Source organism: Diadema setosum, chromosome 16 (assembly GCF_964275005.1).
Source record: "Diadema setosum chromosome 16, eeDiaSeto1, whole genome shotgun sequence".
Lineage (NCBI taxonomy): Eukaryota > Metazoa > Echinodermata > Echinoidea > Diadematoida > Diadematidae > Diadema > Diadema setosum.
Genome location: NC_092700.1, coordinates 6200524 through 6272612, shown reverse-complemented (window position 1 = coordinate 6272612; position 72089 = coordinate 6200524). Strand labels below are relative to the sequence as shown.

General features: G+C 38.9%; 2 protein-coding genes and 1 pseudogene across 2 annotated transcripts; 2 read left to right on the top strand and 1 right to left on the bottom strand.

Annotated features, from left to right (window-relative positions):
• The first annotated feature begins 3337 nt into the window (after positions 1–3337).
• Positions 3338–5514, top strand: LOC140240230 (uncharacterized; annotated as a pseudogene).
• Positions 5515–43012: 37498 nt separating this feature from the next.
• On the top strand, positions 43013–55421 carry LOC140239417 (uncharacterized). The gene is made up of 5 exons (XM_072319256.1): positions 43013–43124; positions 49121–49222; positions 50151–50316; positions 51643–51761; positions 53814–55421. Exons 1-5 carry the CDS (start codon positions 43101–43103, stop codon positions 54264–54266), a joined length of 864 nt encoding a protein of 287 aa, XP_072175357.1. The 5' UTR covers positions 43013–43100; the 3' UTR covers positions 54267–55421.
• Positions 55422–57610: 2189 nt separating this feature from the next.
• Positions 57611–61873, bottom strand: LOC140239418 (putative nuclease HARBI1). Its single transcript, XM_072319257.1, has 3 exons — positions 61404–61873; positions 58518–58784; positions 57611–57806 (listed from the first exon to the last, which is right to left on the bottom strand). The coding sequence occupies exons 1-3, from the start codon at positions 61749–61751 to the stop codon at positions 57645–57647; spliced, it is 777 nt and encodes a 258-aa protein (XP_072175358.1). The 5' UTR covers positions 61752–61873; the 3' UTR covers positions 57611–57644.
• Positions 61874–72089: the final 10216 nt, after the last annotated feature.

Genomic DNA, 72089 nt, shown 5'->3' with positions numbered 1-72089 from the left:
TAACTCAAAGTGATAGCTGGGCTTATGGGTGTATTTGCCTTACAGGGCTAGTCTGGCTAGATAAATAAATCTAGGGCTTACACCCCTCCACCTCCTAGTATCAATCTTGAATTTATATACCGTATTCATCCCACCATAAGATTAAGAAAGTGATTCACCATGTTTTATTCTTGACAGCACATGTTCATCAAGAGATACATTTAATTTGACAACATTATTTTCATACAAGTTTAAGAATTGCTTTGTTTTGTTACAATATTTCACACTGGAATATATGCTTTTTTGTGGCAGGTCCATGCTACTCTCAGTGATGTCACTTTCATCTTCATGGATTCCTACAAGGCCAGAGAGTCGTTAAAGGCAGCCTGTGAGGGAAAAAATATTCCCGATGGAAATCAAGTACAAACCTAGGATATATGTCATTGATTTGTCCCTTTTTCACAATGTGACAGCTGGACGTTTGAATTAATGAGATTTGGGGCTTCCAACCCCCTTCCCCTCCTATAATGTCCATTTGGAACACTACCATGGTTCACCATATTCATCTGAACCTGGGGTTGCATGGTTATGTGTCACTTCATGAAAAGAGGAACAAATGTTATCAATTTTATTGTTCAAAAGTTGTATTTTTATTTTCATAAATGCATTCATCAAGAAATAACTAACAATTTGTTAATACTCTAATAGATTGATAATTTTTGTTGTTTTGTAACAGTATTCATACTTGAATACTTTGGATTCTCGAAAGGTCTCTACTCAAGTGAGCCATGGAATTCCCTGCTCCCCTAAGTTATGGCATATAGCCTATGAATATTAATTAGTCACCGATTCACTTAAATGGTGCTGAGATATATTTTTTAATGAACTAATTTGATTAAAGCATTCGAGCCTGAACATCCCATGCATATGTACGGGTCTCGTAACATCGCAAGATCTTTCCATCACATCAGGAGCAGGATGGCTTGTAACGAAGGTAAGAGCCTCCTCAAAGTTTTCATTAACATGTCTATTTTTTCCCGATAAATTTTTCGTTTTCTAGACGTAAACTTAAGCATAATTCTGGTGATATTTTGAGTGCACTTTAGCGGCATTTCACTCAAAAGTTAGGGGGAAGACAAGTCAAAGACAGCGGTTTTCGCGTTCTCTAAATTCTATGCTGTCGAATGATACCAAACTTTCGGCCAATAAGTATAGCGGTAAGCAGCGAGAGAGTGAACTCTCACGGCGTGTCAATTGGTAAGCGCTCGATTTTGCAAAGTCACGCAGTGAGCCCTCTCTCGGTCAGAAGTTGGTCTTTTTTCCAGTAGTCTCACACATTGATTAATATGTTGTTCAACACGCATGAAACCGAAAGTGAAGTGTATTTTTAAGTGTTTAACTTACAATTTATGAAATAGAATAAGCTAGTTCAGTAAAAATACTAATAAAAATTAGACTCTTGTTAAAAAATGTTCATTAGATTAACTGAAAGTGAAATATAAAGTGGCTTTAGCCAAGGAATGATGAAGAAGATCATGACCATTTTTTTTCTTTTTTCTTTTTTTTTTTTGGGGGGGGGGGGGAGGGGAGGATGGTGCTATCCATTTTTTTTTCAATCCTTGCAAATTCCCCCCCCCCCTCCAGTTTGTGGCAAGAATTTGAAGAAATGATAACTGCTTTGAGTATGACTGATGGCAGAGGGTACTTGAAATGTTTTGTCTCCCTTTGTATGTACCTTAACAAGCTGTTTCTTTACAGCCTATTGTTTTCGTCTTTCTATTTCTAGCCTCCCAGGAATGCCCAGATGTGCCCTCTAGTAGCCCTTAGATTCCCCCTCTCCCCTCCCAATTCTAGGAGTCATGATGTAGAAAATCAATAAACAATTTGTTCAAATATAACATATTTCAAGCTCGTCCCCCCCCCCACCCCAGCCTTCTCACTTTTCATTTCACCTTTGACTGTTTTCTTGCAGATTGTTTTTCTATCTAGTCCCTAGGAATGCCCAGAAGTTTCCTCTCAGGAATTTGTGCTCCCGATTTCCTTTTAATAATTATGGATGAATTATGCTGGTATTTTCACTTTCTTTCTTTTTCAGCATTCTTTCCATGGTGGATCTATCTTATATCTTATAGAATTGTTTGTTTTTCTCCAAAGACATGATTATTCTTTTGTCTGTAGTTTTATGTCACTTTGGAATGGAATAGAGAATATGGTCATTCAAAAATAATATCAATAATATTAATAATATTGTGGTTAACTCTAAAATAATGATAAAAAAAGATGTTCCATGTATTTACATACATGTATGTTTCTTTGCTCACAAGAATATTTTGGTGAGACTTATGTTCTAAGTCGGTATTAATTTGTAAACCCACTTACCAGTAAATGCAAACCTGTACTGTAGTGTTCTTCTCTGCGAATAACGCATAATTGTATAAAACTAGTATATTTCTTTGTATGGAAATAGAAACATACACATCACATTGTTCAAATATTTCCTTTATTCTCTTTTTTTTTTACTTTTGTCATTTTCACACTGAAATTTTATGTAAGCTGCATCCGGGATACTCTGGATCTAAAAGTTCGTCAAGCAGGTGCCTAATTAGGTTGGAAGAGAAGAGAAAAAAAGCTGATTACGAGCAAAAACCATGGATCCCCATTCAGAGAGTTCCTTCACCAGCAACTTCACTTTCCAAAAGCAGATATTTCAATACAAAGGCCAAGTACATCTGGAATTTGCCAGAAACATGTTCTTTTGAACGGACAGCAAAGGAACTGAAAACAGAATTTGAGGCAAACGCAAAAGAACTTGAATTGACAAGGACACAGTTAGTTCATTTGGAGGAAAAAAAAACAAACAAACAAGCAGGTGAATTTGAAACTGAAACGATGTAGGGATAGAGAAGTGTATCAACGAAAAAAAAAAAAGAAGTTGATGGAAGAAACTCAAGTAAGAGATGATCACGACAGATGCAATCAATGGATAGCAGAGCTGGAAGAAGTTGAAGAAAGCTAAGGAAGAAATGGTGAATCTCAAGGAGTGCAACAAACAACTAACTGAACAGGAAAACGATGATGGTAATGTGGAAACATTATGATAAGGAAAAAAACTGTTATAACACTGCCCTCACTAGGTGTGTATATCAGTTGCTTGATAACCATGTGGCTGTTTCTAGAGTATCACCATGTATAGAAAGCATCTTCAAACATATAGCAGGCAAGGAATGTACACGTCTGCCGTCAAAGATAACTATTGAGAATATGAATTTACAGCGACTGTGTCTTGACCAAGAACAGATTTCTCGTGATCTTTCTTCTAAGGAGAACCTGACTCTGTACTCGGACGAAACCTGCAAATATGGGGAAAAAGTATATAAGTGGTTATGACATTTTAGATAGTGAGAAGCGCTACTACGTGTTGGGTTTAAGAGATATCGCAACAAATCTGCAGCTGACACCATTGACACATTCAACGAAGTCCTGTCAGATCTTGATGAAGCCGCATTCGATGCTACTCCTGCAGGTCAAAAGATCTTGACCAACATACGTAACACTATGTCTGACCGTGCCGCCACCGAGTTGAAGTGGCACGAATTGCTTCAAAGACACAGGCAAGAAGTGCTTCCCATGGTCTTGGAACATTGGGATGAGCTGAGAGAGGCAGAACGAAACCACTAGAAGACATGACCAGCTTTTTCTGTGGACTACACGGTTTGGTACAATATGCGGAAGTCAGCGAAAAGACCATTGGAACAATAGAGGAGGAGATGTTTGCAGGGAAGGGTGCTGGGGCAGCACTACAAGTACTCTCATTCAAGACTGACAAGAATGGTGTGCTCCGATTGATACGGACTGCGTCAAAAGCATTTGCGAGAGGGGCCGATGAGAAATCAGGCTGCCACGGTCAGTTTAAGGTCTACTGTAAAGACTTCCTTCACAACCATAACTTGAGAACTTTGCCGCTAGTATACCCTTTCGAGGAAATCGCTTCAATATCTTGTTCTTCAACGCAGCATATGTGTATTTCCTACAAGAGAAAATGAAGTCTTTCCTTGAGAGTGGAGCATCAAACAAGCTTCTCAGAAGCATTGAAGCAGATCTGAAAGAACCCCTCTACTTGTCAGGTTGTAGAGCATTAGGTCTGGTGAGTAAGTACATTACTACCACTCTCTGGAAGAAGCTAGAGGATAAAGGGATCCATATATTGGATTTGCCAGACATCTACACTCAAGTCCTCGATCTCGTTGACAAAGACAGTAAGGATCCTACCAGTTTCATGGAAGGGAAGATGGTACTATCTGGACAAGAAAAGAAATGGATGATCAGTTGGACTTTGTGAATTGTACATGTATATAAAAATACTTTTTATTTTCTGTACCATTTTCATAATTTCTTAGCTAAATAAAACACTATATCAGCTTGGCAAATAGCTATCATGAGAGTATTCATATGTTTTATATTCCAAACTCGACAAATAAAAAATATACCTTTGTCGATGAGAATGTGATTATTTCTTGTGTATCAAACAAATATTTGAAGTACTGAAAGCAGAGAAAGTACTGGAATAACTTATTTTTCAATTTTAAAGTTGTATACACATAATATAATATTTCAATTCTTATTAGTCATAATTTTTGTTTCTCATTTTCAAATGGGCTTTGTGGTTTTCACTTTTATTTTGGATCCATCAAAGTGCGGCAAATTTTCGTTCCGATAGTTTTCTTTGTGTGATCTGAGGTAAGCCTTGAAATTTATATTTGGTTGGCCAGAAATGTTTTTAATTTCTTTGTGTTTTACATTTTATTATAAATTCATTTTATGATTACTATGATTACATGATGATTTTATGATTTATTATACAGAATTGATTTCAAGATCCTACTGCTCACTTTTAATGGTCTGGCCCCAGGATACCTGTCTTCCCTAATCGAGCGGCAGCAGCCTCACCCTGGCCTTCATTCATCTGGCCTTACTCTCGAGATGCCCACTACACATCTCAAGGGATATAGAGACTGTGCATTTTCCTCTAATGCTCCTTGCCTATGAAACTCCCTCCCATCTTTTCTCGGTGAAATTGACAAAGTGGATCACTTCAAAGCCTCACTCAAGACTCCCATTTTCACCAGACATTCAACTGCCACTCTCTTGGAGGAGTCTGCGCCTTTGAATGATTCAACAACAAATATATGGCGCTATACAAATGCTCTGGATCGTCATCATCCTCATTATTTTACATGAAATATTTTGTGTTCACCAATTATGTATTATTTTACATGATTTTTTTAATATTATTTTTTACTGACAACGGTTGCTATTTCATGATTTCATATTTCTTTATATCTTATGTATTTTCTTTACTTTCCAGAATGCCACAATTTCTTGATGGAATTTAAAATGCAAATGAAAATCATCATCAATCTCAACCCCCCCTTTTTTTTTTCATAGGTATGGCATAGATTTGCTGAGGAAGAGTGCCACGGCAAAGTCCTTAGCCAGCAGGTACCTGGCTACCCTGAGTGGTACAACATCCGCTAAGATGGCGATGAAGCCATCTGCTCGTATAAGTTGCTGGAAGATTACCGTCAAGGTGACCTCAATTTAATCTGCTAAAGGTAAAAACGATGCATATTTATACTCATCTAAAATAACATTGCACACACACACACACACACATTATTTAAATATTGTAAATATATATATCATATGACAAAGATTTTCTGGCATTGAGTGCCAGTGGAGGATGTATACCATTTACTTTCAAATAATATTGTAACATCTTGTGAACCATATCAAGTTGCAAAAATCGTAACAATACAAAATAAAAGTCTAAACAAGATGCTCATGCAATTTGTATCATTTACCCTTGTTCTTCTTTATCTCATTCAGTTCCGCTTCAAGTACAAAAGAGCAGTAGATGAGCATTTCAGGGGCCGAGCATCCAATGATCCATGTTCACTTTACAGTGACTAGCAAGTTAGTTGTTTGGAACCAGTCATTCTCTCATAATAGCAAATGAGAGAATTTGTTCAAAGGCATACATCTGTAGACTAATAGTCTATACGGTTGTTGTTGTTGTTTTTTTCTTTCGTCGGAAAACAAGAATCAGTGTTGTTCCTGTGGACTTTCGAAGAAATGCATTATGTTGTTGGATGAATGGATAAATGTTGGCATACATGTAGTTCACATATGTGGCTGGAGAGTAAACATAATAATTATTGATATTACATGCATTCATGAATACGCCATTTGCATAGGCCTATATCAAAGTTTGCATTTTTATTGATGAAAGAAGATACTGATCATCAAACAACTTTGTTTGTTTGCACAGGCGAGATAGAAGTCATCTATTTTTCACATCAGCCTGTTATTGTTAGGTTTCGCGTTATTCCCAGTGTCATTAGATGTAATTGTGCATCTAATTTGCATATTGATAAATCATGAAGCATAATACCACCCAAAAGTTAAAAATGAGGCTAACAGTTCATGTCAAAAATATATGGATATGTAAAAAGAATCGTTTTTATTGATGTAAAATGATGAAAATATGTTCAGTAATGAAGATACTATTATAAAATGTGATATAGGCCTAGTAAATTTCTGGTGGAAAAATCGAAATATTCGCCTATTTGATTATTCGCTAATTTGCATACACGTTAGTTCAACTGTAAACCGTAAAATCTCTCCTTCAATAGTGAATAGATAATTGCATGAGCTTTAAAATGAGTACAAGCAAGCTGTACTTTTGTCCAAAAAATAAAAATCACGCATTGCAAATATTGCCCCTACGTACTAACAGTCAGTATGATGGGGGGTTGGGTTTCCGGACACTTGAGTTCGCGCATGAAAACTTGTAACCTATTTTACATAGGGCCTAGATATGCACCCTTTACCTCAAAGACTTCATATAGACTCCTCATATACTAGAAAACATACTCTGAAAACGGCGTGAGAATTAGCCGGCTAAATCGTTGGATTTCCCCTTCAAAGTGACTCCATGTACGCGTCCGGTCCCACAACGCTTGGTCATACTATGTTAATACTCGACACCCAGTCCTAGGCCTAACTGAATTAGTAGCGTTTAGGCGGGTAGGTCCATGTTGTAGGTAACCGTCGCGTTAGAACTCTACTCTCCGGGACGCTCCGTGTACACAGTTACACACTGACTGCGTGTTGGGGCTGGTCGCAGTTACTCTACCCTATGCTTAGACCGACCAGACACTGACAGCGACTGGGCTGTGGTAGTTCTGTACACAGCCTGGGTATCAATAGAACTCTAGTTACCCTAGCCCTACCTAGCTCTAGGCTATGCTTAGCCCGAACATACAGCGATTGGGCTGTGTATAGTTTCCCTATATGCTCTAATAAATAGTATGCGTACAGACACTACAGTACAATACGTTGTTTAGTCTAACTTGTGTCTCGGACCAGCTCTAGTATTGTTATCTAGAGTTTGAGCTACAGAAACAAGATCCAAAGAGCTCACCTTCCTTCTGTTGGACGAGGGATCCATGGTACAGTAGGTATACCAGTTGAAAATACTCGTAAAGTCGTTGACTTCTAGTGGCTATACTTGGTAGAATCTCTTTCTTCTGTCTAACGTTATGTAGTCTAATCATACGTGTAGACCGATGTAGGGCCTACTAAAGTCAAAGAACCCGGCCAGTCAGAAAGGACGTCAGGTCCTACGTCGTTAGCTCTCAGGACACGGCTCTAGAACCAGTTTGCTCGGAGTATTACTGCCGACTTGACTGATGATGATGCACATGTAGTTGCATGATGATAACAAAGATAGAGGGTGAATTTTCCTTGTGTTCATCAGAAGACGCCATAGATATGTGCATGACACACCCTGACCCAGGCTCGTCGCTAGCAGCGTATCGTATAATATAGCGCAGCAACTGGAGCTAACATACTGTACGTACTGCTAACTAGCTGAGCTGAACTGTGTGCGAACGAAACGCGTTAACGTACTACAGGCCCACAGTGTGCGCGACTGACCACGGCATGCATGCACGTTTGTACGTACATGGTAACACCACATCAAAAAAGGGTGTAGGACAATCATAGAACCTCTTTGGTGTAGGACTACAGTCTAGAGTGAATCCACAGAGTGCGACTGCGAGCATGTTAATTTTGGGCCACGGTTCGTAATTCGTAATCAGGGGTGGTATTCTGAGACTGTTTTTTCTCTGTTGTAAGTCTGTTGTAACAAATCGGTATTCTGAACACCGCTTTATCTCTGTTGTAACTTCCGTTGTAACTTGTGTTTTATCTTGCGCACTCTTTGCCTGCGCATTATATACCATTGTCTTAGGGTATGCGCACGCGCGTAACAGTGGGCGCAAACCTGAACACCCATTGGATTACACGGTATTCTGAAAACTGTTTTATCTTCTGTTGTAAGTCATGCCACGTGCAAATTTATGCTTCTGAGATAAAACAGAGTGGAAGGTGTTTTAACTCCGTTGTAACTTTCGCTTTAACTTATTTTAGATAGTGAGATAATTCATTAACTCAATATTGTGGTATGCGAGTTCAAAGTAAAAAAGATATACAAAAACTAAAAACAATTTATGTACAGTATTGTTTGTTGGTTTATTGTCTTATTATTATCTGTGATACTGTTGTAACGTGACACAATATGTAATCTGTTCTATAGCGCCTTTTTTAGGTAGAAATGAGCGCTTTATAAGAGTCTCACTATTATTATTATTATAGAAAGGCAAAAATAGCAGTTTGACAAAATGTAAACTCATTCCACAATACAAAATTTGGTAACAGCAACATTGCAAGTACATACGCGTAGCATAATTATGCACATAGATGAAAACACAAACACATGAACAGAAAGGTTACCGGCACCGTCGGCAGTTTGTTAAGCACTATTCATTTCAAAAATAACTTTCAAAATATCAAACAGTTTTTCACATGATTTCACTATCTTCACCAATAAGAATTCATTATCAGTACCTTTGGGTGTTTCAAAAATATTCATTGCTGGGGATGGCGCGAATCCTGAGAAAAGTATTAGAAGTATAAGGTTCCATGATGGAACTTGACGTGATATTGATCTCCAAGAGATATCTTATGAAGATAGTGACAACAACAACAACAATAATAATAATAATAATAACATGGCATTGCAAGGGCTCAACTTAATTTAGAAGCGTCAAGTTCCCCACAAACCATAAAATTTGGGTTCCTCTTATGAACGCCAGATATCTTCTTATTTTTTAAACAAAATTTCAAATAAAAAGACTCAATCTGAGATAGCTCTGCGAATCCCCTACCGCACCAACTATACGTCAAATCCGGTAAGAAGGCATAATGATCAAGCTTCTGTTGTAACTTTATTTCATCTCTGGCTCTCTTTACCTGCGCATGCCATTAGGGAGCTTCAGTCAGACCGCAACGCTGCTGTTAATGAGCTCAAATCAAAAATTTATCGTACGCGCAGGTTTTTGCGCATGTCCTTCTCAGCACCCGAGATTTTGCGAGATAATTCAGAGACAAAGTGCATGGTCTACGAGATTCACTTATTGGCGACATGAAGATCTACTATCCGTGACTAATTGACATGGTGTGTGAATATTTGAAATAAATCACACCTTTTAATGCTTACATTATACAAAATGAGCTTATGATACCATTATTCATATCTCTGCATTATATCGATATTTTCCAAACGACCCTGAGACAAATTAGAACAAGGCTTTCTATTTATTGCCAACCCGACCCGTTCATAGGTTGAATCACCACATGAATGATAGTCAACGTTTTAGATATACCTGTTATAATAGCACACTAAGAACTGAATTGGTCCCTCGCTTAGAAAACAATAAAAATTGAAAGTCTCGTCGAGTAAAAATCATAGTGTGGCAAGTTGAGATACATGCGCTCCCAGGCTATCATTAGATAAATTACTCAGCGATGTATACAGTGGATTAATAAGGAATAATTATTCTAATACCAAAAAGAGAGCCCCAAAGAACTCATGTGTGCAAACACAGTGCTAGATCTTTTATTATTGATTTGTATGCTATTTATTAATGCACTCTACTCTTATCTAGCTGTGCCGGCAAAAAAAGTTCAAGCCAAAGTTGAGCTGTCGATCAGAGTGGAGTGTTGTTCTTGTTGTTTACGTGGAGATCTTACACCAGCTGCAGTTGCCTGAACCTGAGCGCGTATACACACATTGTGCGCGCGCACACACACACACACCATATAGGGTCCTACACTGTCATCTACACACAGTGTATTACTGTTATGTAGAGTACACGTTTACTGTCATTCCGCGAGGTGCGTTCAACTCTCCACTCAGAGGGAATTAACCAATCAGAAACGCGTATTCGCGGCAAACTGAAATCTCGTCAAAAATTAACTGTACAACGCAATGATTTATTCGCCAACCTGACCCGTTCATAGGATCAGTCCACACAAAGTCATTATGTTTTCATAGAATGATATTTCCTCTTTCATTTTATACCTCTTCCATTTTGGTCCACCTTAATTTCATCGGTCTAGTGTACCCATTAAGAAGAATGAAAAATATGCAAATTTTGTGTTTTATAATTTCCTTGTTCAGTATATTTTATATGTCATAACCTCTCAAGTGGTCGAATTTCATCAAAGTACAACTCTTCAGCTTTTTATCGATATATAAATCATGAAGATTGATAATGTCGTTTAGATTTACAGACACTCTAAAAATGTGGTCTCCCAGCTCATTACGTATTCATGTCCGCGAGGTCCATGCATACGCGTACGATAAATGCGAAGGCTTTTCAGGACGTTGCGGTCTGACTGAGCTTTAGATTTTAGACGCGCGGACGTTCAAAGGAAAAAAACATGCTCTGAGCTTGCGCAGTAGCGCGCGTAAAGTCAATCTATTTTTAGCTTGCGTCGCCTGAGTTTTTCACTACGCGTACTGGGCTATTTTCACGTCCGCACAGTTTGCGACGTAGAGAGCTTCTTCATGCACTGATCATATGGGGGCGCGATTTTGTTTTTTTATACGTTGCGGCGCGTCCAAAGAGATTTTTCTCCTCCCCACCACTAGAGGGCGGACTCTACAATGGAGTCAGTGATTTCATGGGGGCCGCCATAGCTCACTTAACAATGGCGGACTTTGCGTACTATGTATACATTTCTACAGCGCGTATTACGCGAACTTCTGAACTTTTACGCGAGTACGCACTTGATTTTGGCTGCTCCTCGGTTGCTCGTTTGCTAGCGTGTTAGCACGAGGGGTGAGCCTACCGTTGTACCGCCTCGTTGTCATCCAATGCTCCCCTTGCGCTCATAAGCCTCACAAAACAATAGTACATGGCGTATGAAGACTCCGCACTCTAGCAGTCACGGGGGAAAATCTCTTTGGTTGCGTCCCAGCGTAATCTAAAGCTACTTTTCCACACGACGCGGGGAGAGGATAACGTCCAGCGCAAGCGTCGGCTCAAACGTCCGCGCGTCAAAATCTAAAGCTCCCTATTGTCCTATTTGTGCGCACGCCAGAGAATGAGCGCTTGTTAAAGACCTAATAAAATGGTTTGGACATTTTTTTCTCAATGATGTAATAATATTAAATGTTAAATTCTAAGTAATTCTATGGTTGTGCGGGGTTTTTTACTGTTCTGAATTTTGTTCTATATTTGTTAACATAATGGATGCAATTTCCTCGGTTTTGGAAAACTTGCTATACTTTCACCGCATGCGGCGCACTATCACTTCTAAATTGTGATGACGTCTAACGGAGTCGTTCACGACCGGCAGCCTAGCCGTAGCCAGCGAGCTGGCAAGGCTATGCTAGCGCAGCGCAGCGCAGCGACAGCCGGCCGGCAGCTGCACTGGCTAGCGCTGGCGGGGGAGCGAGCTAGCGAGCGCATAGCAGGTGCTGCGCTGCACTATTGTCATTGGCTAAGCCTTTAGACAAAAGAATATTTAATGAACTGTATCGGATTTAATACTGCCAATAATACAGATTACAACTGTGGTACGCTTGGATGTCCATTATTTTCGGCAAACTCGTGAAATAGGCCCCACCACTGCGTGTCTGTACGAATAGTACCTTGTAATACTACGGCGACTCGCCTGTTTCAGCCCCACCGTGTGGCGTTCATCTCGGTAGGTAAGCACGGCGGTGGGGCTGCCTTCCACAGTGAATACTCGTGAATGCGGAGAAAATGACTTCATAATATGGCCCTCGACTATTTAACGGCCAATTTAACCATAAATACAACCCTACCTAACCCTAAACCCTAGGAGGACCTACCCTTGCTTGCTATAAACGCACGGGTACGGTGCACGCGCACAGCGGTGGGGCCTACTAGTATTTCACGATAGCCCCACCACCACTGCGTGTCTGTACTAAAACTACGGCGACTCGCCTGCTTTATAGGCCTAGACCTACTCGTGAATCCAGCCCCACCGTGGCATTCATCGGTAGATAAGCACGGCGTTTGGGCTTCCTTCCACAGTATGATTTTTAGCATAAAACAAAAACTACTCGACCAAAATTGACGATCATTCTTGGTATCGTTTTTCTTAGAAAATGACGCATCTAAATTACTGATCATACTGCAGAAACTGACTATAGGAAACAGGCTAGGCCTTTTTTTTTTTTTTTTTTTTTTTTTTTTAGCCGCGACCCACCCTGTAACAACATATCCCCCTATTAACACCGTTAGGCGTTAGAGTGTAGCCTCTGTACTACTACCAAAGATTCTGCTATTACTACTTAGGCCCTACTAGTCTACTAGACCTAGTGCCGTAGTGGTAATAGTACTACTACTAGTAGTAGTAGTACTAGTAGACTACTACTACTAGTAGACTGCTACTAGATCTACTACTAGACTACTACTGCTGGTTTTTTAACTTGTAAGCGCCGGCCGACGGGCCAGGCCACGGCCGGGACGCTCCCGCTTGCTTGCTGCGGCCGGAGTAGCCGCTCACTTTGTGAGCGAGCTGGGCCTGTTCTTCTAGTTCTAATCTACTTACTAGACAGTTACAACTTACAATGTCAGTCATGTAGAATACAGTATATCCTTTCTAACGTTAAACTATATGGGGGCATACCAGACATACCACTCTGTATTTCCCAGGCGATCGTTTCCGTGAGGTCTATTCTCGGGCTTGGTGCCATGTTCATACGCTCTTGCACTGGCAGCGGGGGAGATGCAGCTGGTTCATATCGGTAAGGTGCAGCCCCACGATAACGTTGGTTCATCGGCTGCCTCTCCCTCCCCATCTTCCCCTTCAACTTCATGTGCCTCCTCTTCCTCTCCGCTATCGTCAGAGCTGCAGTCTTCATCATCATCATCAATGTCGAAGTTTACCCATATAGGAGAAGACATTATGCTCGAGGTACCAGGTATCTGTGCAAGCTAACTTAGTGATAATGTACGTGGTAATGCGTACATGTCGACAGTAAGTATGTCGATCGACCGGGAGCGCACATCCCGCGGGGCCCGGGCCTGGCCGGGCTAGCTATCGTGTACGCGCGTGTACCAAGCTAGTAATCTGAGTGCTTGTGCTGAGCGGCGTCTGCTATAAACTGAGCACAACTCCGTGCTTATACGTCATCAGTCGGTTCAGGGGTGTTGGTCACGTGACTATATTTTTCGCAAAAGCTGCAACGGGGTCTTCCAAAAATGTGATATTTGGGGGAGTTTCTAGAAGCGATAAAAACCGGTACGACACTGACAACATATTTACATTGATAGTCATGACATAAATTTTACATTTGCATATTAAAACATTTTGCAAGCATTTTATTAGGTCTTTAAAACGCGCAGAGTTAAAGACCTAATAAAATGCTTGCAAAATGTTTTAATATGCAAAAGAAATATAAAATATATGTCATGATTATCAATGTAATGTTGTCAGTATCGTTCCGGTTTTTATCGCTTCTAGAAACTCCCCCAAATATCACATTTTTGGAGGACCCCGTTGCAGCTTTTGCGAAAAAGATAGTCACGTGACCAACACCCCTGAACCAGTGCCGTATATTTATATACGGCACTGCCCTGAACCAATTGATGACGTATAAGCACGGAGTTGTGCTCAGTTAGCAGACGCCGCTCAGCACAAGCACTCAGATTACTAGCTTGGTACACGCGCGTACACGATAGCTAGCCCGGCCAGGCCCGGGCCGGCCCCGCGGGATGTGCGCTCCCGGTCGACACACCGACTGTCGACATGTACGCATTACCACGTACATTATCACTAAGTTAGCTTGCACAGATACCTGGTATACCTCGAGCATAATGTCTTCCCCTATATGGGTAAACTTCGACATTGATGATGATGATGAAGACTGCAGCTCTGACGATAGCGGAGAGGAAGAGGAGGCACATGAAGTTGAAGGGGAAGATGGGGAGGGAGAGGCAGCCGATGAACCAGCATATCGTGGGGCTGCACCTTACCGATATGAACCAGCTGCATCTCCCCCGCTGCCAGTGCAAGAGCGTATGAACATGGCACCAAGCCCGAGAATAGACCTCACGGAAACGATCGCCTGGGAAATACAGAGTGGTATGTCTGGTATGCCCCCATATAGTTTAACGTTAGAAAGGATATACTGTATTCTACATGACTGACATTGTAAGTTGTAACTGCCTAGTAAGTAGATTAGAAGAACAGGCCCAGCTCGCTCACAAAGTGAGCGGCTACTCCGGCCGCAGCAAGCAAGCGGGAGCGTCCCGGCCGTGGCCTGGCCGTCGGCCGACGCTTACAATCTAAACTACCAGTAGTAGTCTAGTAGTAGATCTAGTAGCAGTCTACTAGTAGTTACACTCAGTAATTTAGATGCGTCATTTTCTAAGAAAAACGATACCAAGAATGATAGTCAATTTTGGTCGAGTAGTTTTTGTTTTATGCTAAGGCCAAAAAAAAAATTGTTGCATTGGCGTAACCCGCCCGACCCTAAAAATTCCGCCGACCCCATGTTTTTTTATTATTTTTTTTGCTATCGATATCAAATATCTTGTTGATTGCGATCGCGATCGCACAAACCCGGAAGTGGAAACGGCTCTGGGGATATCGGATGTACGAGGGAGAGATCTAGCGCCTCGTATAAGCCTTCCTTGATCAGTACGTCATCTGTTTCCAACACCGACACGTACTCTATTTATTATTCAGTGTATACGTAGCATTCAGACTGCGATGTATTGTGCACAGTTTTGCCATAGGTTTCTTGTGTGGAGAACTTACATGAATCTGTATATGTGGGACTGTAATAGAGATCGCCGTGTGCGATGAAAAGATCGTACATATGGGTCAATTTGCATCTATCTTATCTAAGTCAAAATAGTAAAATATGAAGTGAAAACATTCAGGATAGGGATTTCAACATCTTTAAATTCTGTGAAGGGGTATAATTCCAGTTATATCGGCCTCATAAATGATTTGTAGAATAGATGAACACAGCACATTCGGTGCAGCAGTTGTAACTGTTTACCGAGCTGAGCACGAGTTTTACACGTAAAATGCAGGTAGCAATAAAAAAAAAAAAAAAAAATCCACCCGACCGATCCTATTTGATAATCTCATGTTACGCCAATGCAACAATTTTTTTTTTGGCCTAAAAATCATACTGTGGAAGGAAGCCCAAACGCCGTGCTTATCTACCGATGAATGCCACGGTGGGGCTGGATTCACGAGTAGGTCTAGGCCTATAAAGCAGGCGAGTCGCCGTAGTATTAGTACAGACACGCAGTGGTGGTGGGGCTATCGTGAAATAGGCCCCACCGCAGTGCGCGTGCACCGTACCCGTGCGTTTATAGCAAGCAAGGGTAGGTCCTCCTAGGGTTTAGGGTTAGGTAGGGTTGTATTTATGGTTAAATTGGCCGTTAAATTAGTCGATCCGAGGGCCATATTATGAAGTCATTTTCGCCGCATTCACGAGTATTCACTGTGGAAGGCAGCCCCACCGCCGTGCTTACCTACCGAGATGAACGCCACACGGTGGGGCTGAAACAGGCGAGTCGCCGTAGTATTACTATTAGTACAGACACGCAGTGGTGGGGCCGAGTTTGCCGAAAATAATGGATATCCAAGCGTACCACAGTTGTAATCTGTATTACTGGCGGTATTAAATCCGATACAGTTCATTAAATATTCTTTTGTCTAAAGGCTTAGCCAATGACAATAGTGCAGCGCAGCACCTGCTATGCGCTCGCTAGCTCGCTCCCCCGCCAGCGCTAGCCAGTGCAGCCGCCGGCCGGCTGTTGCTGCGCTGCGCTAGCATAGCCTTGCCAGCTCGCTGGCTACGGCGAGACTGGTCGTGAACGACTTAGACGTCATCACAATTTAGAAGTGATAGTGCGCCGCATGCGGTGAAAGTATAGCAAGTTTTCCAAAACCGAGGAAATTGCATCCAATATGTTAACAAATATAGAACAAAATTCAGAACAGTAAAAAACCCCGCACAACCATAGAATTACTTAGAATTTAACATTTAATATTATTACATCATTGAGAAAAAAAAATGCCTAAACCATTTTATTAGGTCTTTAAGCAAGGCGCATTTGCCCAAGGGAGCAATCTTATTGGTTGAAATGTCTTAGATGCTACTTCTAACAATATTTCCTATTGGATATGATTATTGCGATGGGCGTGGTTATCATGACTTACAACACCGTTAAAACAGTTTTCAGAATACCAATTTACAACTGTTTTAGCGGTGTTGTAACTCACAGACTTGCAACACAAGTTACAACACAAGTTACAACAAGTTACAATGGTGTTCAGAATACCACCCAGATTTCTACAAAGCAAAAAAAAAAAAAAAAAAAAAACACCAACAATATTCCTTCACATGAAATTTGAACCTGTTGCATGGGCGTCACCAGGAGGGGGGGGGGGGGGGTGCGTTGGGTACGAACGCACCCCCCTTCAGATCCTTATAAAAAAAAAAAAAAAAAAAAAAATCAGTGTGCAAGCGACCTCAACGCCGGAAGCTAAATAATTATTCTTTTCTATTCTTTTTTATTTTGCACCAGGGACAATTAAAAAAAAAAAAAATCGTTGGCAAAAACAATTCGCACCCCTGGTTCTGCATTGATGTTCTGGCAGCACTGATTTTATACATATCTACTAGTATTCTATACAGTGTTTACTATATCGACCGTATCGACCGTATACATCCGTACGGTACGGAGCACGTACACGTTTGCATGTACGTGTGCTACTTACAAGTATGTAGGGTCTATGTAGGTTACTTCTGACCACTCCATATTGCCAGCCCAAGAGCGAGCCCTAAATTGGCCTCATTAAAAAAGAAATGAATAAATAAAAATGGAGGGGCAAGCATATAATTTTGCCCACCCCCCCCCCCTCCATAATTCCAGAGACGAGAAGATTTTCTTACCTTTTTTTGACAGAAAAAAAGTTGCCCCCATGAAAATATTGGAGGGGCAAGCATAATTATTATAATTTCGCCACCCCCCCCCCCCATATCTATTAATAATTCCCGAAATGAGAAGATTTTCTTGCTTTTGAAAGAAAACAAAAATGTTGCCCCATAAAAAATATTGGAAGGCAAGCGCACCATTTGCCCCATCCCACATGATCATAATTCCCGCGGTGAAAGGATTTTCTTGCTTTTTTGTTAGAAATCTGTCCAATTATTTCACCCAAAAGCAGTGGCGTAACTACGGAGGGGGGGGGGGGGGTAAGAAAATCTTCTGAAGTAGGAAAATCTTCTATGATTTCTTTTAACCATAATAAAATAGGTGTATAGTGTGAAACATTGTTCAAAACTCCCGGAGCCGACAAAAGATTGTGATTCAGCGTGATTCCTGGTTGGCATTCTGCATATAAGCAGTATGTGCGCAGTGTATACTCAGAATATCCGATCGGCAAAAAGAGTCGCTACAATGTTGCACAATGTGATGTAGAATTTACACCTTTGTACCTTACGCTTCGCTATATCAAAGCTATATTGCAGTGTTGCTTTACATACTAGTCTATATAAAAATGTCTTGCATTGCCAATAAAAAGACTTGACCTTTATGGGCTAATTCCTAACTTTTCCATGTATACACACACACACACACAAACAAACACAATCATAGGGGATGCTCTAAAGTGCAGATTTTGGGCATCCTTCCCCCGCTTGGTCACTTCGATGCCACCTCGCTGGTCATACCTCCCCCAGTCATGAACATAAACCGACACCCTTGACTACCAGTGGCGGATCCAGGGGGGGGGGGGAAACCGGGCGTCCCCCCCCCCCCCCACAATTTCCAAAGCGAAAAAATATCCTTCAAATGGCAGTTTTGGACTGTAAAATGTCAAAATTTTCAAGCTCGCTCGCTCCGCTCGTTCGCATTTAATCGTTATGCAATTCACCTGATATTACTGGCAGTAATTGTCAGCAGTTGCACCCGGTGCGCCCCCCCCCCTTAATTTCCAAAGAGAAAAAATATTGCTACAAACGGCAGTTTTTTTTGCTGTAAAATGTCAAAATTTTCAAGATCGCTTTCTTCGCTCGCTCGCATTTAATCGTTATGCAATTCACCTGATGTTGCTGCCAGTAATTGCCAGCAGTTGCGCCCAGTGCGCCCCCCCCCCTAATTTCCAAAGCGAAAAAAAATATGTCTAAGAACGGCAGTTTTTGGACTGTAAAATGTAAGATTTTCAAGCTCGCTCGCATGTAATCGTTATGCTCTCCTGATATTGCTGCCAGTAATTGCCAGCAGTTGCGGCCGATGCGCCCCCCTAAATTCCAAAGCGAAAATATATAGCTACAAACGGCAATTTTTGGACTGTGATATGTCAAAATTTTTAAGCTCGCTCGCTATAGTCCACTCGCTCGCATTTAATTGTTCTGCCATTCTCCTGATGTTGCTGCCAGTTATTGCCGGCTGTTGCGCCGGTGCGCGCCCCCCCCCCCCCCCTTTATTTCCAAAGCGAAAAAAATATGGCTCCAAATGGCAGTTTTGGTACAGTAAAATGTCAAAATTTTCAATCTCGCTCTCTTCGCTCGCTCGCATTTAATTGTTATGCCATTCACCCGATGTTTGCTGCCAGTAATTGCCAGCAGTTGCGCTCGGTGCGCCTCCCCCCCCCCCTTAATTTCCAAAGCAAAAAAAAAAAAAAATATGGATACAAACGGCAGTTTTGGGACTGTAAAGAGAATGTCAAAAATTTCGAGCTCGCTCTCTTCGCTCGCTCGCATTTAATTGTTATGCCATTCACCCGATGTGGCTGCCAGTAACTGCCAGCAGTTGCGCCCGGTGCACCCCCTTAATTTCCAAAGCAAAAAGATATGGCTACAAACGGCAGTTTTTGACTGTAAAATGTCAAATTTTAAAGCTCGCTCTCTTCGCTCGCTCGCATTTAATTGTTATGCCATTCACCCGATGTTGCTGCCAGTAATTGCCAGCAGTTGCGCTCGGTGCGCCCCCCCCCCCCTATAATTTCCCAAGCAAAAAATATGGCTACAAACGGCAGTTTTGGGACCGTAAAATGTCAAAATTTTCAAGCTCGCTCACTCCGCTCGCTCGCATGTAATCGTTATGCCATTCTCCTGATATTGCTGCCAGTAATTTGTTGTTTCACACCGCCATTCCATAATCCATACCACAATTTAATTTTTACGCAATTCTTCTGATATTACTGGCAGTAATTGTCAGCAGTTGCACCCGGTGCGCCCCCCCCCCTTAATTTCCAAAGAGAAAAAATATTGCTACAAACGGCAGTTTTTTTTTTGCTGTAAAATGTCAAAATTTTCAAGATCGCTCTCTTCGCTCGCTCGCATTTAATCGTTATGCAATTCACCTGATGTTGCTGCCAGTAATTGCCAGCAGTTGCGCCCAGTGCGCCCCCCCCCCCTAATTTCCAAAGCGGAAAAAAAAAAATATGTCTAAGAACGGCAGTTTTTGGACTGTAAAATGTAAGATTTTCAAGCTCGCTCGCATGTAATCGTTATGCTCTCCTGATATTGCTGCCAGTAATTGCCAGCAGTTGCGGCCGATGCGCCCCCTTAAATTCCAAAGCGAAAATATATAGCTACAAACGGCAATTTTTGGACTGTGATATGTCAAAATTTTCAAGCTCGCTCGCTATAGTCCACTCGCTCGCATTTAATTGTTCTGCCATTCTCCTGATGTTGCTGCCAGTTATTGCCGGCTGTTGCGCCCGGTGCGCGCCCCCCCCCCCCCCCCCTTTATTTCCAAAGCGAAAAAAATATGGCTCCAAATGGCAGTTTTGGTACAGTAAAATGTCAAAATTTCAATCTCGCTCTCTTCGCTCGCTCGCATTTAATTGTTATGCCATTCACCCGATGTTTGCTGCCAGTAATTGCCAGCAGTTGCGCTCGGTGCGCCTCCCCCCCCCCTTAATTTCCAAAGCAAAAAAAAAAAAAATATGGATACAAACGGCAGTTTTGGGACTGTAAAGAGAATGTCAAAAATTTCGAGCTCGCTCTCTTCGCTCGCTCGCATTTAATTGTTATGCCATTCACCCGATGTTGCTGCCAGTAACTGCCAGCAGTTGCGCCCGGTGCACCCCCTTAATTTCCAAAGCAAAAAGATATGGCTACAAACGGCAGTTTTTGACTGTAAAATGTCAAAATTTTAAAGCTCGCTCTCTTCGCTCGCTCGCATTTAATTGTTATGCCATTCACCCGATGTTGCTGCCAGTAATTACCAGCAGTTGCGCTCGGTGCGCCCCCCCCCCCCTTAATTTCCAAAGCAAAAAATATGGCTACAAACGGCAGTTTTGGGACTGTAAAATGTCAAAATTTTCAAGCTCGCTCGCTCCGCTCGCTCGCATGTACTGAGTAATCGTTATGCCATTCTCCTGATATTGCTGCCAGTAATTTGTCGTTTCACACCGCCATTCCATAATCCATTTATAGGGGAGACAACCCCCTTCCACAACCTCCCCTCTTGCTCGTTCCGCTTGGTCGGGCTCGGTCGCTTTCATGACATCAGTGTAAGAATTGCTACTAGAAATTTATTCAAATTATACCATTTATAGGCAAATTGTTCAATGACAATTTACCTCAAAATGTACGGATACCTTAAACAAGTGGGACTGTTTCAAGTCGATAAAACACGTAAAAAAACTTGCATCAAATTGCAATATTTACAGCATCAAAATGCAAAAAGTGCTCACCATGGGAGGGGGACACCCACATCCTCCCACTCGCTCACTCCTCTCGCTCTTGCTTGGCGGCGTTCATGATATTCAGTGTAAATATTAAAACAGGAAGTTTATTTATAGGATGATACATCTATTATTTTACAGGCAAATTGTTCATTGATAACCTACATCAAAATTTACTGCTACCTTAAACAAGTGGGACTGTTTCAAGTCGATAAAACAAGCAAAACATGCATCAAATTGCACCATTTACAACATCAAAATGCAATTTCAGTTCTAACCGTGGGAGGAGGGGGGGGGGGGACAACAGGTACTTTTACATATCCCCCCCCTTGCTCGCTCCCTCGAATACTAACCCCCCCCCCCAAAAAAAAAAAAAAAAAAAAAAAAAAAGAATGAAATCCTAGCTATACGCTGGTGCCCTTTCCCCGCTTGGTTTCCCTCAAAAAACAGTAAAAGTCTATATTTTAGGGATTGAGAGCTTCCTATATTCCCAATGTCCGTCAAAAAAATCTCGTTATATTTTAGTGTCAAAGCGCACCCCCTTAAAAAAAAAAGCTGGTGTTGCCCCTGTGTTGTCAATTTTTTAATGATGAGACACAGGACTTCTGGGGTGTGAGTGTGTCGTGTGTGTGTGTGTGGGGGGGGTGATCCTTTTTGACCCACTTCCCCTATGGTGCTCTATATACTATTGGTATATTGACTGTAATAACTATGCTAATATTGCAAAAATGCTTTTTCTGTCATCATCGTTACCATCGTATAACTGTTCTTATATAAAACATAAAAATTATGTGGGGAATATTTTTTTCTCTCTCTTGTTTTGGCATATCTGATTAATTAGATTTTGCTTATAGATTTTGTTTTGTCTGATCACATCTTTTTTCCCCTGTAAACTGGATTTAAAACTACAACAAATATACTCAATGTTTTTGTGTCTATCATTTCATTGCATTCCCATTTTCTTCACAATCACCACCATCACTTTCATCTTGATTACATTTTTTCCTCATCATCACCCTATCATCATCATCATAACAAACTTTATTTCTATTTGTATAGTGTTATGCAGTAGAATATAAAACATACTGCATTTACAGTGTATTATATCTTATAGTATTTCCCCACTCCGCAAACAATATATTATGCGTATTTTAGATAGGTCCCTATAGGCTGCCACGTGTTCAAGCTTTTGCTTATGAGAGTGGCAGGCCTTCCGCATAATTTTTACAGGTAATTATTAGGAAATTTGGTAATACGATATACATTTTGTTAATGGATTTAATTCACACATTAATTTTTCTTCTTTGAATCATGTACATTGTAATCTGCTTACTGATATTTCATGTGTTATTACTGAAAAGAATCTTGATTTATGTATGAAGAATAAATCAAACAAACACAAAATTAGGCCTTTATGTAGGCACTACATACGTATACGTATTATTCATTTTGTTAGGCCCTACTATATAATCTATTTATACATTGTATTTATTTCCAATCCTTTCGAATACATGATTTATTTTTCATCTCCATCAATCATTTCATTCTTCTTCTTTTTTTTTTGGGGGGGGGGGGCATGGATAGAGGGGGAAAATAGGCCCTACTGCTTTTAACTTGAATCACGGAAGTCCTAGTGCTTGAAAATAAATACATAGGATTTAATTGATTATACTTTGCAACATTGATAGAGGTGCAGCGTTTGCAGTTCATTGCATTTAATTTGTACGGGAGGTGTCAAGGTCAAGACAGCCCCCCCCCCCCCTCCCACCCCGCCCCTTTAGACGGGAAAATTTGAGTGCAGAATTTTGCGATTTTTTTTTCCCGATTTAATTTTCCCCTGATTTGTTTAATGATTTTTGTTTTAACGAGCCAGAAGTGTGTGTGTGTGTGTGTGTGTGTGTGTGTGTGTGTTTTGGGGGTGAGGCTTCAGCCCCCCCCCCCCCCCCAGCCTCCCGGTTCCGCGGCCCTCGGCGTATACTAAGGGAGGATAGACAGAGGACAGTCAAGTACTCAACTGATGGGAAAAGACGTATGAATTGGGAGCACGAAGATAGCGTCAGTATAGCTTGTTTAGTAACAATAGCCAGAAACCCCCATTTCCTCGTGATGTTTTCTTCTGCTTCTTCTTCATAACCAAAAGAAGAAGTTCGACATACAAACATTAATCCATTGATCCATTGATCCATGCCGAGGAACTGCTTGCATTGAAATGCAGACCCGCATTCATGAATGTAGGCCAATCCCAGCTAAAGATTGGACGTTTTCTGAACGTTCTTGAAACATTTCAAGTTTGATATTTTGAAAATTTTATCAAAAAAGTTCTCAGAACGTGCGTTTGTGGAAGTTTTCAAATTAGAAACGTTTGAAATGGGCGTGAAAAAAAGTTTGTAAAAGTTACAAAAAAATAATAACAAAAAAAAAAAACTTTCAAAACGTCAAACAACCTGCTTAAAACCTTGTGAACGTTATAGGCCTATCACATGGACGTCTTGAAAACCTTTTTACGAATATTGAAACAGTTAACCTTTTAACAATGTCTTGTATATAACAACACTTTTTTTAAAAGAACGTTTTAAATTTAAAAAAAAAGGCGTACGGAACTTTTCAGGAATGTGTAAATAATTTCCAATAAATGACATTACTATAGAATGTTAAAAATATTTAAAGCCTTAAGAACCTTAAAAACGTAAACCCAATGTAGTGAGTAGAAATAAGGATTGTATTGGGCACAGTATTTAGTTATGGGATTATTAGGCCTATACAGGCACAATATGGGATAACAGTACTGTATCCCTATAGTCCTGTATAAGCATATATAAGCCTTTATATCATAACCTGTTCCTAATATTCTGTATAAATCACACATACTGCACCCTGGAAATGAAATATGAAAAATGCCTCTTTATAACAAAATTTGAAGTTGTGAATAGCTGAACAATGATATAAGTCAATCTTAACGCAAGTTAAGAAGTTGTAACCCAATTTGAATAATTTAGATTTTAATGTCTTTTATCTCTTTCTATTGCTATAGCTTTCAAATTCTAGATTTTCTTATACTTGAATGTTCATAAATATTGCATGAATATGTATGATGTACGTAAGGTATACCAAACATTTAACTTTGTAACGTCAGATAACGTTTACAAACGTTTTGTAAAGATTTTTTTTTTTTTGTCATTTTGACGTTATGGAATTATTATTGACGTTTTGAAAACGTTTTGGGTTTTTTTTAACTGTGTTTTTGCCGTAAATGATATAAAGTCCAAACTTTGACGGTAAATGTTCGTTTTACGTTTTAAAACGTCTACTTTAGCCGAAGAAGTGTGGCACCTAAAAAAAAACACACAAAACAAAACAAAACAAAACAAAACAAAACACACGTTGCGGAAACATTCTGGGAGTGACGTTATGTGTTTGCTGGATACTACAGACTACATTGTACTTCAACGGAGAAAGGGCACGTCTTCTCAACTTGACATCGTAAATCTTGCAATAATGGCAATTGTAGATTCACTTTTTCATGAATAATTCAAAGGAAGTATATATTTAGTACTCTTCGTTTGTATTGAGAGCTGACTATCTATAGACACATGCTGTAATTAGGGCAGTGTGTCTGTGCCAATGCTCATGCAAGAGTCTTTATTGGCATGTATATATAGACACTATATGCAAAATTTACGACATAACATTTACGACCATCATTCACTGCACAATAAGAGTCGTCTTAAACCATTACCCTTTATCGTCTCTAGGCAATGAGTTAGCACAATTGGCAGCGCTTCGGCCTCACAATCCAATTCAAAGGACCCGGGTTCCATTCTCAAGTCCGATTATCAATGTTGCGTGTAATCAGAGGCAAAACGCTCTGTACTTCGAATGGAATATGAAATGGAGTTCCCGTGAGAGAGATAATCACAACTCATGCATATAAATGATCCCGCTTCGTTTATGTATCAGAAAGATCAAGGTGTTTAACCCGATTGTCAGCTCTAAGATCTGTACTAGGGCTACGACTGATGATAGTCAGGTTCTGTTTTGAGATACACTGTAAATAAGTGCGTAATTATGCCGTTTATTTTTCCAGCTAAAATTCAGTAACAATATACTGCCTTACTTTTGGTAAAAGGAAGCAAGTGACAGTTTTGTGAGTATTGACCTTTTTATCGATTTGGCATATTTGAGGCATGCTCTATTTAACCGAAAAATCCAAAAGTTACAATTCTAGCCCATTTCTGAGATATTTGGGTGGCAAAAAGAAGCAAGTTCACAAAATCGCATGAACAAATATGGCAAAAGGAAGCAAGTAACAAACTCATGATATGATTGTCTCTTGCTTCCCTTTGCCAAGTCATTTACATTTACACACAATCGAAAATACTTTGGCAAAAGAGAGCAAATAACATCCTTTGATTGTCACTTGCTTCCTTTTGCCATTTTTTAATGTTTGCTACAAATCTATAATACTTTGGCAAAAGGAAGCAAGTAAGATTCTCATGATAAATTGTCACTTGCTTCCTTTTGCCAGATTTTTTCATGTTTGCTAAAAATCTGAAATATTTTGGCAAAAGGAAGCAAATCATACAATCTCAAGATAAATGATGGTCAATGATTGCTTCCTTTTGCCAACTTATTTATACTTGCACGCAGTCTAAAATACTTCGGCAAAAGGAAGCAAGTGACATCCGTTTGATATGATTGTCACTTGCTTCCTTTTGCCAATTGTTTGTTTGCTACAAATCTATAGTACTTTGGCAAAAGGAAGCAAGTAACATACTATTGATGTGAGTGTCACATGCTTCCTTTTGCCAGATTTTTCATGTTTGCTAAATGTTTATAATACTTTGGCGAAAGGAATCAAGCTACATAATAATGAGTTTCTATGGGAATATCAAAATTCTTCGAATTGTCGTAAATGCATCACATATGAATTGCATGAATACTGACATTATTTCTCATCGCAAATTTCCATGCTGAAGGGCCTACACAAAAACATATTATATGTGACCGTGCACCTCAAAACGAACATAAAGTCGCACACTGATTTTGCGTGAGGGGTGAAAATAAGTGAAATGGGTCAACCTAGCCGAACTTTCATATTTTCTGAAAGAGCGGGTCTTCTTTTACATTATGCTAAAATTTGGTATCATAAAATGGGCAGGAAAGTGTGTTTTTTTAGCACTTTATTTCGAACATTTTTGGTAGAATAGTGTGATTAGGTGTGTCTTTAGAATCCCTTTTTCATTTCTGAAAAACCTTGTCCACACTCTTCACTTTCAACTCTAATAACTTTTGAAAGGATAGAGCTGCTGCTTTGAAAGTTGGCATGAATTATGGACAGAATGTGTTAATGAGGAATGCTTAATTTCAGTTTAATCTAATAATCCCTTCATTGTTATTACTCTGGTGGTTTACTTCCTGTTTTATGTCCCATTCATTGTACAGCCAGCATGGTTTGGTAAAGATTAAGCGCTTGAATAGACACTGTACTTCAAAGCCTCTTTTCCCAGTTCACACTTTTTCTGAGTTTGTGCTTTCTTTCCAATATTTAGATAGGTTAGGAGAGTCCATTTGATTTGAGTTGTACATCATTTTAAAGCTTAAAGTCTGCTCTTTCAGAATATGGTCTTAACTAAAAATTCATGTCTGGCGACTTTTTGTTTGTTTTGAGGTGCAGGGTCACATTATTATATGTATAAATATATATATATATATATATATATGATTACATAGACGATGAAGACAAACAAGTTGACATAATGCATTAGAATCCAACTTCATTTATTTGTAAACCAAATTTTCGACCCTTGCACGGATCTTCCTCAGGGTAACCACTGTTACCCTGAGGAAGATCCGTGCAAGGGTCGAAAATTTGGTTTACAAATAAATGAAGTTGGATTCTAATGCATTATGTCAACTTATTTGTCTTCATCTTCTTCATGCTCTTATTCCAACACGCGGATAATACTATAATATATATATATATATATATATATATATACAATTATTTCCCACCAATAACCCTGTTACGATCTCTTCCGTATCTACACACACACACACACACACACACACACACACACTAATGTATATGACAACATTCAGGAGCAAATAAATGAGATAATTAAATACTATAGATCCTAGACAAATCCTATAGACCCGCGGGTTTTACAAAAGACCTGTCAGCTGCCTGTGGTTCAATACTCTACAGTGCGCGTTTGGTTTCAATTTATACTGTCCGACGAGGGTGGTGATGATGCGGGTGATGAGAAGGTCATTTGAATACAGCCGAGGTTGCCAAGATATTCGGGATGTCGCCGAGTTGACGGGGATGTCGTCCCACTGGCGGGGATATCGTCCAGCTGACGGGCATGTTGTCCGGCTGGCGGGAATGTCGTCTTGACAGGAATGCCGCCGTGTGCACCGGAGGGCTACCGAGTTAACAGGAATTCTGTCGAGCTAGCGGGGATTGCCCTCAAGCTAACAGAGATACCGTCGACTTTAATGGTGATGCCGTTCAGCCTAGCTCGTCGGTGTCGATCTATGGGAATACAACTGTCTTATATGACCTACTCACAGGGTATAGCAAACCATCGTGAACCACATCAGTTCAATATTTCCCTACATAATTATGACCAATGATGCTTCTTTGTTATACTTTAATTCATTCGTACACCATTACAACGAACATAACCTACCAAAATAAGTTAACCACTGGCATCTATAATTATTCATATGCTCGTCTAAAATACTAGCATCCATGAACCATTTTACAACAAAAAACCAAAGACACCATTACTGATACTTCCACGTCTCACATGCATACTTTATTCACATATTGTATTAAAACAGAGGATATAGGATAAATGTATATAAAAAAAAGTAATTGATACGTTAAATTCAGGACAATAAAATGAATCTTTCTCAAAGTGTGATACCTCAGTCTACTCGAGTTCATTCTTCATTCCATACTAAGCTCCTTAAAAAGTGACACAAACTGAATGTGCTTTTATATGTTGACTTGAAAAATGAGTGAAATGCCTTTTAAAACAACTTCAGGTCATATTCCGTCAATGTGCCTGTAGGTGACGCTATTTAACCAGTACCAAAAATCACTGCTGACACTCAAAGTGCTGTTATCATGTCCAATCGAGCAAGGTTCAACCTTGGATTTAATAACAGAAATGAAACAATAATAAGCATCTGCATTTCATCGAATAAATAAGTTTGGCAGTAACGGACAAGAACATAACGTGTCATGTGTGAAATAAACTCACATGTACAGTATATGCTTACAAATAAATACAAATAAAGACAAAACAATGTAATGTCATCCTTGCAAATCCAAGTGATCTTTGTATACAGTGGAAACTCTTTCTAACCAGGTCCTTTGAACCACAATTATTGCTTGTCAATTCCAATGTCTTTCTGCATCAATGATGAATAAACAATATCTAAGAAAAGAAATTAACCTGGCCGTGACCAGAGAAAAAAGTTTGCCATATCAGGCATTTTGTCCTATTTGTTCTATAGAGGTTCCACTGTACCGAGCTCACTCTAATCATGAAACCCTTTGTCATGCTATAGATATCATAGGCAGAAGCGGATCTAGAGGGGGGGGGGGGGGGGTTTGCAACCCCCCCCCAAAAAAAAAAAAAAAAAAAAAAATCCAGGGACCATTTTTTTTTAATCTTATCTTTTTTTTAAACTTGTATTTCTATTTTTTTTTCTATTTATGTATTTTGACCTCTATACCAAAAATATTGGTGTTTTAGATGCAAGAAAACACCATTTTCACACACAGATTTTCAAAAATTCCCCCTACTGTGGGAGGGGGGACAACCCCCTCCCACACCCTCCCCCCCCCCCCCCCCGCTCGCTCCGCTCGCTCGGGCTCGGTCACTACGCTCCCTCGCATACCGCCCCCAATCCCCCCCCCCCTCTATAAAAAGCTAGATCCGCCCCTGATAGGCCAGCTAACTCGGTGACCTTTTGACCTACTTAATACTTTCACATCTTTGTCATTCATATATCTTTCATTTGTCACTAAATTTCTTTCTCAGTCAAGCCCAAAGGTGCTACGACTCTCGTACATAATCATGTCTAACAACTTCCATAAAGGGCTGACGTCCACTTGGGCGCGGACAAGCCCCGGAAGGGTTGCGGAAGCAAATTTTGTTATTTCGGCATCCTGTCCGCGACAGACGTGGAATAACTTTGTGAATCGGCTCGTTCTGGGACATTCCTAGGACGAAGTTTGAAGGGGGTATATAGGAATCAGCGGACGGTCGGGCGGTCGGGCGGTCGGTCCGTTGCAAATCTTGCGTCGCGAACTACTTCCTCAGTTTTCAACCGATTCCCATAAAACTTGGCACAGATGTGTGCCTTGGGTTGTAGATGTGCAAGACGTATTTTTTGACAGTACCCAAAAGTACGTTGTCATGGTAACGGCATATTATGGGCAAAAATGGGTACAAATCTTGCGTCGCGAACTCCTCCCACAGTTTTTGATCAATTTTTATGAAATTAGGTACAGATGTTCATCTGAATATGTAAATGTGCAAGACACATATTTCCGCAGTGGCAAAAAGTGCGTTGCCATGGTAACGGCATGTTATTGGTAAAATATAGGGCAAAATGCTTCATGGCAAAACTGCTTCATCAGTGTTCTTCCAATTCTCATGGAATTCATATTGAATGTTTGTCTTAGGATATAGGTCAGCATGACACATTTCTTGACAGTGACAAAAAGTATGTTGCCATGGTAACAGCTCACATATTATGAGCCAAAATGATGGAAAATTTTGTGTTGCAAACTACTTCCTCAGTTTTTGCCCAATTTCCATGAAACTTGGGACAGATGTGTGCCTTTGGTTGTAGATGTGCAAGACGCATTTTTTGACAGTACCCGAAAGTACGTTGCATGGTAACGGCATATTAATGGCAGAAGATCAAGGAAAGATCTTGCGGATTTAACTACTTCCTCAGTTTTTTGACCAAAGCTTATGAAATGTGGCACACACCTTGATCTTGGTGGGAAGATGTGGAAGACATATTTTTCGGACGTGTCGGAAGCTGCGTTGCCATGGTAACGGCATATAAATGGCAGAAGATCGAGGAAAGATCTTGCGGATTGAACTACTTCCTCTGTATTCGACTGAAGCTCATGAAATGTGGCACACACATTGGTCTTGGTGGGAAGATGTGCAAGACATATTCTTTGGACGTGTCGGAAGCGGCGTTGCCATGGTAACGGCATATTAATTGCGGAAGATCAAGGAAAGATCTTGTGGATTGAACTACTTCCTCAGTTTTTGACAAAAGCTTATGAAATGTGGCACACACAATAGTCTTGGTGGGAAGATGTGAAAGACATATTTTTCGGACGTGTCGGAAGCTGCGTTGCCATGGTAACGGCATTTAAATGGCAGAAGATCAAGGAAAGATCATTCCTTGAGTAAGACTGTCGTCACGGGGCGGGGGTATTAATCACCTTCAGTGATATTTCTAGTTGCAATTGAATTCATGCTTTTTAGTGTAGTGAATTTGTCTTTTGTTCTAATATGTTGTATCATTAGAAAGCATTTACGTATGAATAACAACTTGTTCGTGTTTACATATACATTAACATTTAGCCAAAAATTCTATGCTTTTTTTTTCTGAGTGTACTTCCACCTACTTTTGTGATTTTTCAGCTGGGCTGTCACATGGGACAACCTAGTTTGTTTGCAAATAAAATACGAAAACAACATAAAGGAAAATGTACCATAATAAGTAAGAGGAACCAGAAAAGTCACTCAGATGAAAAATACTTTCTGAAAAGATCAAATCAGCACAAACTTACTAGGAAGTTAGGGGACTGATTTCACTTCTTTCTGGTTGCTTTTGGCTCAGTCTCTATACAACCTTCTTCTTTGCCTTCTGGGACCGGAAATTCTTTAGATTTACCTGTTCTTCATCACTAGATGAAAGGTGTAACTGTGATGGGGATATTTGCATGGGGGCCTCGCCTCCCTTCTTGCTCACTTTGCGTTTCATTGGCATGACGCTCGCGGAAAGTGTCGACATTTTCGTGTCTGGATCACTTGCATATATAGATCCGCATCGGCTCCGCGCTGTCCTAGACCATTCCTGGTGTCTTCCGCTTTCATTCGCGAAGCTTCCCCACACCGCGGGATTCTTTCCGGAGCGTGTGCGGAAGGAGCGGAAGGGTTCCGGACAAGCGGGACATCCTCAGGACATCGTCAGGACGAGTCGCCGAAGGTGTCAGGAAGTTCATTTCCGCGTCCAAATTTTGGTCTCGATCAAAATTTGGACGCGGAAATTTTTCTCTCTCTCGAAGGTGCGGAAACGCCCGGACATGTTTAGGACAGTGAGCGGACACGTTCAGGAACGTGCGGACAGGTTCCCGAAGGAGTGCGGAACACCAAATTTGCATTCCGGGGCTTGTCCACGTCTTGTCCGCGCCCTAGTGGACGCCTGGTCTTAGTTAACTACACCGAAAACCGCACTGCACTGTAACCTATACACATCTCTCATTGACTCCGGTGCATTGCATGTACTTTACCACTGCACATTGTTCAGTCACATTTGTATATCAATTTTAAGCCCAATATTTTAGAACTTAAAATACAGCATTTTTACCATGATTATGATTAAACAACATATCGAACATCAAATTTTCATATCCAACCATAATTGTCTACTTACAACATTGGGCTGACGTAAAAACAGCAAATTAACAGTGACTTCTGGTGGCGACACAACTCTCTCGTTTCACATGTCTGAGGCTGCGAAATGCAAGCGCCCTCTACTGCCCAAGCTATGTTTTGACTAATCAGAGCTAGGCTCTCGCCTATGACATCACTGGCATAAATTAGCGTCTGCTTCAGTGCCCATGAGCTATAAATTTCAACTACAAAATGCCTTATTTCAAAGGAGCCCCGATTAATAGACAAGAATAATTCCCAACACGACCGGCCCATTCAAATACGAGTGTATATGCATGGATGGGTAAATAGAGAACAGCAGTATACACACATTTTTTTTTTTAAACCACTCTGCTGCAAACGTCGACTGGTGTGCTTGCGCCTTCTCTTGCAGTCGTGTGTGCGGTATTGGCTTAATATTGAACAAAGACTCTTAGTCATGGTGCGGCAGAGAGAATAAGGTGGTACTGTGGTATACTTAAGATTCATACTTTCAAAGCAATTAGTTTTGAAAAAAAAAAAAAAACATGCTCAGATTCTCCACTAAGATCGGCGTATAAAAGTATAAACAATGAAATAAATTAACTTGATTATAAGTACCAACAAATCTATACCTGTAAACGATAGATCACACGTATATGTTTCAGGAACAAGTAAAACCATAATAAATGCAAACTGTATACAAAATGTTCTCATAAAAGGAAGAATCAAATAATTTTGGAGTTATTCACTAATAATGATTAGCCCCAGATCCCTCAACAATTACACTACTCTATGAATAACCGACTAAACACAACAGCATCAATAGTATCATAATTTTAAGCTTTCATTGTGCATTGTGATTATTGGAATTTAACGTAACAATAAAAGTAAAAAGGTAAGTGCGCATAAATACAGGAACATTCGTCTTATACAGAATAACACATAATCTTAAAGGAAAAAACTCTATTGAGGTGGGGGTATTTGAAGCTCTTGGCATGCTTTTAACAATTTCCATCAGATCTTCCGAGCAGACATTCTAGGTAGTATGGCATGGCACGTTTCACGCAGTCCTTGACATCCGGAGTCAAACTTTCAAAAGACGGCATGGGAGAGGAGCCTTTAAAGCAAGTTGAGTTAAAGGCAGAGTCACAATAGATTTTCATAAAGTCAAACTCACTGGGTTTCACGAAACCGCACACCCAGTCATCCGTAGTGTTTGGGTTTCCGTCCCATTCCAGCAGGGCGTCTGAGTACGGAATACCCAGTTTTGGGCAGAATTTTGGCAGCACAGTCGATGGATCTGACACCAGATCGTCGCTGTCCACAATGACCGGATTCGGATCGTATTTCTTCATCGCGAACTTCCAAAGATCATACATCTCCTTGTAGAAAAGACCAGGAGGGCTATACCAACTTGCCGTGTCGTTACCGACATGAAAGGCCTCTGAAGAGCTTGCATCGCCTTCCTTACTTGCATTGGAAGTTTTGCTCCTGGTACGTACCTCCGGGAGAATGGCATGGATATTTAAGACGGTGCGTCTCCAAGATGAAAAGACTCTGATCGGATGTCGTAATAGGAAGGCAAACCGATAGTTTGATGAACTATCTGGTAAAAACTGAGTGGAGTAACTTATACCATACGCCATATCCTTGACGAAGATAACCCTTTTGTTTGGGTCAGGATTATCGAGCAGCCTCTTTATGTTTGGATACCTGGAATAGAATCGGAAATGGCGTGTTGATTTATGTACTGTACGCTTATACATCTTTCTAATAGTTATCAATGTACAGTATATGTATCCACAGCAAACCTTACAGATTTTAAAGACAGTTGTTAACATCGACAATTCAAGTCAATTTGTGTGCAGTAATATTACTGAGTATGCATTTGCTAACTGATCCGTTATATCCTTGGCATTGCTTCATGCATGTGGTCCAGAAGTTGGATAGCCATGCGAGTCAATGGCAACATGAATTCATTTTATTGATCGCTTGGATCCCTTTTCCACAGAAGCGAGACCGCTAGGATTTTAGACAACATAATCCAGAAATTTCAACAGATCTTTGAGGGGTGTATTCAGTGAGCATTCACTGAAATCCAGGTCTACCTATCAGTGATATTTTAAGTATATGTACAGCCTTCATCAAATTTGGAACGGGTTCTAATCCATTGTAACGTAGTATTTAGGTTAAGCAAACTTTACAATAATAAGAGACGGGCGTAAACGTTTATCTTTTAAACCATGTAGCCAGGATGTCCGACTTTGTTTTTCCCGGAAACTCTTGGACTCTGAAATTTTATGACGAGATATGGTTGCTGTAAATAGGCCTATCAGTTTCCCAGAGGTCTCTGTCCGAAAGGACAAGTTCACCCTCATAGACATGTGGATATCAATAGAACACATAAGCAAGAATTTGAGCAAAATAAGAAAATCAGTTTTTGCTTAGTCACTGCTGGATGAGAAGACTATTACACCTATTCACTGATGATTTTCTGAAACGATTGACTGAAGATTAGGCTATGCAGAATAAATCTTCGTATACAAATTTCTGTTTATGCAGGAGTTGACATGGTTTTCGCTTTTAGATACTTTACGAGCATACACGGGACAACAGGAGAAAATAACATTTCCAGAATATATCATTTTTAAATGGTTGACAATGAAATCGAAACAGATATAGAAGCACATCAATCTCTGGACGTTAGGTTCGACATGACGGAAATTTTGAGGACATTAGGCATATCTATCCTCACAGATCAAGGGGGCAAGCTGAGCTGCCGGCGTTAATTTGTTTGCCTGCCATTCTTCTTGCAACACAACTCGCATTTTGATGACATTTTCAGTAAAAGTTGATAATTACCCTGGTAAGAAATGATTACATTTTTGCAGTGATCCGGATCACCATCAGGATCAACGGTTAAAAAAAAAAGTTTATAGATAATCTTTTGGAAGTAGGTCCTTCATTGTTGATTGCTAGTAGGTAATAATGGCATTATAGTACCGAATGCTAAGGATGTGTTTTGATGGCTAAAGAATCTAATAATGCAGGTGATAAGAATGAAGGACGGCATGTAATATACGGTGGGAAGCACACGTATGGTGGAAAAATTGCCTGGCGGTGATCTGCGCTCTCAGATGCTTTTCGTGTAGATTTAAAGGGATATGGAATTTCAAAATCCTTCAGATTCCCATTAACTGCGTAATATTATTGTTCATGCAGGGGCGGATCCAGGAATTCCATAAAGGGGAGGCGCCTTTGCAAAATTGAAGGGGGAGGGGGTGCAAGCATCATCCCCCCCCCCAATTTTTTTTTTCTTATTTCTTTTGTTTTAACCAAAAATAAAGATGGGCTCGCACCCGGTGCGCACCTCCTGGATCCGCCACTCTCATGGTAAAACTGTTGCTAGACGATTATTAGGTCTCAGGACAAAAAATAAAACAACAACGCACACAAAAAGAATAAAAAATTGTTTCACAGAGAGGTGCATAGTCTTACATGAACATGTTGTAATCCACCAAGTTAGTTTCTCCAGGTCTTTGTGCCATTAGGTTTTGCCACGTCTCTGGACTTATGTGATGGTACGGGGCTGGGGAATTAATGTCAATGCTGATCCCTGCCATCCTTAATTTCTCCACGACGGAGTGACAGTAGGCATATGGCTCAAAGATAATCTGCGAATAGGGGACGAAGCTCAGACATTTTGCAATTACTGTTGAAGTCGAGCGAGGAGTACACCACATCAGAACGCGAACCTGATCTGACCTTTCCTGGTCATTCTCGATGGGAATCCGAAGTTTCTGGGAACCTGAATAATCCATGCCGTTGCTCTGAGGGTGAATGCAGATAAAAAAGTAAAGAAAACCAGATTAATGCTGTAAGAAACATCCCTCTTCCTCCTACTGTTAGACAGGGCAGAGCCAGGCAAAAACTGCCTTTTTTTTTCCAGTCAAGGTTTTCTCACTTGATTCTGGTACTTTAGACCATACTTAACAAAATAAGCTTCTGCGCCATCTTGAAATCAGTCCCAAATCCAAGATGGCCGCCAAATATCCAAAATGGCCGCCAGAGGACCTAAAAGTGCCTTCTGTGGTTAAGATTTGTCTGGGGATGGGTTGTTTTTTTTAACCCTATTTGATGATAAATGGTAAGAGGAATAAGATTCAGTGAATTAAAATCAAAATCAGTTTCTTTTTTATTGCGAAAATACAACATGGCCGCCAGACGCAGCTTCCGAAATTAATAAATGTCATAATAACCGGAGGGCCAAACCCTAAAAACTTGCTTGCTTAACAAGTGAGTTCCACTCTCTCTACAAACTAAGTAGACCATGCTTATTTTCACATTTTTATTGTAACAAACAACATTCCACTGCTCTACCTAAAAAAAATTTGTTGCGAAAGCCTCCAAATCCAAAATGGCGTCCAAGATGGCCGCCATATTTACTGAATTTGCTATTTGAAAGATAGAATTTGATAGAAACATCAGATTTCAACAAATGTGATGTCATATGAAAGAGAATAAAATTTCCTACAAGTTGATACTATTTTTGTGGGCGATTGTGATAACTGAATTGAGATATAAAGAAAAACACTCATTTTTTGATATTTTTCTGAAAAAAAGGAAAATCATGAAAATGCTTGATTCAGCATAAATCAGAAAAAGACTGAAGGATTATTTTGAAACGTTTTTAAGAATTTTGTTTAACATATAATTAATATTTGGAGAAAATTAGGGGTCAGTACCATTTGCGGTTCAGGAGTTATAATGTCTCAAACTTAAAAACTCACTATGTAAAAATTTCCACTTTAGCTGTGACAAGACCTTGTTGGTCGTAAAGAGAGTCTGCACGCGCCAAGACTACTACACGCACCACTGCCAGTGGTGCGTGTAGTAGTCTTGGTGCGCGTAGACTTTTTTTAACGAACAAGAGTTTGTGCCTGCAAACTAACTTTTCATACCAAGTGCATGGTAACTCGGGTGACGCTGATCGTTATTATTTCAAAGTAGATTGTTCTGATATGTTTTTATGCCTCCGCCACAGAAGTGGCCGGAGGCATTATGTTTTCGGGTCGTCCGTCCGTCCGTCCGTACGTACGTCCGGACGGACGTCCCGTTTTGTTTTTGTCGATATCTCAAGAACCGTGTGGTGGTTTTACATCAAACTCGGTATGAGGGTATATCCTGAGGGATGATACTTTGCTTGGATTTTAGGGTCATGGGGTCAAAGGTCAAAGGTCACAGGTTATTTTGTGAAAAAAAAAGGTTGAAATTTCATGTTTTTCTCCATATCTCGCAAATGGTTAAAGGTATCTTCATGGAACTTATAGTATATATGCTTGTACCGATGGGCAGTGATTATCTAGGAAAGTTGGGGGTCATGGGTCAAAGGTCAGGGGGTCCAAGGTCAAGGTCAACTCCTCAAAATATCACTACTTACATTTATGCAATGCCTGAAGGTTTGTTTGTTTTTTTACTTGATGTTTTTATATATTATTATCAAATATATATTCTGTGGGAAGTTTTTGCCAAAAAGTCAAAAGTCAAAAGGTCAAGTGAAAGTGCTTTCAATTGCACTTTTTCCTCCATATCTCGAAAGTAACTCGAGGTATCATCATGAAACTTACATATTTATGTACTATGTTCTACCTCAAAATGACAGTGATTCTCTTTGGAACTGTGAGGTCAAAGGTCAAAGGCCAGGTTTAGATAATGCTATTTTACCATTTGATACTGAAATTATACTTTTTCTCAATACCTTGAAAATTACTCAATGCATAAACTTATAAAAGGATCAAACGTCGAGTAAAAATCATCAGTTCCCCAAATACCTTCTAGGAAAGTGAACCTTCTCGGAAAGTGAACATTCAGCACATTTGTGGCAAACTTGTCATTTTAATATTTTGCCAATCGTGTGAAACTGTCATCACACATTGTCAAGACATTGTACTATAGACCTATTAGGAGAACCATGCATTATGGCGGAGGCATACCAGTCGCCGTAGCGACATTTTTACTTTTTTATACTAAGCTGTCAACAGTTATCAATGTTATGGTTTCTTGAAAAGAAATGGTGATATCTCCGTATGTTTTAGGCTTATATATATATATATATTTTTTTTTACATGTTAGAATGTTTTGTGATACAACTTACCTGCACATATAAATCGAATGTGATCTCTTCCAATGGTAAACGATACCTTTAGTGTGTTGCGTCAGAGTCAAATCTTGATTAATAATTTGACATATTTTTAGAATTTCTTGTATTGCTGTCTATCATATATATTGTCCTTTAATTGTTTAAAGCATATTGAAGGTTTATTTATTTATTTATTTTTTTTTTTTTTTGGGGGGGGGGGGTGGAGCTCATTTTAGTGTTTGGGTAAGTCCCGATCTTTGATTTAAAAAAGTGCTTCTGTATCAAAGATATGCTTTTGTACTTGTATGTTACTCTGCTGTTGTAGAAACATGAATGATGATGGCATATGTGTATTGATATCTGATCCGTACATGTCCTTGAAAGCCCTTCTGATCCGAGCACCCCCTCCCCCCGAAAAATCCGACATGGCGGCAATTTCTCAAAGTTGTTTTTAAATGTGTTGTGCGAAATTACTTTTCAGTATATTGTTCAAATAACACTGTCCAAAATGATTAGTCATGCTGTATATTCACATTTCTGAGGGGCCCACATTCTACAAGACTTGGCTTTTTAGTAGGTCCCTCCATTTTTCGAATTATCCACAATGTTTACTTACTTCAAATCACTCGAGTTTTATGATAATCTGTAATGATTGTAAGGTGCTACAATTATTGTATTCTTTTCATCCTACATAGTTTTGAGCGCCTGAGTTTCTGTTACCAAAAAAGAAAAAGTAATGTTTATATGTTCTTGTCGAAAAATGAAATAAAACATTGAATAGAATTGAATTGAATTGAATTTACAAATAAGCATGCTGAAAGTGTATTCACTGTGAATAGATTTTTCTTACATCGTTTTAGGCTGATTTCATGTGGGTTATAGTGTCAAAATTGAATTGAACTAATGCCATTGGTAGGTGCTTTGACATTTTAGATATCAGGATCACTCGAGAGTGGAAATGTTCATTTTCATTCCTTTTAGAGTGATCTCAGGGATCACTCAAAGAGTGACGAGTGATCCCTAAGGTCACTCTAAAATGAGTGAAAATGAAAATTTTCACTCAAAATTCACTCCAATTTTACTTTAAATTTACTGATTTCCGTTATTAACTCCTTCAAAAAAGAAACTTCCACTCGATTTTTTTTTTTCGGAGTATTTACTTTGGGGCCTATTCCCAACAAGCCTGAAAGGCTTTAATTGGTCCCCCACAATGAATATGTTTATACTATGACTTGAAATATAATGATTGTTGTTTTTAATGTGGAAATAAATGAAATGAAATGAAATGAATATCACTGGTTTTAAAAATATCTCCATAAAAACCCATGACGGTTTGAAATAGCACTACAATGTTCAAAATATATAAAAAACTATAAATTAGATAGCACAACAAACAACACTACCAAAATTAAAATAATACATATAATTTGGCGCAATAAACTATGTCAGCTTTGATGGCCAGCAATCTTGAAGTTTTTGAGTGATTGATCCAAATTTTGTTTTAAACTTTCTATAGCATGGTTGTTTCAAGCTTCTACCTCTATTTGAAAGACATTTTTTGCTTCATCTCATCTGCTCCAGAACAATCTACTTTGAAATGAAAGCGATCGGCGTCATTTGAGCTACCACTTGGTATGAAAAGTTAGTTTGCAGGCACAAACTCTTTGTCAAAAAAAAAGTCTGTGCGCGACAAGACTACTACACGCACCACTGGCACTGCTACAAGCGTCAGTGCCAGTGGTGCGTGTAGTAGTCTTGGCGCGTGCAGACTCTCTTTACGACCAACAAGGTCTTGTCACAGCTAAAGTGGAAATTTTTACATAGTGAGTTTTCAAGTTTGAAACATTATAACCCCTGAACCGCAAATGGTACTGACCCCTAATTTTCTCCAAATATTAATTATATGTTAAACAAAATTCTTAAAAACGTTTCAAGATAATCCTTCAGTCTTTTTCTGATTTATGCTGAATCAAGCATTTTCATGATTTTCCTTTTTTCAGAAAAATATCAAAAAATGAGAATTTTTCCTTAAAATCTCAATCCAGTTATCACAATCCCCCACAAGAATACTATCAATTTGTAGGGAATTTCATTCTCTTTCATATGACATCACATTTGTTGAAATCTGATGTTTCTATCAAATTCTATCTTTCAAATAGCAAATTCAGTAAATATGGTGGCCATCTTGGACGCCATTTTGGATTTGGAGGCTTTCGCAACTAATTTTTTTGAGGTAGACCAGTGGTATGTTGTTTGTTACAATAGAAATTTGAAAATAAGCATGGTCTACTTAGTTTATAGAGAGAGTGGAACTCACTCGTTAAGTAAGCGAGTTTTTAGGGTTTGGCCCTCCGGTTATTATGACATTTATTAATGTCGGGAGCTGCGTCTGGCGGCCATGTTGGATTTTCGCAATAAAAAAGAAACTGATTTTAATTTTAATCCACTGAATCTTATTTCTCTTACCATTTATCATCAAATAGAGTTTAAAAAGACCCATCCCCAGACAAATCTTAACCACAGAAGGCACTTTTTAGGTCCTCTGGCGGCCATTTTGGATTTTTGGCGGCCATCTTGGATTCGGGACTGATTTCAAGATGGCGCATAAGCTTATTTTGTTAAGTATGGTCTAAAGTACCAGAATCAAGTGAGAAAACCTTGACTGGAAAAAAAGGCAGTTTTTGCCTGGCTCTGCCCTGTCTATGTACTGTGCGTCGCGAAAAGAAAAATACAATCTACAACATGCTTACTGCAAAGAAAATTCAAGAATAAGGAATCGATCAAGATGTAATTTCAAAGTATGAAACGATAACTTATAAGCTACATCGTACAAAAACAAACTGGCTTCCTTGAACCGTGATCCGGAGATCAGGAGGTCGTAGGTTCGAATCCTGCTCGAGTATGTACGCCCATGATTTTTTTTAAAACATGGCTACTACCAAAACACTAATTAATTCAGTGCTTATTTACGTCGATGTAGGGCAATTTGTCAATCAGTAGCAACATCTTGAAACTAATTGTAAAAGAATAGAGGTTATCTTATCCGTTAATCTCCAATTGCGTCACTATATATGCCCTTTCCTAGACTTTGGAGCCTTGATACACCTCAGTGGGCCTGCTAACTGTCACGTTTAGATGGCAGTGCTGTTGAAAAGCTTTATGGCAAGCTATAGGTCAAAGTGTCTGCAAGTACCTAAAACTCTTATCAATATTTTATGTTGGTGCTGGTACGGAATCTTCTTCAGTCACAGGCAGATCTTCGGCTAATTATGACATAAAGAATCAGATGCATTAAACTAAAAATCAGTATATATAGCAAGACTAGTCATCATACACAAACAACACATACAATAAGTATGTGCAGAGGAACTGATATCATGCCATTGTTCTTCACAACAGCCACTTCCACATTACACTATTTACAAAGAAATTAACAATGATGTATAGATAAGATCTTACTGGGCAAAGCAATGTAGCCTATTGATGCTTATGGTGTCTCGAGTCCTCTCGCGTCCATTGGTTTAAAGAATCAACCCTAAACGCTGCTCCAATAAGGGTGTATATTTAATCTAAAGGGCATGCCAAGCTCACGGGCACGGTATACGAATTCGATATGTCAAATATCCACGGCTGTCTATAGCGACCCATTGGAAACTGACCCGGAATCAGGATGGCGATGTCACATTTCCGCTCTGTTTGTCAGATTATACGACGGGTGAAATGTGGCAATGTCGCGTAATACGTGCGGTCGAATGAACATAACAGTGGAAATAACTTCAGTTAGCCTATATGCAATGTAAAGAAAAGTTGTAGTCTTCCCTTAAGAAAGGGTGATCTATTATGTATGCCGTATGATCAATCCAGGCTTACCTGCTCCAAATCCAACTTTTAGGCCATTTGTGATGGGAAAACCGGAAAGTAGAAATGAGAGACTTGCAACTTACAGGGTGATTGGTATGCACTCCATGTGGTGTTTCATAACGTTGAACCTGCATGGGTCATACGTACGATAGTAAGAGCGCGAAAAGCACAACAGAAAGCACAATTAAATGTGTTAAAAACAGCAAACATCGTTTCCGTTGTTAACGACGTTGGTTATGCGTATTTTCAGCCCAGACTGAATATATCTATACCTGCGACTTTGCACCCAGGCATTTCTGTAGAGAGAGAGAGAGAAGGAGAGAGGGAGAGAGAGAGGGAGAGAAAGAGAATGAGACAGTAGTTTAATGTGGGTGTTTCCATATCGTTTTGGGCAAAGACTTTGAGAATAAGTCGATAAAACCACCCACGAAAAACAGCAACTGTTATCAGAGAGAACGATGTAAATGTTTCAGAGTATGTGAAGGAAGAAAATGAACTTATTTTGAGGATATATCGCACATACATATTGCTACATACTTCTCTCCGACGGATAGCCGTGGCTGATGACGTAGACTTTATTAGTGCACCGAGCATACAATGATGCCATTCTGTCGGGGGCATTAGACGTCTTTCTTTTTCTTCTTCTTCTTCTGCTTCTTTTTAAGGATTCCAAAGACCACTCAGTGAAAGCTTTGGGAGGAACGGACAATTTGTTTAAAAGCATTTATGTATCATATTTATCATTTCATATTCATTTGAAGAAAGTTTATGTGGATAAGGAAACAAGACCTTCAGCACATCATGGCGTTCTATATATAGACAACAATATAAAGAAAATACATGTATAAAGAAAATTCAGCATGTTTTTGTTTTTTCTATCACAGTCAGTGACAGTGGAGGAACATTTGATTTTTTCCTACCTCCTGCAGAAAGCATGAAGGAATAATATTGCCCAGAAAGGGATGGTATAATTTTGGTTCGGATGGGACTTCAGGTTTGGGGGGCGTTTCATCAACATTTGTCGTCTGACAAGTTGTCAGACGACAAATGTTGTCAGACGACTGACAACATGTCAGACGACATCGAAAATCCGTTTCACGAAGCCGTCCGACAACTTGTCAGACGGCTTTAATTTTTCAATATCAATGGACGAGGATACTGACCAATTAGGCCACGCCCCCACCCGAAACGCGGAAAAAAAAAGTAAACACAAAATTTTTGCTGCGCCGTCTGCTGCGCTAACGACTCGTAGTCTAGCTGCCGCGGGTACGGGTGCCTCAGCTCTTCTCACTCTCACTGCTAGCTGCTGCTTGTACATCATCAAAATGAGCGAGTTGGCTGAATCATCCGTAAGTACATCCTTCTGAAATATTTGAGTAAAAAATGTGAATAGAGAAACGTATAGTCCTCCTCAACTACCACAAAAAAACGTTGAATGTAAAGTGTTGACAGACCGTAATTTCTCTGTAGACAGTGTCCCACATATGCGTTCCTGTGTATGTAATCATGCGTTACATGGCGTTGGGTTAGCGTTATTGTTTAGTAGCGTTCGCATTGTAGACATAAAACTTAATGTTATTTGACTAGCTATTGAATATATACAACCGCATTGATATCGTCCACTAATACCAGTTAATTACATACTCGTGAAATAAGCCCCACCACTGCGTGTCCGTACAAATGCTAACGAGTTACGGCGGCACGCCTGTTTATACTCGTGAATTCAGCCCCACGCACCATAGCTGTGTGGCGTTCATCGGTAAGTAAGCACGGCGGTGGGGCTTCCTTCAACAGTATAGAATACTCGTGAATGCGGCCCCACCAAACGGCGTTTACGCGAGATCGATACAGCGGTGGGGCCGATTTCCACAGCATAGCATCTTATACCCCTTTCCCGCTGAAGAAAATCTTCCCCGGGGGCACCTGGGGGCACCCGGGGAACCCCGCAGTGTGAAAGGTCACTCGGTTGGAACCTAGGGGAAGCCTAGGTGAAACACCGATGAAATTTTGGGCAATTTTTACCCGAGAAGCGTCCTGGGTAAACTCCGATAGTTCAACGGGAAATCACCCGGAGGTTCACCGAGAGCGCCCAGCGTGAAAGGTTGTCTCGGTGAAACACCGGGGAAAATATGCAGATTATGTCAAAGGTCATGTTTTGTTTCTGGTCATGCACACGTTTTCAGCTAGCTAGCGCGCACTCGACCTCCCAAATCCACACGTACAGGGTACTAGAAATTCGTGTTTGTAAACATACTAGTACAATCGACACTACATACTGTATGTCGTTTCGTGCAATGTGGCGTTCACAGTGCGACGGCATTGTTTTGCATCGTGCTGTGCATTGTATTGTTTAATTAGCACGCCGTGTATACATAACAAGGCTGATACGTACGTGTATAGGTTTACAGTGTACTTGATCGATTTGATGCGTCCTCCCTTTTCGTCTTCCTCTAGTGTCTAGCTCTTAACTCTTTCAGTAAAGTCTGATACAGTCCGCCTCTTGCTTGATTTTTTCGTATTTTGTGCTTTTCTCGTCAAGTGCTGGGTTTACAGTGTGCAGGAGAAACCCGTTGACGTTTTGTGCTGTTGAAATTTGAGGGAATTTTGCAAACGGCTGGAGTGTGAACCAAAGACGAAGAGAGAGTACGTAGCGAGGCAGCAGTGAACGAAGAACTGAGCGGGACGTCGGCTGACGCTGCCGCGTACGAGTCCCTCCTCCGAAAACTTGCTGAACATGGGATCGAAAAAAACAAATCGCAGATGCACAACAAACTCAAGTACATAAGATCACCCACGTTGCGAGCAGAAAACCCGTCTAGGGGAAAGTTTCACCGAGAGCAGTGTGAAACGACGGCACTCAAACTTTCACCGAGAGGTTCCCCGGTGAATTCACCGGGGAACCTCTCGGTGGTTCACCGAGACGGGCAGCGGGAAAGGGGTATTAGGCAAGAACCACCGAACAATAGACAGATTCATGAGTATAAATGCATTCTGCAGTAGAAATGCAAAGAATGGTGGATTTTACTTGACTTTATCTGACTCTTAGCATTTTCCCCCTCACTTCTATCTTCACTATGAAGAAAATTAACTGAATTTATGGTAGGACTGACAAATGTTCGGTAGGAGTCTAACACATTTGAGTTAGGTATCTAGGCCTAGGTCAAGGAGGCATACCTAGTAATTGAGTAACGTTACGAGCCCATGATTGGTAGACGTCTACAGCCCAGCAGTATTCTTCTCATGACGCAAATCTCTCGTTTGAAGAGGCTACACCCCAGTAAATAATGCCAGTGCATATCTTGGCAATCAATGACTTAAAATCAAAGATATAAAACACCTGTTTCTTGACCCTGGCCTAATCTAAGCATCAGTCATCGCCACAGCACCACAGGAGGGGGGGGGGGGGGGGCACCGCGAGAGGAGGAGATTGTTTTGGTTTTGATGGTGCGTGTGTGTGTGTGTACGTGTGTGTGTGTGTGAGTGTAGACATTCAGCGTATGCAGACAGAGCATGCCTGTACTGCAGTGACTGGAACTACATATTAGGCGTGTCTTCATCAGCCCGAAGTTCAAACTAGCGGGACATTTTGCAGTTAGCCCGATACAGCGAATGTGCGTCTTCATCAGCTCGAACAGCCTGCTTCGGGAAATTAGTCCGAAAATTGACGCATGCGCACTTTGCAATATTACTCTGCCTGGCTCGCGGTTCGAAAGTGGATTTCCCCGCTCAAAATCTCCTATATCACCGTATGTACGATTCTACAACCAGGGAGGTGAGCAGTACAGCAAATTCTCTCCAAAGGGATATTAATAACGCTACTCTTTCTTCTGTCCAGTGAGGTATCTTATATGAAATTAACGAATTGCAATGTTTAAACAAATCCAAAATGCACACAATCTGCAAGAATCTTCAGGTAAGGTATGAATAGAGTGGACCAGAAGAAGAAGTTTACCAAAAAACAAACAAACAAACAAACAAACAAAAAACCAGCTAGCATGCAAGGCACTGAGTTTTAATAGGGAGGTGAGAGAAATAACCTCCCTGGTTTTAAAGATGACAACAACAGTAGGCCTATAGTACACACATGTGATCCTTCCATACACCGTGCGTGTAATGTACTATACACAATCACTAGCTGCTTGTACATGCGCTTTCCATTGCCAGCTGGCGAACCAGAAGCGTGGAGGGATCGAGAAAATTTCGGGCTGATGGAGACGCACCCAAGATAGCGCGCTATTTAACGAATTAGCGCTCTAGTTGACGAACTAGACCAAGATTTTGGGGGAAATTTTCCCGATCAAATAGCGCGCTATCTGCGTCTTCACTACACAGATAGCGCGCTATTTTGACATCGGACTAGTTTGGTAACCGCAAGATAGCGCGCTATCTTGAAACTTCGGGCTGATGAAGACACGCCTATCGTCATTCCATTTTGTCTCTCCCCTTCTCCCTCCCCCATCTCTCCCCCCCCCCCTCTCTCTCTCTCTCTCTCTCTCTCCCTCTCTCTCTCTTTCTCAGCAGGCTGATTGTAACCAGGGAGGTAGTAGTATCACCTCCCCGTTGTAACTCACTGCCAAATAGCACATTGTCAGCACCGGCAAACTGGCAATGCTCTCCTTCTTATTCATGTATTTTCGTCATTTACGGGTCAATTTTTTTCGTTCGAAATGTAAAATGGATGGCCATAGAATTTCTCAATAGAATATAAAATTGAAAACTTTAGAAAGGATAGAGAAAATTGAGTTCACTTTGAATGGTCTGCCACAGGCAGATATCCTTATCATGCTCTTACGTAATACGACAGCTGCTTTCTCAATGATCCAGTCAGCAGGCTGTTGTAACCAGGGAGGTAGTCTCACCTCCCCTTTGTAACTCACTGCCAAATAGCACATTGTCAGCACCGGCAAACTGGTAATGCTCTCCTTCTTATTCCTGTATTTTCGTTATTTACGGGTCAATTTTTTTCGTTCGAAATGTAAAATGGATGACCATAGAATTTCTCAATAGAATATAAAATTGAAAACTTTAAAAAGGATAGAGAAAATTGAGTTCACTTTGAATGGTCTGCCACAGGCAGATATCCTTATCATGCTCTTACGTAATACGACAGCTGCTGGAGTCATCAAACCCTGGCTTGGCCTCCAGGTTTGTCACGCCGAGCAGAAAGTTTATTTGCAATGGACAAGTACTTCGACTCCCAACTCTCAAACGACAAATAAAAGCACCCCACTTTGGAAAAATTCGGCTGGGGTCTCGCCTCAAACGAGAGATTGACGGCATGTTCTTCTGGTTAAGTCTGCCTCCTTCAATAGCCTGAAGATTCTTGCAGACACATTTGTGACACATGTCACTGATGTGATGATGAAGGCCTGAAGCTAATATTTAATTCATACTAGTTGTATGTACATGTATATCAATTTATTATTATCATGTTTGAAAGATGCAACCCGCTACCGAACCTCTCGAGTCTCAAGGAGTCAAGATGAACAGTTTTAGTTGACACTAACAGAACAGGGCAACAGCAGAGACCAGCAAAGTACAGTCACAACAGTACTCAGCCAGTAGGGCCTGAAGCTTCACAAAAAGATTTTAATCTTCATAACCTCTTAACAGCAATAGTTACAAACTAGATAGCAGGTGAGTTAATACACACACAGCAGGGCTGCCAACACTAGTACTGGAAACTAGTTGAGATTGAGACTTCTACATGTATCTGTAGGCCAATGCTGTAATTTAGGAGTCAAAATGATTGAGATCAATAGTAGAAAGACATGTATTCAAATGAAATAAAGTTTTAGAGTGAGAAAGGACCAAAATGCGTGGGTCTCAATCACGCTCAATGCGTGAGAGTTGGCAGCCCTGACACAGTCCTAATTTTTTATCGCTATTTAGATTATACCACTTGTTGTGCATTATGTGCACTGAATGTTGAATAGTCATCTTCTGTCCAGGTAAAATTGGTTATAATAATGTTCAGTCAACAGCAGCTAGATTAAGTGACTGATGAGCTCACAGTCAAAGAGATATCTTCAGCCTTGGGTCCAGACTGCGCTGTGCCATGATTGGTAGGCTTACAGCTACACGATTCATGGGTGATAATGTTGATGCATGCAAATGAATGCAGTTTTATTACAGTTCATACTAATCATGTGTGCCTACCAATCATGGACACGATGTACATACCAGACATGGCAGCAAAGGAGGTACCAGTAACGTAAAAAACAGTGTTTGTTTGGTTTTTTTTTTTGCATTTACTTTGTCATTCGTATTGACACACAGTGTTCAAAAAGATACACTCAAGATTTCATCTATTTTGGAACTATAGCACAAAAACTATTAAGTTTACCAAACTTGGGCATGTTACTCTACATTCATTAATGTATTTCTAATGGTAGTCGTATACTGGTACACACTAGAAAGAATTAGAATATGCTCAAAATTACTCTAGAGGTGTTCTATCTCTCATCATAACTTGTTAGTTGTAATGACACCACATTGAAGGAGATTTTTCTGAGCCTCTGAGATTTAGAGATTTATCGTTCGAATTTAATTTCAATTTTTTTCTTTACATGTCTCATTTTTCATCAAATCAGGAAATGTCATTTAAATTTGATGTCGGGAAATTTATTTAAATGAAATTAGGTAGAGTATTCACAGCGCTACAATCAAAGAAAAAAGATGATAATATTGAATGGAAGATGGAAAAAAAAGTGGCACTGGAAATGATCAAGATGAGAAGTAAGAGATATTGTCTGCACCAACTGACACTCCTGCATTGACATCATACATCTTAGCAGGGTCTGGCAATAGTTCTTTGGCTATTTATTGGTAGATGTTGTATTGACAGCCTATTTCTTTGAGAAATTTATCTTTTCATCTATTTTTATAAATCAATGTAGTAATCCATACTTACCAAATTCAACATCTGTAAGCCTTGAATTTGATATGATTGTTAAAACTAGGTCAGTGTAACCAGAACAATGTAAGGAAAAAAAAATGTCAGTAGGCCTACCAGTACTGTAAAAGTGGAAATGTTTGCATTACTAAAAATTATAACTCCTTTCATGCAATCATAAACCAAAACAAAAATAAAAGCACTTGCTTGCCAAATTTTTCAATAGTTTGTCTTGATTTCTTGGATTTAAAAAATTAAAATCTTCTCACCCCAACGATTGAAGAAAACATAAATAGGTCACCCGAAAATATCCATTTTTACAGTAATTCATTTAATTATAACAGACTCTGGCAGTTCTCTTCGCTCAGAGTATCGATGATGCCAATCCAAATTCAAATTATCACATATCTTTATTATTAAGTTGCCTATTTCCATTTTGTTTTTGGACAGGAACCAGCAAGGATCAATTACAATGATGAGCAGGTTATGGCCATATGTTCGTACGTTAGAGAGAACTACCGGGACTTGTTCCCCAACAGTGACAAGCCCAAAGTGAGTATTTCACCAATTCACCTACAGTCCTGCTAAATGTTGTTACCCTCTTTTTATATATTGTTCCGTGAAAGAATACTTCCATTCTGCAAAATACATTTGATGTGATAATAAACATGTCTGTTTGGATATGCTGGATTAGAATTTAAATGCAAAGTATGCTTATGTATCAAAGAATTTACAGGGTTTATTTGCACTTCTATTGTTAAAAAAAAAAAGTCAATTATTTTCCATTAATTTTGAATTCTGCATTCATTAAACTTCATAACAACGGTGAGATAAGATGTCATGTGAATACATTTGAAATGCCATTTTTCAATCAAATCACTATTTTCTTATTGTTATAAGAATGCATTTGACTGTGATCTTTCGATATGTACATGTACATGTGTAATGTCGGCTGAGAATGATAAGGGCGTTAGGTTGTCAGTAAACCCATAGTGTTCAAGACAACTTAACGCCCTTCTCATTCTTGAGAGACTTTATTGAAAAAGAAAGTGAATAAGGTTATTTTGCTTATGAATGTAATTATGTTTGAAAAAAAAAAATGTGTGGAGTGGATATGCATTTTATTGCTGCATGCAAGTTTCATTGTAAAAGTTTTAATTTCACAGAGCTCATCTCTTACACTGTCTCAATGTTTTCATGTGTATAGCATTTCTGTCCTGTGTGCAGAGGAGCAAAGCTTATAAATGAAGAATAATGTTAAAATCAAGAGCTGCATATGTAATGTTTTGATCTAAATGTAAAAGATTCATTTACCTGATGGCTTTCCTAGAAAATTTCAGTATCTCATATATACACCAAAGTCACCAGATTTTTTAGAATTTGTATAAACACACTTTAAGCTGTATGAATTGATAATTACTGCAAGTTGCAACTTGATACCTTACATGTTAGTATGAGTGATTGTTATCTATACTTTCAGACCAAATGCAGAATAAGCGAGGCATGGGAGAGGGCAGCCATGGCACTAATGAGTTCTGGCCTACCACTTGCCAACAAGAAGAAGAAACGGGGTGTGCACCTCAGAGACCTCTGGCACAAAATGGTTTCCCGGGCTAAGGCTTACCGTGATGGGCGGTCACAGACAGGTGAAAGATATCAAATAGTGATCTCACATTACTTACACAATATTGAATGTTCTTGAATTTCACATTTGAAGTCTAGATTGCTTAGATGTTCTTGAGATGTACATAAAAGCAACCTTCCGGACTATACTCCACGAGATGAAATTTTCAAGATTTGCTACTTGGAGGACATTTCGCATGTTGTTAATTTCAAGCTTGCGAGTGTCTAAATGAACTTAGTTATTTGGCCATTGTTATTTTCGCGGTTCAAAGGCGATTCGCAGAATTTGCAAAAATAAAACCACTGCGAAAATGTCAGCTCGTACGTTATTGAATCTTTCCACATGTGATAATATAGGCCCATGAGAATAATATTACCAATTATTTAAGATCATTCACTAAATTCATCTGTTTTATTAGTTGTAATTTTTCTTACAGGCCACACAGTTAGTTATTAATTATTTTATCACCGTATCACATACTGTAAAGCGGATATTTTCGTGTGACTTCAGTTTTTGCACTTGTGCGGGTAAGAAGATTTTTCCTGTTTTTAATTTTATGGAGACGAGGCATCACGCACAGTAACATGTCAAGCTAAAAGAATTCGCATGGATCCTTCTATTTTCATGCTATTTTCTAGTTGCGCATAATGTGCAAAAAATTCCACTTTTACAGTATATTCTTTCTCTTCTTCTTTTGTTACCATTATTTTGGTTTTGCATTCACCTAAATCCATGTGTTTCTTAGTGTTATATGAATAGCACCAGTGCGCTTAGAAACACCAGTATGGAGCACAATATAGATGCAGCTAGAAATTATTATTATAACCCAAATTTCTTTGACTGCATAAGTTACTCAATCTCCCTCACTTCATATGCCTCATATACCAGGTCAATGTCAGTGTCTTTCATCTTGGGAGTTATACTTTCTAATCTTCAAACTTTTTTTAATAGTGTTAAGCCTCCTAACAAAGTGTTGCTAGAGGCATAATGTTTTGGTTTGTCTGTCTGTCCATCCCTCCATCCGTAATCAATATTGTGGACAGTATAACTTGGCATACGTACATGTGATTGACAAAGTTGTGCATATCAACTTGTGGGTTCAGATGCTAACAGTTATATGTCAAACAGCAATGTCAAAATTATTAAATTTCAATATTTTACCAATATCTCTTCCATAGCCAAAGGTATTTTCTTCAAATTAAGTGTCTGCAGGAACTAACAAATGGAGTGTACATAGGGACAGTTTAAGGCCATGGGGTCTATATTTATGGTATAAATGTATATGTGAAAAAATGCCTATTGTGAATTACATTGGAACATGCATTAAATTCTTTCCTTTTTTGAACAGGTGGTGGACCAAGACCCCACTTTCACAAACGCCATGAGATGGTTCTGGAAGTCCTTCCAGGACCATGCCAAATGGGATTCCTTGGCTCCGATTCGGAGGCAGGGAACATCATTTCTCTGGTGAGATACAATTCCTTAAAAGTTGCAACATTTAAACATGTGGTGGTTAGGGCAGGGAGTGTTCTAAATCTCTCCTAATTATGGGATTTGTGAAATCTTCTCGTCTAGAACCTTTTCAAAAGACATAGAACTCTGTTTACATTTTGAGTATGTACATTGATCCGTGTAATTTCAATTTTTGTAACCCTCTCTTTTTTCTTTTTTTTTTTATTTTTTGAAGAACTAAGTTAAATAATTTTTATAAAGTTTTAGTGAGTGTAGTTTCAGATTTATTGGCAGATCCAGGAACGCCCCTCAAACCCTACCCAACTGCCTCCAATTGAAAGGTGGTCTAATTTTGCCAAAATTATATATTTTCATCTTCTTAATGAAAATCCAACCCCATGTCAGGCTATCACCAAACTGGGTATCATCTTCTTTTGGTGTTAGAACATAATTGATATTGGCATGTATTTGTAAAGATAACGGGCACAATTACACGTCTTGGTTTTTCACCAAACCAAATGCATTACCAAAAGGATGGCAATGCATGTTATACAATGACCCCAGTACCCTCTTATTCCCCCTCCAATGGAAAAAATTAAATTTAAAATGGAAGTACACTGACAAAATATGCTAATGAGTGCACTTTCAACTTTGGCATAGTACATCATTGGGTTGTGCAGGGATCTAATGGGAGGCAGTACTTGTATTAAAATCTTATTTTAGGGTTAGCTGCACAGTCAAATACAATGTATTCTATTAAAATGCAGTCAACATTGCAGGTAATAGGTGTTACAAAAACATTTCAAAATTTTGATCCTTGATAGTTTGAAAAATAAATATCAGATAGCACTGTCATTGATATGAGAAATAGCTTAATATTGTTGAATTTATTTGGAGGCTATTTAAATAAGAGAGCACAAATCAGTTTCATTATATCCATGATTGATTTCACAGTTAAGTTCCAGAATTTGGTCAGATTTGAAACCTCTTTAAAAAATTGAACTTTACGCAGGAACCAACAATGTGTATGTGAATTTGTGCTTACAATGACCCTGAATAAAAAACTTGAATACTTTGAATAACACCTTTTCATCACTCTGCTGACTACTCTTTTAGACTCTTGCTCCAAGGCACATCACTGCTTTATCAATAGTTCATGATGGATTACCTCCAAAAAAATTGTACACTATTCAGGTATTTCACATATCAATGTCAGTGTTATAAACTATTCATAATAAAAATTGGGAAATTTTTTTGTAACACCTAGTATTATTGCCAGTGTGATTGATTTTGCATATGGACAACATGTCCTCATTGAAGCCCTCAAATTAACCCACCCCAAAATTTGACATGTTCTCAGGAAGTAGTTTGCAAGAGTGCATGGTAGGTGAACTTGATATAATCAGGCGAGGATAGCCCCCTCCCCCATAGTAGATGCATCTAAAGTACTTGCATGTTTTTAAGACTCCACCATGAAATGTTTTGCTATTCTGTAAAACATGTCACATTTGGGGCCTAAAATTTTCGTTAATTTGAGCCGATGGCGTTTTCAGTGGCATGTTTTTTTTTTTTTTTTTTTAAATTCCCACAGGCATTCAAAGCATGTAAAACACCTTGTGTAGACACAAACTTTCATGTGCATTTTAATTTTGCGAATCTTTGCTCTCGTGAAATTCGCGAAATGAAAATGCATGCGAACATTCGTCGTTTTACAGTAAATGTGTATAATATAATGCAGGTACAGAACTCTGGTTCAGCAAACATCCACAAAAATGCTTTGTTATGATTGATTTGATTTTTTTTTTATTTAGTGAACACATAGGAACAACAATATCATTGTAATGTTTACCGCAAATAAGTATTTGATAATGATGTGTGATAGCGGAAGCATTGACATAAAAACAATTTTTTTTCACAATTTCTAGGGACAATTTATATTGCATTTCAAACTGGACCTATGGAATTATAGTGTAAATAGTGCATACAATGTATTTGAACTGACATTAGAATTGATATATTCCCAATTGCAAGTAGGACTTTCTAATTTTGATTGCTTTTAATTTCCAGTTGCTTGATGAAGAGCAGGAGCAGCACCTGGATGAAGGACAGCAACAGCAACAAGACCAACAGTTCCCCATGCAACAACCAGAAAATGATGTGCTACATCAGAATCAACAGCAGCAACGACAACAGCAAAAGCAACAGCAGCAACCCCAACAGCAACAGCAGCAGCAACCACAACAGCAACAGCAACCACAACAGCAACAGCGACCACAACAGCAACAACAACCACAACAGCAACAGCAACAACTTCACCAGCATCAACACCAGCAGCCAAAGCAAAAGCAAAGTGTTAACAAGGGAAAAAAACGAAGTGTTGAAGAAGTACTTGTCCAAATAGAGACCGAAAAGCTGTCTCTGAAGAAACAGAGGCTCGAGATTGAAAGAGAAAAGTTAGAAGTGTTGAAGGAAATTTTGGCTGCCATCAAGAATGAGTCAGCAATCAGCAATGAATTGTAGATTTTCTTTTCAATTGATTTGTTTTTTTAAACATTTGAGGTTTTATATTTTCAATACTTCTCATCTGGTAATTACTTGTTTCAATGAAGATTCATTTTGTGTTGTTCAATCTTGAGCCTCTCTTTCATTCAAAACTCTTAGTACTTTAGATTACAAGAATACAAATGAGATTTTCAATAATTACAGTAATACAGATGTACTTTCACTTCATCCATACAAGATGGAAACTGTGTTGCATCTGAAATGGATAACATCTACCTAATGAAAATGGGTGGATAGTCAATATTGATCTACACTGGCTGATATTCCGTGTTGATCAGTTTGATGCTAAAGAAGATGCTGTAATTAAAAAAAGAGAAATTACTCATTTAATGACTGAGCCAAATCACTGCCTCTGAGAGTTGCATTTGCTTTCAAAGTATTTCATGAAACTGCAATACAAATGTAATGCAAATATGGGGGAATAAACTCTCTTTCGTCCAGTAATTTGTGTAGTAATGGAATTTGTGGGAATCTAGCATAAAGTGGTTAACAAAAAATACAACTGTATTATAATCTGCTCAGAAATTGGTTAGGAATGATTCCTTTAGTAGTATTGCAGTTTGTGAAATAAAATCAAATTGTCCCCGAAAAGATAAACATGGAGCAATTCTAAATGTGACCATGTGATACAGTAGTTGTGACCTGGCATCAAGAAACAAAACAACAGCAATGGGGAAATGACATTCATGGATTTTCAGTTAAGAGCAGATACGGAAATAACACACTTTCAGCTTTAAACCGATGTATTACTCAATTCAAATGGATTGTGTTTATCCAAAAAATTGCAAGAAAAAAAAAAACACTGGAAAAGTGTGTACAGAGAAAAGAGGCAATGAAGTGTAGGGTGTATTCAAAGTCTTAATCTAAACAAGCAGTGCTGTGTGCATTGAAGGAACCAACTACAAAGAAAAGAAATGAATACAGGAATTAAACCTCCATGGCATCAATAGTGAAGGGGTTATCATATTAAGGTGCAATAGAGTATGCTCTCTTCAAACATTTTATCTCTGACTTATACTGTGAAAGCTATATCATCAACTTTTCAGAAGTTTGCATTTCAGATGAAAGAAAAGAGAGTGTAAAAGGTTCTTTTATGTAAAAGGGCCTTGACGACATACCTAATGTCACTTTGATATAAAACAAAATAATTCTACAACATTTTTTGGGAAAAAAAGAGTCGTCATGTGAAATGAGTGCTTGAAACAGATTGTAGGTTTTGTGACTTAAAGGCAAAATTATTTATCAAATTAAATTTGCACGTTATGACTATACTCTTAATTCTACCTTCATGACATATCATACTTGAGGTAACATTTCAGTATTGATATTCGAACTTTCTTGAGGCTTGCTGTATTCTAGAGAGAAATGAACTGAACCTGAAGCTTGATAACTTCAAAGTCAGAAGACTGTGACAAAATTTCACAATCTATGTGAAGAAGATATTAATGATGTCGTCACGGGCTTGTCTTCCAGACATTGCATCACGCACTTCATCATGCCCCTCAGCTCCATCTTCTTCAGCCCTTTCCTGATGGACATCTGGCTGTCTTAGGTGCTTGCTAATGTTGTGCAAGCATGCACATGCAGTGATGACATCAGCAGCCCTTTGCGGAAACATGTGCAAACCAGAGCCGATCAGACAACGAAATTTACTTTTCCATTGCCCGTTCACTTGCTCAATAACCACGCGTGTGCAGCTGTGAGCTCTGTGAAAAAGAAATAGGATGTATTTGGTCATGAATTGTTAAAATGCTTTATAATGTTTGTGATCAATTGTAAAAGTTTTTGAAACCTGAAATATTTTCCCGCTTAGTGGGTCAGATTGCACAATACGTAACAGGAGCAGTCATACTCGTATTCATAGATGTGAAGCATTGAAGGTTAAAAAATAAGATCTGTCACTGAATGATAGTTGTATCAACTCTACTGGACTAGTATTTTTACCATTTGACGTATTGGTATATCACAAGAGTGTTTCGAGACAAAACATAATTCACGGAATCCTGCAAAAAACTGTTTATTTGCATTTGGAAATATAGAAAATGTTTTAGGAAACTCTATGATGATGCACTTCCAGTTTGTAATGACAAAATTGCAAAATATCTGAAAAGGAAAACAGGAATCTGAGAGCAAATGTGGTTGCGATTACTTTGTGTTGTTAGATATTTGACTGGTTTACAATGTATTGGGCTGTAATGGCTGTATACATTATATTATTACCCATATCAGGCATCTGAGCTGTGGTTCTTCAAAATTGTATTCCCCTCGTCTTACGCGCGAGCTAGGTTGAGGGAGTTGAGGAGCAAATTTTCCATATTCCCCGCATTGACAAACGCCTATGGGATTTGCGTTTTAAAAAGGAGGGGTATATAGCATCCGGGCACTTGAGCTCCCAATGAGGAAAATTTGCTGTTGACAGTCTCTCGCGCAGTAGTTCCGCGGCAAAGGGCAAATTCCCGTGAAACACGTAAAACTAAACAACAATCTCTGCTACTGTGTGAGCCTTGCTGTTTCTACGCACGCCGCATACCCGAGTTTCACGACAGAGGACAAATTCCCATAGGTTAACACGTAAAAATAGGGGACGATCCCTACGCCTGTGTGAGTTAGCTGTTATACGCGCGCCGCATACCTGAGCTGTGTATATAGGTCTATAGGGATGTACCGCGCAGTATGGCGTAAAGCTTGAGTTGGTGTCGAGTGGAAAATTTGTTAATATTTGCATTGTAATGATTTATTTTGCGGCTCAAGATGCCTGAAATGGGTAATAATAATGATATGGACTGTCTATTTCGGGGGATACGCCATTATTTGCCCTCACTAGAATTGTATTGCCCTCGTCTTCGACTCGGGCAATACAATTCTAGCTCAGGCAATTTAATGTCGTATCCCCCTCAAGGGCAGTCCATAATATGTTAATATTATTGAAAGAGAGTTTCACACAAGCACAAGTGGACACTTGCAAATCAGTATTTATCCTAGGGCACATTTCCGTCATCACTCTACAAGTAACATTCTACTGATGAACCAATTTCTGAACAAGGAGGCGGTTCAGGAATGAGAGTTGTGATGTATGGATACAGAAAAATATTCATTTTCCGGCCAAATTTTTTTTAGTGGACCTGCTATAATGCAAGCATATTGAAAATAGCTGGTGATGATGATTTCTTTTGAAAATGATAACATTTTAACTCATTTATTTTTCATTTTTTCAATTTCTGTACGTCATTGGCATATGAAGGTTATTTTTTTTCGAAAAAGAAAAAAAAAAATTTTTCATATGCTGCTCAATACGTTGTGCATAAAATGAGATACATGTCATACTTAGTATAGTACTTAGAAAGGCATGAAGAGTACATACTGGTTATATCTCCTTTCGGCTCTTGTCGTAGGAATTGGCACTGGTGTCATCAGCCAAGTTTGTAGACCGTAACCGGAATCACCTACAAGTAATCCGTCAAGGATTCCAGCAGCAAATGCCTCCCCAATTGTACTGGTCTATCAAACAAAGAGTGGAACGTTTCATATCATTTCATCATCACATCTATATGGATGACTGTATCGAAGTTATGATATTGACACATTGGAAATTGACATATTTGCTTAGTTTAAACCTCCACTAAGTTTAATCAGAAGTAGACCACAACTGTTTAATGTTCAATGGATGATGTTAACATGATGACCTCCTCAAAGAAGGAGGTTATGGTGTTATTGGTATAGGTTTGTTTGTTTAGCCTTTTGGCGAAATTACTCTCGAAAATTTTAATGAAATTTGAAGAAAACTTGCAGGAAAGCAGATTATGACACATGGAATAGATTGGAAAATTTTGGTACTGAACAAGGATTTTTAAAGGATTGTTCGAGGATTTGTGAACTTTTGGCAGATAAGGTCAATGAAAATGGTAATTCAAGCTGTGCATGATAGAGGTTTGCAAATGTGCTGTAAAACATGTGCTGTTCTGCCACATAGCTGGTTTGACACATTAACAGTAGGCTTTGACATTGTTAAATTGGGTGGATTTTTGCTGAGCATGCAAGTATGAAATGGAAGTGAAATTCTTACTTTGACATAATAGAACATTTACGTTTCGTATGTACATGCACCATGTCTTTTCATTCTTACAATCCACACTTGTATATGCATTACGGTACTCTTACGTGTCAATGTGCATGATTAGATAAGAGTGAAAATTTAACATGATTACTCACTCTGCAAATTCGACTGTCATGAGTGCTCCCAGGCCATCTGGCAGACACACTCGTGATGTAGTACTGTGCATCGCAGGTTAGCTGCACATTTATGCTGTAAAACCCTTTACGATTGACGTAGAGATGCTCTGCTGCACCAAGAGCTACACCATTGATGCGGATGTGTGTTCCATCAACCGCTCCAATCACCCGTGGGAATCCAGCCAAAAGAAAGAAGTCATGTTGTGTCTTTCTGACTTCCTCTGGGGATCTTGGGAATTTGATGAACTGTAGGATAAAACAAGATTGAATTGCCATTACAGTGATATTCATGACTGTACATGATTAAGATAGGTATTACACACACACACAAAAATGATACGTATATGACTCATGAACAAGTCTATACCTTCTTTCTTCTTTTGCCTAGTTATCTTACACAATACATGTATTCGCATACATTACAAGGTATTTTTGTTATGAATCTTATAACAAAACATGTAAATAAAACTTCATTGAAGTAAATATCTATTTATTATACGTAATTCAGATACTATTAGTGTACATAAAACAGAGAAAAAATTATATAAAGAGTGCATTTCAGTTTTATATATTTCCAGTGTTTATGATTTATGCTTATATTTATGCATATCTATACGAGATTTTATATGAAAATGAATATTTATTACATATATTGTAATCAAAATTAATGTATTGCCTACACGAAAGTAATTTATATGATGAATGATGTACTGCTTTTCAAATGACCAATGTTCATTGACTTTAAGTGATTATTTCTGGTGTTGTTAGTTATAATTGCCTATACAGACGTTACATACTGCGAGGTTTTCACCCAATTCAATTTTCTTACTTTCAAAACTGTTGCAAGATAAAAGAGGATGTATAGATAGATGGCGTGAAGAATGGTGATGCATGCATGAGTGGCAACCTATAACATGCATTCAATGTTTAAAGAAGAAAAAAAAAAGAATACCAGGATTTAGAGCATTAAAAATCATTTGAATTGATATTCTCTTGTTTCTATTTGACACATTTTCTTTCATGAGTATTTTCGCGCACAAATGATTATAGCTGCTAAAATATCTATTAGAGCATGTACATGCTGTGTGTGTGGTTTATTATGTGTGACTGTCTTTGTGCGTATGTGGGTACCATGGGTCCCTTTTGGAATGCGAGTGAGTGTAATAAGTTTGAATTACTTTGTATAATCCCGAAATACATATTTTCCTTGTCAAATTATCATGTTTTTTCTAAATTGTAACATGGAGGTGTGGAATAATAACACAGAATTGAAAAGAAAATTCTATATCATTTCCCATGCATAAATTACAGAAAATTGTTTCAATTCTTTAGATGTAGCTTCTCCAAAATGTCTCTTCAGCCTTTTTTCAGATCTAACCCTGGTGGCCTGTGTATTAAATCTCTGGGGCTTTAATTATGCTACAGTATTTAACATAGCTGCACAAGATAATGCTGCCAACATGTTGTATATGTGTGGATATATATATATATATATATATATATATATATATATATGTAGCATATGATTCACCTGATAATCAATGATATAAAAAAAAATGTTTACCCAGTAATTAAGAGTTTCTATATACATCATTTTCTGTAGCATTGCATGGCTTGGGTTGTGTGTACATGCAATTAGGAGACTCATTTAGCCCTGCCCTCACTCTTGTTATGAATACAAGCATTAGTATATATATATATATATATATATATATATATATATATATATATATATATATAATCATCAACTCATTCATTTATTTTAATGCAGAAATGTAATTAGATAACACATCAAAATTATTTTGGTTATTGTATTCCAGGGCCGTTTTATTCATAACAAAAGAATACACCAATATTTCCATGTCAATTTAAAAAAAAAAGGAATGCATTAGAGTACTCTGCTTAATTTATATACTGATGGCCCTTTCTTTGCTAACAACCACTCCTAAAAGTATCCAAAATCCAACGTAGGGCTCTACTTTCTGCTGAGCATGAGTAATGCTAGAGACTCTGCTAGAGTTAGGAGACGTCAATGGACCGCCAGCTGTTGGTGGACACTGAACAAGAACCACGGTAAACACGGTTCCCCCCCCCCCCCCCCCCCCATGCTATTGTTTATTTCCTGGGAGCGTTTTTGGGTTCAGCTACAACCACTGCACTAATGAAATACTTCCGGTTTACCCACAGTCGTCAGCAAGCGCACAGTGCCTGCATTGTTTATTTATCTATCTCGGCGAGGTGTACATACAGCGCAGCGCTAAGCATACGTATAGAGTGAACGTCGCCTTGCTACCAACACAAACATGCTGAATGGGAAGAACCACATCTTTTATACAGCTCAAGCATAGAATTTTGTAAGTAAGGTCGTTCTTATTGATGTTGACTTTGAAATAAACCACTAGCAGCATTGCCATTGCCTTTCCATGATCATCTGGAGCTGAGCTCAGGCAGAAAACGTGGTTGTGCGTTATTGCAATAAAAGCCAGCAGTTTTGGGTACGTGTGGGACTGACGAATGTGAAACGCTCTCGACTACTTGCGCGAGCGGTGACCATGTCAGAATCCCTATCGGCTCCCATTGTTTTGTAGTTTACAGATACAGGCGTAAAATCGAATGAACGAAATACTCGAGTGAAAGACAGTATATTCTGGAGAATTAAAGCAAACCACAAATTCTTGAATTGCAAGTTGACGGTGTCTGTGGTGAGTCGGTATTAGAGACTATGCTAAGTTTTACTTCTTGGAAAGACACAATACTACCTAGATATAGCCTAGGAGTGCAGACCGTCTAGAGAGTAGAAACATACCTAGTTGGTCTTAATTAGGAAAGGAAAAACATAGAAACTATGCATTTTGAAGACCTTACCTCATCCTTCTTACTACAGATGGCTGTGGTAACTCTCCTCACCACACGAGATGTCGTCGATATGCTGCAGCCGTGCTGTGTTGCCGAGCTGTCCAAAACAGCCCCTGTAGCATAAAAACGCAGGGCCACGAAAACCTGCAAGCTCGCTGGCAAGGCTTTGCTTCGTCCGGTGGCATGCTCTAAATCGTCACTTAAGAGGTCTATTAGAAACATTACTCCCTCCCGATTGAACCTATACTTCTTAAACATCTCCCTGTCATCATAGAGATCTAGGGGATTCGTCCGATCTCTAAATATCCGCTCCCTCCTCCTAGCCGCAGCTCCCAACACGTTGAGCATCAGAGCCATTTTGGTTGTCAAGGAACCTTCAAAATGGATATGTCAGATAAAATCTGCTGTCGGATGGTGAAAGGCATCTGACAAATATGTCGGATAAAATTGATGAGTTTTTGGTGTTTTTCGTCCGACAAAGTTTCATGAAATGGAATTTATGTCGGATGAAAGAATGATGTCGGATATTTCTTGTTTTTGTCAGATAAATAAGGTCTTGTCGGATATTTCATCCGACAAGACCTTTCATGAAACGCCCCCCAGGTTTCCCCTTGTTATACGAGATAGCGAGAATAATCTAAAATATGAAAGAGCATAATATATATATAATTCTAAGAGGAATTTAAAACTTATTTTGATGCTTATTGATGAGATATGCAATCAAAAAAAAAAAAAAAACGATCCTTATAGCAAAACGTGCGACCCACATTTCATCAGGATTGCTTCGTATTACTTGTTGTCGGATATCTTAGCCATTTCAAAACCGAATTTCATAAAATGAACTTTTAATTCGTCTTAAAATTGTGGAATCCTTAACATTTCATAAAGTGGTTCCCAAGCATCTCTCACAAGGTTGTACGTCAGGAAAAAGTGGATGGAATGTGAAATTTTCCTGAATATAAAATTTTGTGGAATTCTCTTCGTATTTTATTTACATTGTTGTCCATATAATGACGTCATGTGTGGACTTCTTGTTCATTGACGGCAGTACCGACACGCTAAAGATCCTTATTCTGGAATGGATTGTCAGATTTTCCATAGACATTCACTGATATGCTCTTGATAATGATGCTTTCACTCAAACCGCATTTATATTTGGACTTAAGATTTTTTCTTTAACATTTGGGATGCATTTTATCAACAGTTACCAAAATTTGTAAGTACAATCTTCATCATCTTGCAGTGTTACGATTTTTGTTTCACGTTCATGTTGGTAACGAGTGAGTGAGATATTGACCACAAAAACACTAAAAATGATCGCCCAAAACATAAGCAAGAATTAAAGTTCAGACAGTTATTCCATAATCAGCGATATAAACAGTATAAAATCACTACATCACTGCCAGTACAATTACCAATGTGATCTCGTACGTCTGCAGTGCCTATACTGTTTTCGATGTCTACTGGTTCCAAGTAATCCCCCAGACATGTACGAATAATGCTGGCACAGAGTGCATGGATGGAAGTTCCACAATGGGTGGATGAACTATCCTGGATGCACAGGTTAATGATCTGCTCACAAAACATATATATATATATATCAATGGGCAAAGGTTGCGGCAGTCCTAAATGTAAGATCCCAGGTGATACGTGACGAATAAAAATGTTGCGACGACCTATAGATCGTCAACGTGCCACTGACAATTAAGAAATCAATCAAGTCACAGCTTCGACTTAGTAATGATAGTCTAGATGGTAGAGGATGTATATACCTTGTTTTCCGTCTGCCCGATTTTGTTGTTGTTGTTGTTGGTTTTTTTTTTTTGTTTTGTTTTTTTTGAAGGTGCTGAATCCGAATCTTGATGATGCAAGTCTTGCATCTTTGAGGGTTTTTGAGATATTCAAAATGGCCCCCAGAAGCGTCGAATGTACTAGTATGCAGCGGATCGTTATTTATTCATTGATAACTATATAGTGTAAGAGCGAGAAAGTTCTACATGACCGTTGATTGCACGGTATACAGACTACAGTCACTTGACAGTGCTGCATAATTTATAATGGTTTGTATGGAACCATATTATCCTTCGTATGTCGGCTGTGCTACTATACCTTTGCTCAGGTTGAACAACTGCGACATTGTACCTCAAGCAGCATAGTATTTGTGGAGAGACTGCCATAATAGATAAGCCCCAAATACCTTAATAGCATCCAGAAAGTTACACTCAGGGTATGCTAATATCAAAGGTCTGTAGTGAAACAATCATCTCGCTGATAAAGTGTGCATGGATAAGACGCCTGTAAATTCGGAATTAGCTGGTTCGAATCGAACTCGAGTATGCATTCCCTTGATTTTCACTCCAGTTCTAGAAATTTAGCGGCGATTCGTAGAGGATTAAGCTGGTGAATGACTTTTATATTCCACGTCAGTCATGGGATGTTAGAGTTTACCTGATAATGATAGCACTGAATGAGTTTTTGTCAATTTGTCTTCCTCTACAAGTGAAGAGGGAGACAACTTGAAGAAAAGGCCCCTCTCAACCTTCACCCCTCAGCTTCATAATCTCTTGCATGCAATGATATAATGAAAATCTTCGATTGTTCCAGACATTTTTATGCCTCCGCCACGAAGTGGTGCCGGAGGCATTACGTTTTCGGGTTGTCCGTCTGTCCGTACGACCGTACGTACGTCCGTCCGCTTTCGTTTACGCGTTAACTTGAATAATATTTAATGGAATTTTACCAAACTTAATCCAAGTATGAAGTATGATGGGGCAATTATTTGATTAGATTTTGGGTGAAATCGGCTAAAGATCAAGGGTCAAAGGTCAAGGTCAAATTATGAAATTGTATCTGTTTACACGATAACTCAAGACTGGATGGAGCAAATTTCACCAAACTTTGTTGGAGGATGATGTATGACGAGACAATTACTTGATAAGTTTTTCAGTAAAATCGGACAGAGGTCAAAGGTCAAAGATCGAGGTCAAATCCTAAAATTTATCTGTTTACGTGATAACTCAATACTGGATGAAGAAGCTTGCACCAAACTTGGTCCAAGGATGATGTATGATGGGACAATTAGTTGAGTAGATTTTAGTAACATTGGCATGAGGTCAAAGGTCAAAAGCTCAAGGTCAAATGCTACAAATGTTGCAATTTCCCCCATATCTATGCAATGCCCGAAGGTATTTTCTTGAAACTTGGTGTGAACATGTACTACTGCGTAAAGATTCTCCAGAGAGAGTTTCATGTCATAAGGTCAAAGGTCAAAAGGTCAAAGGTTAGGTGAAAATGTTGCAATATCACTTTTCTCGCAAATGGTTCAATGTATCTTCGTGGAACTTGGTACATACGAATGTACTGTCTGGCAGGGATTATCTAGGGAATTATGGAGTCATGGGTCAATAGTCAGGGGGTCAAAGGTCAAGGTCAACTCCTCAAAATTTTACTATTTCCCTCATATACTAGTATATATGCAATGCTTGCATTATTAGTTTCAAAACTTTATACATGCATTACCTAATGGAGATTCTCCGGGAAATTTCCAGCCAAAAGGTCAAAGGTTAAGGGTCAAAAGCCAGGTCTCAATGCCCCCCCCCCCAAAAAAAAAAAAAAAAAATCTATTTTGTACTGTCATCACACTCTTTCTTCATACCTTGGAAATTACTCAATGCATAAACTTACCCAAAATTCCCCAAATATGTGTACCTGCACTTTAAGAAAATTATAGCAAACCCAGTTCAAGACATTTCTGACAAACCTGTCATTTCAATACTTTGCCAGTTATGTGAAACTGCCATGGATCACACATTGTGAAGACATTGGACTATACACCTATTGGGAGAATCATGCATTATGGCGGAGGCATCAGTTTCCATAGCGACATTTCTAGTTACATTTGCGTTGTTTTTGTTTTGTATTCGCTTAAAGGGACTGTACAGTACTGGTCGCAGTGGAATTCATGTTATTAACATAAGTGAGATAATAAGAAACCTCTTATGAAATATATTATAATAGAGCGTGTAATTTGAAGAAAGATTCAATGTTTATTTGATGAAAATGTGTTTTCAGATTTCTGAGATATCCCAAAAAGTGATCATAATAAAAGGCAACAGGCCACGTCTTTTATTAGGATCTATTTGTTTCACCTTGTTTTGGGATATCTCAGCCATTTCAAAATCGGTTTTCGTCAAACAAACTTTTGATACCCCTTAGAATTGCATGCTCTTTGACATCTCATAGAGTGGTTTGTAAATATCTCACAAAACGTTAAAAGCTAAGTACTCATCTTAAAGGAAAGCAGTCCTGAGATATTCACTGTACTGATAATTAAGAAGAGTAAAAAATATAACCTTTCACCAATTTATACGCGTGGACATCAAAAATTGTCTCCGTACGCGATTTTTAAAAAATAATTCCTGCAAGCGATCGTGTAAGAGCCTGCCAAAAGGTGCAACGTCATTGATGCCCTACTCTCAAGTTGACAGCCGTGCCTCAGAAAAAACCAATTTAAGTGTTCAAAGTGATCATATCTGATTTTTTCATAAAATGTGACAATATGTGGTTTTATTATTTCAAACAAAATATTTCAAGCTTATTTATATATACAATTAATATAGAAATAAATAGTAAACATGTATTTATAAATAACTAGTGATGACGAGCAGAACACCGCTGGAAAGAGTTGTGCATCGATGACGTATGACTCTCCGCCAAGACTTGCTCATTTGCAGAGTCACACTTTTTTTAACCGAAATGTACGAGCTTATTTGGTGATTTGAAAGTTTGTTTTTGATGAAAGTAGTTCATTGGAGGTACCAACAACAACATATTTTTTTTTTTAATTTCGTGAGGACTGCGTCCCTTTAACCAGAACTGTACACACCCTTAAAAAAATCCTATTAGGGGCTTTGTTTTTGGTTTGTTATTTTGTACCTCGTTAGCTTGTTTGTTTTGTCTATTTCTTTCTCAGGCGTTTTATGCGTTCAAGCTTAACATGGGCACGTGGTCTCTAAAAAAAGATCGAGTGAAAATTTTGACTCTTGAAAGAGTGGATGCAAAAAAGAGTGAATTTAGAGTAAAATTGGAACGAATTTTGAGTGAAAATTCTCATTTTCATTCGTTTTGGAGTGAGATCCGAGATCATTCGAAGATTCTGGAGTGATCCTTGAGGTCACTAGAAAAAAAAAGATGAAAATGAACATTTTCACTCAAAATTCACTCCAATTTCACTCTAAATTCACTCTTTTCTGTCATTCACTCTTTCAAGAGTGAATATTTTCAGTCGATCTTTTTTAGAGAGTTCTTTTTGCATGTTAAGGCCTTTCTGTGCCGAAGACTATATCAGTATATATGTACTGATTTGGTGTATATCAGTCGGGAATATATTTAGTTTGTCGAGGATTGAAAAATGTTGAATGCTGTAAAGCAGAGTATGTTGGGCAGATACGCCTATATGTATACATAATACACACACACTCATCATCATCATATAAATGATATATATATATATATATATATATATATATATACACACATATATATATATATATATATATATATATATATGTGTGTATATATATCAAATAGATTATGAAGAGTTTGTTCGCAAAATCCGATAAGTCCATATGTGTAGATTTTGAAGTACGGTCTCTGTCATAAAGTACAAAGTAATACCTTTTAAGTGATATACTGGTCACTATATAAAGCTACACTTCTGAAGTTATGGTCAAAAGAAGCAAATATTTTCTTTTTATTCTCTTTATTTTTCTTGACCTTTAATCGCAAATATCTCCATTTGGCAAATATGGACTTTGGCGAACAAACTCTTCATATATATATATATATATATATATATATATATATACATATATATGTATATTATTAGTCTGTGTGTGTATATGAAAAATACATGATATATAACAAAATATCATAATAATACAGAATCCATAAAGAAATAGGAGTACGAACACAATCATAGCGGTCGATGTGTCATTTTCAATCGAAGTAAAGGATGCAAAGAGAAATACGATGGAACCGACTAAAAAGCAAAGCTTGTTTCATTTCATTTCATTTCATTCATTTATTTATGCACGGTACATACTTCAGCCCGAATTCTGTTCTTCCGCAGGTCCGTGCGAGGTTTAGGTCCCGTGCGAGGGTTAGGTCCCAAGAAAGTCCTAGTGTGGGGAGCAGGATGAGGAGCACGGGTACAATAAAAGACCAAAAGTAAGGATAAACAAAAGAGAATGACTGTTTATACTCGGGGGTACAGAAGATTCTTCTCACATATATTTATGTGTGTGATAAAATGAGAACAAGTAACCACATGCTGCACACTATAGCAGTTGCTCTAATAGCAATTATGACATGGGAGTGATAATGTGAATACTACATAATTTTAGGGTTTAAACATTCCGGCTTCCATATAGACACGGGGAAAGATTCGAAAAATGGAAAACATGAATCAATTGCAATTCCTACATGAGATATTCATCCAGCGGTAGTGCCGCATGAAAAAAAAAAGAGGAAAGAAGGAAAGAAGGGGAACATATGACGCTATGCGACACGACGAAGGTCTTACTAGAAGTGGAAGGAAAACACCGATGGGCAGGGATTTGAGAGAGCATGCAACTAAATGTATATGCATAAGTCTGTTCTCATAGCAACAACCGATAGTATAACAGAGCAGCCATGAGTACAATAAAAAGGAATGTTAGTGCACTTGTGTGTTGTAGCTATTCAATACAATCTGTCTGAGTTTACGCTTAGAGGATGATAATCACAAACAGCTGTTAACTTCTGTTAGGAGATTATTCCAATATTTTGGACCTCTATACATATTGTGTTTTTAGCGAAAATTGTTCGAGTACGTGGAATAAGCGTCACTCTGGCGAGTTGGATAGTGGTGGACAGAATTGTTTTTTATGAACATCTGTAAAAAAAAAAAAAAAAAAAAAAAACCACATCAGGAAGATCTTTAACCCTAAAGGGGCCGGGCTTTTTTGGCTATGCTCAGACCGGGGGGGCGGATTCCGCCCCCCTCCCCCTGAGATCTCGGCCATCGGTGGTGCGATCGCGATGAAATTTTGCATACGTGAGACCCGCGTCATAATCTACAAGATTGTGTCATAAGATTTTTTGAAACAATCAATTTCTAATTTTAATTAATTGATTATGCAAATTAAGCTCAAGGTGATATTTTAGCTTAATTAAAAGCATTGAGAGTCTAATTTTTGATCTGTAAATTTTTTTTAGCATATTCAACAATTGTACATCACAAATACTTCCAAAACTCATTTCAATTCTTATGTATTTTATTGTTTTCAGAATTTCTTATGTATTTCTTTGTTTTTCAACTTTGTTTTTTCTTTGTTTTTTCATTGGAAATTGTCACTGACCACTTTTCTACCATAATTAGCACAAAATTAATCAATGAAAGTGATTAATTGTAAAAATAATCAGGTTTTTATGCCTTTCATGACAGAGCACTGTTTTCCATAGGAAATGTACACAAAATCACAAAATTGTGCCCGTTTTGGAGCGACATTCCGTTACAAAAATGGGCGTGGCTTCGCAAAAGAATGCGCGGACGTTGCAAATTTGGTCTCAAAAGTTGCGCGAGACTTGAACGAAGAAAGTCAAGAAGCCTCGCGATGAGGCCTTCTCGCGTTACAGAATTATAGCGCGAAACGTCGAGGGGGGGGGGGGGGGCGGATTCCGCCCTCCCCCCCCCCCCCCTCCGGCCCTTTTAGGGTTAAGGAAAATTTATACATTAAAATACCTAAGTTATAACCAAACAAGTCTATCAATTTTAAAATGAATACCCAGCATGGTTAAGAGTTCTAATCGCTTGCTTTTGAAGAAGAAAACGCGAATCCAGCAAGTATTTGGATGCGTTACCCACGCAAGAATTCCATAGTTAAGATATGGGGAAATCATGGTTAAACATACAATCTGCAAAATATGTTTGGGCAGAAAATGTTTCAGTTTGTTTAGGATTCCTATGTTTCGTGACAAAATTGTGCTTACAAGATTAAAGTGAGTTTTCCAGGAGAGATCGCTATCGATGTAAAGTTCTAAAAACTTGGTAATATCTACTCGGGTTAGATTAATATCATTAATCTTAACATCATCAGGAATAACTTGCAGGGAATTGCTGAATAACATATAATGTGTTTTATCATTGTTTAATGATAACTTGTTAGCGTAAATCCAGGACTGAACAGAATTCAATTCATTATTCACTATACTTACAAGGGTATTGGGATTGCAGTGAGACAGAAATAAATGTGTATCATCAGCGAAATAACTTAAAGAAAGAATCTGTGACGAATTTTGGAGATCGTTGATGTACAGGATGAATAAAAGTGGGCCAAGAAGAGAACCCTTGGGGACATCGCAAGAAGTTGATGTCATACTTGACTCATAACCATTTATGTAAACAAATTGTGCAAACATTTTTATGCAAAACAAAATTTATAACATAATTCTGGCTACTTGTCATCAAGAAACTATCAAACTGCAGCAATGATAACAGCAACAACAACACACTCTCTCCACAGCACATTTCCTCTCTACTTCTTCCTCTCATCTCATATCCCTTCCCACATTTCGTCACAACAGCGCCCCTGATGTCAACCGCGCTGGTTCCAGAAGACGCCCTCACCGACGAAAGCTATCCACACCACAAATTCCAGCCCATCTAATCCGAACTCCACTCTCTGGCTGCAACCTACAAACGGCCAAATTAGCCTTCACAGATGCACTCCGCCATCAACACACCCCGACAACAATAAAACGCCTGAATCTCATCAACGACCGCAACACACCACCTCGCACGCCAACAACCGACGCTCAGCCCGCCTCAACCGACATCAATCTTATGTATAGGTGTTCCGTACCCATCTCTTCTCAGTTCACGTTTCTTGATCTATCTTCACTTAGCACTTTTTACTCAGTATTTCAATTCTCACTCCTCTCTCTCTCTCTCACTCTTACACTATCATCTGTATCTAATCTACTTATCTTTTCTTCTTCTTTTATTGCTTGCTTCCATCAGCCCAATGGTCCTTTTCAGGACCACCAATCTCAATTTCAATATCAATCTCACACCAATATCAATTAACTTTTTTTCAGGTTTTTTTTTTTTTCGGTTGACTTCATAACTTCATAATCTCTCCTTTTCCCACAGAAACCTCCTCAGGATTTAGCTGTTATCATTTTTTCTTCTTTATTTTTTTTTTTTTTTTGTTCTCTCCTTTGCTACATTTCTTTTTAGGATCCACTCAAGCCCCCTCCCCTTTAATTTCTTAACTTTCATTCAATCAAATTCTTAAGTTCTTTTCTTTTTGGTTTACCCCCCCCCCCCCCCTCTCTCTCTCTCTCTCTCTCCTATCAAGCTATGGTCTCATCTCTCGACTTAAGTACCTTTCCTTCGGGATCTTTTCATTGTATTCATTTCATTTCATTTCCGACGAAAGTATGCAATATGACAATTGCGTATAAACAAAGTAAAGTATAATCATGGCAATGTTACTTTTTACTTTCATTAATCCTTTCTGCGTTTGATTCCCCGTCCCATAAAGTCCACATTAATTGCCGATTTCGTTTCTTCTTCTTTGGTATTCATGAATCTCCACTTCTCTTCCCCGTCTCCATGATTTTCTAACCTTTAACTCCTTCCTCTTCCCTTCAATTTCATCTTTCTCCTCCCAACGATGTACGTCCTACCATTTCACTTGATTCTCACTCTAGTCTTCCCTACCACTCTCTATGTTCCATTTTCTACCGTCTCCACTAGTGCAACTTCAACTTCAGCTCATCACTGTCCCCCACTCTTTGCTTGTTGCCCTCCATACAACCCCCTTATCAACTGCTTCCCTCCTCAAATCTCCTCTATAGGCTCTTCTTCTGCCAAGCAACGATCCGGTTAAGGACTACATACATGCACTTGGTGTTACCGCACTTTTGATATGTTCAAAATGGGAACGACATTTAGATAGTTCCCCTTTAAACTGTCGAATTGGAAAAGTATCACATTATGATATTTCATTTTACTGCGGGCATTGGTTTAAGATATTTTCAGTATAAAATAGTAAATAAGATTTTGTTTTTGAATAAGCAACTGTACAAGGTAAAAAAAAAGTAATTAGTGATAAATGTTCGTTTTGTGAAGAAGAGTTGGTAGATATTGTACATTTCTTTTATGAATGTGAAACTAGTAAGTCAATCTGGAATGAAACTAAAAATGGATAAATGAAGGTTCTAGAGTACAGATGAAATTTATTCTCGAAAATATTATTTTTCGTTTCATGGAAAAGAGAAACGATGCTCTAAATCGTGTTGTGATTTTGATTAAGCAACAACTGTTTGTATAAAAATTAAAAGACAAAGTCCCTAGGTTTAAATCTATGAAGAAAAAAAAATATTGAATATTATGCAGATGACAGATATATTTATTCAGTATCGGGTACTCTAAACAGGTTCAGCTATTAACTCTTATAACCCCACATTCAAACACATACATTTACACTTTATTCCTACACGCACGATTTTAGCCGCTGTTACGTTACAGAGAATGAGTGAACATCTCGAATGCGGACAGAATTTGTGGATGAAGCATGAACTTGACAACCAGCAAAACTGGCGATATAACCTTTTGGTGAAATAGGTCTGTCTACAGCATTGCGGCAA

Excerpts from the sequence above, each read along its gene's own strand:
- LOC140239417 (XM_072319256.1), top strand. The coding sequence starts at position 43,101 with ATGAGCGAGTTGGCTGAATCATCC. Across the intron at positions 49,223-50,150 it reads CCAACAGTGACAAGCCCAAA|ACCAAATGCAGAATAAGCGA; the intron begins GTGAGTATTTCA and ends CTATACTTTCAG. Across the intron at positions 50,317-51,642 it reads TGATGGGCGGTCACAGACAG|GTGGTGGACCAAGACCCCAC; the intron begins GTGAAAGATATC and ends TTTTTTGAACAG.
- LOC140239418 (XM_072319257.1), bottom strand. The coding sequence starts at position 61,751 with ATGGCTCTGATGCTCAACGTGTTGGGAGCTGCGGCTAGGAGGAGGGAG. Across the intron at positions 58,785-61,403 it reads TCTGTAGTAAGAAGGATGAG|TTCATCAAATTCCCAAGATC; the intron begins GTAAGGTCTTCA and ends TTTATCCTACAG. Across the intron at positions 57,807-58,517 it reads ATGACAGTCGAATTTGCAGA|ACCAGTACAATTGGGGAGGC; the intron begins GTGAGTAATCAT and ends TTTGTTTGATAG.